Source organism: Heptranchias perlo, unplaced genomic scaffold, assembly GCF_035084215.1.
Source record: "Heptranchias perlo isolate sHepPer1 unplaced genomic scaffold, sHepPer1.hap1 HAP1_SCAFFOLD_945, whole genome shotgun sequence".
Taxonomy (NCBI): Eukaryota; Metazoa; Chordata; class Chondrichthyes; order Hexanchiformes; family Hexanchidae; genus Heptranchias; species Heptranchias perlo.
Window position 1 is genome coordinate 15,001 of NW_027139987.1, and position 55,951 is coordinate 70,951.

Here is a 55,951-nt window from a genome sequence, read left to right on the forward strand (position 1 = left end):
TGTCTGTCTCTGTGTGTGTGTGTGTCTGTCTCTGTGTGTGTGTGTGTGTCTGTCCCTGTGTGTGTGTGTGTCTGTCTCTGTGTGTGTGTGTGTGTGTGTGTGTCTGTCTCTGTGTGTGTGTGTGTGTGTGTGTGTGTGTGTGTGTGTGTGTGTCTGTCTCTGTGTGTGTGTCTGTCTCTGTGTGTGTGTGTCTGTCTGTCTCTGTGTGTGTGTGTGTGTGTGTGTGTCTGTCTGTGTGTGTGTGTGTGTGTCTGTCTCTGTGTGTGTGCGTGTGTGTCTGTCTCTGTGTGTGTGTGTGTGTGTGTGTCTGTCTCTGTGTGTGCGTGTGTGTCTGTCTCTGTGTGTGTCTGTCTCTGTGTGTGTCTGTCTCTGTGTGTGTCTGTCTCTGTGTGTGTGTCTGTCTCTCTGTGTGTGTGTGTGTGTGTGTGTGTGTGTGTGTGTCTGTCTCTGTGTGTGTGTGTGTGTGTCTGTCTCTGTGTGTGTGTGTGTGTGTCTGTCTCTGTGTGTGTGTCTGTCTCTGTGTGTGTGTGTCTGTCTCTGTGTGTGTGTGTGTCTGTCTCTGTGTGTGTGTGTGTCTGTCTCTGTGTGTGTGCGTGTGTGTCTGTCTCTGTGTGTGTGCGTGTGTGTCTGTCTCTGTGTGTGTCTGTCTCTGTGTGTGTCTGTCTCTGTGTGTGTGTCTGTCTCTGTGTGTGTGTGTCTGTGTGTGTGTGTGTGCCTGTCTCTGTGTGTGTGTCTGTCTCTGTGTGTGTGTGTGTCTGTCTCTGTGTGTGTGTGTGTCTGTCTCTGTGTGTGTGTGTGTCTGTCTCTCTGTGTGTGTGTGTCTGTCTCTGTGTGTGTGTGTGTCTGTCTCTGTCTCGCTGTGTGTGTGTGTCTGTCTCTGTCTCGCTGTGTGTGTGTCTGTCTCTCTGTGTGTGTGTGTGTCTGTCTCTGTGTGTGTGTGTCTGTCTCTGTGTGTGTGTGTGTGTGCCTGTCTCTGTGTGTGTGTCTGTCTCTGTGTGTGTGTGTGTCTGTCTCTGTGTGTGTGTGTGTCTGTCTCTGTGTGTGTGTGTGTCTGTCTCTGTGTGTGTGTGTGTCTGTCTCTGTGTGTGTGTGTGTGTCTGTCTCTGTGTGTGTGTGTGTCTGTCTCTGTCTCGCTGTGTGTGTGTGTCTGTCTCTGTCTCGCTGTGTGTGTGTGTCTGTCTCTGTCTCGCTGTGTGTGTGTGTCTGTCTCCTGTGTGTGTGTGTGTCTGTCTCTGTGTGTGTGTGTGTGTCTGTCTCTGTGTGTGTGTGTCTGTCTCTGTGTGTGTGTGTGTGTGTCTGTCTGTCTCTGTGTGTGTGTGTGTCTGTCTGTCTCTGTGTGTGTGTGTGTGTGTCTGTCTCTGTGTGTGTGCGTGTGTGTCTGTCTCTGTGTGTGTGCGTGTGTGTCTGTCTCTGTGTGTGTGCGTGTGTGTCTGTCTCTGTGTGTGTCTGTCTCTGTGTGTGTCTGTCTCTGTGTGTGTGTCTGTCTGTCTCTGTGTGTGTGTGTGTGTGTCTGTCTGTGTGTGTGTGTGTGTGTCTGTCTCTGTGTGTGTGTGTGTGTCTGTCTCTGTGTGTGTGCGTGTGTGTCTGTCTCTGTGTGTGTGCGTGTGTGTCTGTCTCTGTGTGTGTCTGTCTCTGTGTGTGTCTGTCTCTGTGTGTGTGTGTGTGTGTCTGTCTCTCTGTGTGTGTGTGTGTGTGTCTGTCTCTGTGTGTGTGTCTGTCTCTGTGTGTGTGTGTGTGTGTCTGTCTCTATGTGTGTCTGTCTCTGTGTGTGTGTCTGTCTCTGTGTGTGTGTGTGTGTCTGTCTGTGTGTGTGTGTGTGTGTCTGTCTCTGTGTGTGTGCGTGTGTGTCTGTCTCTGTGTGTGTGCGTGTGTGTCTGTCTGTGTGTGTCTGTCTCTGTGTGTGTCTGTCTCTGTGTGTGTCTGTCTCTGTGTGTGTGTCTGTCTCTCTGTGTGTGTGTGTGTCTGTCTCTGTGTGTGTGTGTCTGTGTGTGTGTGTGTGCCTGTCTCTGTGTGTGTGTCTGTCTCTGTGTGTGTGTGTGTCTGTCTCTGTGTGTGTGTGTGTCTGTCTCTGTGTGTGTGTGTGTCTGTCTCTGTGTGTGTGTGTGTCTGTCTCTGTCTCGCTGTGTGTGTGTGTCTGTCTCTGTCTCGCTGTGTGTGTGTGTCTGTCTCTGTCTCGCTGTGTGTGTGTGTGTCGGTCTCGCTGTGTGTTTGTCTGTCTCGGTCTCGCTGTGTGTTTGTCTGTCTCGGTCTCGCTGTGTGTTTGTCTGTCTCGGTCTCGCTGTGTGTTTGTCTGTCTCGGTCTCGCTGTGTGTGTGTGTCGGTCTCGCTGTGTGTTTGTCTGTCTCGGTCTCGCTGTGTGTTTGTCTGTCTCGGTCTCGCTGTGTGTGTGTGTCTGTCTCTGTCTCGCTGTGTGTGTCTGTCTGTCTCTGTCTCGCTGTGTGTGTGTGTGTGTCTGTCTCGGTCTCGCTGTGTGTGTGTGTCGGTCTCGCTGTGTGTGTGTGTCGGTCTCGCTGTGTGTGTGTGTCGGTCTCGCTGTGTGTTTGTCTGTCTCGGTCTCGCTGTGTGTTTGTCTGTCTCGGTCTCGCTGTGTGTGTGTGTCGGTCTCGCTGTGTGTTTGTGTCGGTCTCGCTGTGTGTTTGTCTGTCTCGGTCTCGCTGTGTGTTTGTCTGTCTCGGTCTCGCTGTGTGTGTGTGTCGGTCTCGCTGTGTGTGTCTGTCTGTCTCTGTCTGTCTGTCTCGGTCTCTCTGTGTGTCTGTGTGTGTGTGTGTCTGTGTCGGTCTCGCTCTATCTGTGTGTGTGTCTGTGTCGGTCTCGCTCTGTATCTGTGTGTGTGTGTGTGTGTCTGTCCGTCTGTGTGTGTGTGTCTGTCCGTCTCTGTGTGTGTCTGTCCGTCTGTGTGTGTGTGTCTGTCCGTCTCTGTGTGTGTCTGTCCGTCTGTGTGTGTCTGTCTCTGTGTGTGTCTGTGTGTGTGTGTGTGTGTGTGTGTGTCTGTCTGTGTGTGTGTGTGTGTGTCTGTCTCTGTGTGTGTGTGTCTGTCTCTGTGTGTGTGTGTGTCTGTCTCTGTGTGTGTGTGTGTCTGTCTCTGTGTGTGTCTGTCTCTGTGTGTCTGTCTCTGTGTGTGTGTGTGTGTGTGTGTGTGTGTGTGTCTGTCTCTGTGTGTGTGTGTGTCTGTCTCTGTGTGTGTGTGTGTCTGTCTCTGTGTGTGTGTGTGTCTGTCTCTGTGTGTGTGTCTGTCTCTGTGTGTGTGTGTGTCTGTCTCTGTGTGTGTGTGTGTCTGTCTCTGTGTGTGTGTGTGTCTGTCTCTGTGTGTGTGTGTGTGTCTGTCTCTGTGTGTGTGTGTGTCTGTCTCTGTGCGTGTGTGTGTCTGTCTGCGTGTGTGTGTGTCTGTCTGCGTGTGTGTGTGTCTGTCTGCGTGTGTGTGTGTCTGTCTGCGTGTGTGTGTCTGTCTCTGTCCGTGTGTGTGTGTGTGTGTGTGTGTGTGTGTGTGTGTGTGTCTGTCCGTCTCTGTGTGTGTCTGTCCGTCTCTGTGTGTGTCTGTCCGTCTCTGTGTGTGTCTGTCCGTCTGTGTGTGTGTGTGTGTGTGTGTGTCTCTGTGTGTGTGTGTGTGTGTGTCTGTCTCTGTGTGTGTGTGTGTGTGTGTGTGTGTGTGTGTGTGTGTCTGTCTCTGTGTGTGTGTGTGTCTGTCTCTGTGTGTGTGTGTGTCTGTCTCTGTGTGTGTGTGTGTCTGTCTCTGTGTGTGTGTGTGTCTGTCTCTGTGTGTGTGTGTCTGTCTCTGTGTGTGTGTGTGTGTCTGTCTCTGTGTGTGTGTGTGTGTCTGTCTCTGTGTGTGTGTATCTGTCTCTGTGTGTGTGTGTGTGTCTGTCTCTGTGTGTGTGTGTGTGTCTGTCTCTGTGTGTGTGTGTGTGTCTGTCTCTGTGTGTGTCTGTCTCTGTGTGTGTCTGTCTCTGTGTGTGTGTGTGTCTCTGTGTGTGTGTGTGTGTGTGTCTGTCTCTGTGTATGTGTGTGTGTGTGTGTGTGTGTGTGTGTGTCTGTGTGTGTGTGTGTGTGTGTCTCTGTGTGTGTGTGTGTGTGTCTGTCTGTGTGTGTGTGTGTGTGTGTGTCTGTCTCTGTGTGTGTGTGTGTGTCTGTCTGTGTGTGTGTGTGTGTGTCTGTCTCTGTGTGTGTGTGTCTGTCTCTGTGTGTGTGTGTCTGTCTCTGTGTGTGTGTGTGTGTGTCTGTCTCTGTGTGTGTGTGTGTGTCTGTCTCTGTGTGTGTGTGTGTGTCTGTCTCTGTGTGTGTGTGTGTGTGTCTGTCTCTGTGTGTGTGTGTGTGTGTGTCTGTCTCTGTGTGTGTGTGTGTGTCTGTCTGTGTGTGTCTGTGTGTGTCTGTCTCTGTGTGTGTGTCTGTGTCTGTCTCTGTGTGTGTGTCTGTCTGTGTGTGTGTGTCTGTCTGTGTGTGTGTGTCTGTCTGTGTGTGTGTGTCTGTCTCTGTGTGTGTGTCTGTCTCTGTGTGTGTGTCTGTCTCTGTGTGTGTGTGTGTGTGTGTGTGTGTGTGTCTGTCTCTGTGTGTGTGTGTGTGTGTCTGTCTCTGTGTGTGTGTGTGTCTGTCTCTGTGTGTGTGTCTGTCTCTGTGTGTGTGTCTGTCTCTGTGTGTGTCTGTCTGTCTCTGTCTCGCTGTGTGTGTGTGTGTCTGTCTCTGTCTCGCTGTGTGTGTCTGTCTGTCTCTGTCTCGCTGTGTGTGTGTGTGTCTGTCTCTGTCTCGCTGTGTGTGTGTGTGTCTGTCTCGGTCTCGCTGTGTGTGTGTGTGTCTGTCTCGGTCTCGCTGTGTGTGTGTGTCTGTCTCGGTCTCGCTGTGTGTGTGTGTGTCTGTCTGTCTGTCTGTCTGTCTGTCTGTCTGTCTGTCTGTCTGTCTCGGTCGGTGTGTGTGTGTGTGTGTGTGTGTGTGTCTGTGTCGGTCTCGCTCTGTATCTGTGTGTGTGTCTGTGTCGGTCTCGCTCTGTATCTGTGTGTGTGTCTGTGTCGGTCTCGCTCTGTATCTGTGTGTGTCTGTGTCGGTCTCGCTCTGTATCTGTGTGTGTGTCTGTGTCGGTCTCGCTCTGTATCTGTGTGTGTGTCTGTGTCGGTCTCTCTCTGTATCTGTGTGTGTGTCTGTCTCGGTCTCGCTCTGTGTGTGTGTCTGTCTCGGTCTCGCTCTGTTTGTGCGTGTGTGTGTGTCTGTCTCTGTCTCGCTGTGTGTGTCTGTCTGTCTCTGTCTCGCTGTGTGTGTCTGTCTGTCTCTGTCTCGCTGTGTGTGTGTGTCTGTCTCTGTCTCGCTGTGTGTGTGTGTCTGTCTCTGTCTCGCTGTGTGTGTGTGTCTGTCTCTGTCTCGCTGTGTGTGTGTGTCTGTCTCTGTCTCGCTGTGTGTGTCTGTCTCTGTCTCGCTGTGTGTGTGTGTCTGTCTCTGTCTCGCTGTGTGTGTGTGTCTGTCTCTGTCTCGCTGTGTGTGTGTGTCTGTCTCTGTCTCGCTGTGTGTGTGTGTCTGTCTCTGTCTCGCTGTGTGTGTCTGTCTCTGTCTCGCTGTGTGTGTCTGTCTCTGTCTCGCTGTGTGTGTCTGTCTCTGTCTCGCTGTGTGTGTGTCTGTCTCTGTCTCGCTGTGTGTGTGTGTCTGCCTCTGTCTCGCTGTGTGTGTGTGTGTCTGTCTCGGTCTCGCTGTGTGTGTGTGTGTCTGTCTCGGTCTCGCTGTGTGTGTGTGTCTGTCTCGGTCTCGCTGTGTGTGTGTGTCTGTCTGTCTGTCTGTCTGTCTGTCTGTCTGTCTGTCTGTCTGTCTGTCTGTCTGTCTCGGTCGGTGTGTGTGTGTGTGTGTGTGTGTCTGTGTCGGTCTCGCTCTGTATCTGTGTGTGTGTCTGTGTCGGTCTCGCTCTGTATCTGTGTGTGTGTCTGTGTCGGTCTCGCTCTGTATCTGTGTGTGTCTGTGTCGGTCTCGCTCTGTATCTGTGTGTGTGTCTGTGTCGGTCTCGCTCTGTATCTGTGTGTGTGTCTGTGTCGGTCTCGCTCTGTATCTGTGTGTGTGTCTGTCTCGGTCTCGCTCTGTGTGTGTGTCTGTCTCGGTCTCGCTCTGTTTGTGCGTGTGTGTGTGTCTGTCTCTGTCTCGCTGTGTGTGTCTGTCTGTCTCTGTCTCGCTGTGTGTGTCTGTCTGTCTCTGTCTCGCTGTGTGTGTGTGTCTGTCTCTGTCTCGCTGTGTGTGTGTGTCTGTCTCTGTCTCGCTGTGTGTGTGTGTCTGTCTCTGTCTCGCTGTGTGTGTGTGTCTGCCTCTGTCTCGCTGTGTGTGTGTCTGCCTCGGTCTCGCTGTGTGTGTGTGTCTGTCTCTGTCTCGCTGTGTGTGTGTGTCTGTCTCTGTCTCGCTGTGTGTGTCTGTCTCTGTCTCGCTGTGTGTGTCTGTCTCTGTCTCGCTGTGTGTGTCTGTCTCTGTCTCGCTGTGTGTGTCTGTCTCTGTCTCGCTGTGTGTGTGTCTGTCTCTGTCTCGCTGTGTGTGTGTGTCTGCCTCTGTCTCGCTGTGTGTGTGTGTCTGCCTCGGTCTCGCTGTGTGTGTGTGTCTGTCTCTGTCTCGCTGTGTGTGTGTGTCTGTCTCTGTCTCGCTGTGTGTGTGTGTCTGTCTCTGTCTCGCTGTGTGTGTGTGTCTGTCTCTGTCTCGCTGTGTGTGTGTGTCTGTCTCTGTCTCGCTGTGTGTGTGTGTCTGTCTCTGTCTCGCTGTGTGTGTCTGTCTCTGTCTCGCTGTGTGTGTCTGTCTCTGTCTCGCTGTGTGTGTCTGTCTCTGTCTCGCTGTGTGTGTGTGTCTGTCTCTGTCTCGCTGTGTGTGTGTGTCTGTCTCTGTCTCGCTGTGTGTGTGTGTCTGTCTCTGTCTCGCTGTGTGTGTGTGTCTGCCTCGGTCTCGCTGTGTGTGTGTGTCTGTCTCTGTCTCTGTCTCGCTCTGTGTGCGTGTCTGTCTGTCTCGGTCTCGCTGTGTGTGTGTGTGTCGGTCTGTCGGGGTCTTGGTCTCTCGGTCTCGCTGTGTGTGTCTGTGTCTGCCTCGGTCTCGCTCTGTGTGTGTGTGTCTGTCTCGGTCTCGCTCTGTGTGTGTGTGTCTGTCTCGGTCTCGCTCTGTGTGTGTGTGTCTGTCTCGGTCTCGCTGTGTGTGTGTCTGTCTCGGTCTCGCTGTGTGTGTGTCTGTCACGGTCTCGCTGTGTGTGTGTCTGTCTCGGTCTCACTGTGTGTGTCTGTCTGTCTGTCTTGGTCTCGCTCTGTCTGTATGTGTGTCTGTCTGTATGTGTGTGTGTCTGTCTCGGTCTCGCTCTGTCTGTATGTGTGTCTGTCTGTATGTGTGTGTGTCTGTCTCGGTCTCGCTGTGTGTGTGTGTCGGTCTCGCTGTGTGTGTGTGTGTGTGTGTGTGTGTCGGTCTCGCTGTGTGTGTGTGTCGGTCTCGCTGTGTGTGTGTGTCGGTCTCGCTGTGTGTGTGTGTCGGTCTCGCTGTGTGTGTGTGTCGGTCTCGCTGTGTGTGTGTGTGTCGGTCTCGCTGTGTGTGTGTCTGTCTCGGTCTCGCTGTGTGTGTGTCTGTCTCGGTCTCGCTGTGTGTGTGTCTGTCTCGGTCTCGCTGTGTGTGTGACTGTCTCGGTCTCGCTGTGTGTGTGTCTGTCTCGGTCTCGCTGTGTGTGTGTCTGTCTCGGTCTCGCTGTGTGTGTGTCTGTCTCGGTCTCGCTGTGTGTGTGTCTGTCTCGGTCTCGCTGTGTGTGTGTCTGTCTCGGTCTCGCTGTGTGTGTGTCTGTCTCGGTCTCGCTGTGTGTGTGTCTGTCACGGTCTCGCTGTGTGTGTGTCTGTCTCGGTCTCACTGTGTGTGTCTGTCTGTCTGTCTCGGTCTCGCTCTGTCTGTATGTGTGTCTGTCTGTATGTGTGTGTGTCTGTCTCGGTCTCGCTCTGTCTGTATGTGTGTCTGTCTGTATGTGTGTGTGTCTGTCTCGGTCTCGCTGTGTGTGTGTGTGTGTCGGTCTCGCTGTGTGTGTGTGTGTGTGTGTGTCGGTCTCGCTGTGTGTGTGTGTCGGTCTCGCTGTGTGTGTGTGTCGGTCTCGCTGTGTGTGTGTGTCGGTCTCGCTGTGTGTGTGTGTCGGTCTCGCTGTGTGTGTGTGTCGGTCTCGCTGTGTGTGTGTGTGTCGGTCTCGCTGTGTGTGTGTGTGTCGGTCTCGCTGTGTGTGTGTGTGTGTGTGTCGGTCTCGCTGTGTGTGTGTGTGTGTGTGTGTGTGTGTGTGTCGGTCTCGCTGTGTGTGTGTGTGTCGGTCTCGCTGTGTGTGTGTGTGTCGGTCTCGCTGTGTGTGTGTGTGTGTGTGTCGGTCTCGTGTGTGTGTGTGTGTGTCGGTCTCGCTGTGTGTGTGTGTGTGTGTCGGTCTCGCTGTGTGTGTGTGTGTGTGTCGGTCTCGCCGTGTGTGTGTGTGTGTGTCGGTCTCGCTGTGTGTGTGTGTGTGTGTGTGTCGGTCTCGCTGTGTGTGTGTGTGTGTGTGTGTGTCGGTCTCGCTGTGTGTGTGTGTGTCGGTCTCGCTGTGTGTGTGTGTGTGTGTCGGTCTCGCTGTGTGTGTGTGTCGGTCTCGCTGTGTGTGTGTGTGTGTGTGTGTGTGTGTGTGTGTGTGTCGGTCTCGCTGTGTGTGTGTGTGTGTCGGTCTCGCTGTGTGTGTGTGTGTGTCGGTCTCGCTGTGTGTGTGTGTGTGTGTCGGTCTCGCTGTGTGTGTGTGTGTGTCGGTCTCGCTGTGTGTGTGTGTGTCGGTCTCGCTGTGTGTGTGTGTGTGTCGGTCTCGCTGTGTGTGTGTGTGTGTGTCGGTCTCGCTGTGTGTGTGTGTGTGTGTGTGTGTGTCCGCCTCGCCCTCTGTCCGCCTCGCCCTCTGTCTGCCTCGCCCTCTGTCTGCCTCGCCCTCTGTCTGCCTCGCCCTCTCCGTGTCTTGAGATGAATGGCCTGGCAAACGCTCTGTTGGGCAGTGAATAGATATTCACTTGACTATCTGCGTACTCTGTGACTCGTATGTGGCTCATTGCCCATGAGCAGTACACAACAGGTAAAGGGGAATGTTTTGTGTGGCATCGTTATGCCTCTTGTGGGCCTCTTGTTTTTATATCGTGTAAACTGAGTATGTTGAATATCCCGAGTAGCAGAGCTGGTATTTGAGAGTGGGATGAATTGTGTTGGTAATCAAAGTCGGTACTTATTTGACATCACTGATGCCCATGCAAGTGGGAGTGGTATACTGTTCCTGTGCGTTTCACATCTTTGTCAACCTTTATGTAGGGTAAGTTGATAGAATAGATTTGCTAATCAGAGATTTGCAAATCAAAATGAAACTGAAAAGGAAAAGGCTCATTCAATAAAATTTGTATTATTCACTTAATAATAGCAAATATAAGGTTGACTGTGCCTGCCACAAGGGGAACCAGAATTGTCCAGTACAGAAACATAACCAGGGATCGATGGAGCCCCCAATTGGTGCAGAGACAAGGCGGAGAAAAGCCAGGCGGAAAGAATGGGAGATGGAGTCGGAGCTCAATCAGGCTTCTGATGAAAACAGCAACCAGCAGCAGGAGGAGCCAGCGGAATCCAAAGACCAACAAGAGTTACCTGCACAAAACCCAGCAAGCGACAGTGAGGTATGCATGCACACACATTACTGGAAGGTAACTGCCATAGTAGAGTTTTGTCCAAATGTGTGTGAGGCACAAATGATTGGTTAATTTGGTGGTAAACTAAGTCACGTTTTGCTTTTTTTACATAAATTGAAAGAACAAGGTGAGGGGGCCACTAAGGTTGGAAAGAATAAAAGAGAAAAGTTTTCAAGAAGAAATTTTGAGAGAGAAATAATTTTGAAATATTAATGTAGAATAAATCTGATGTACAAAGCAGCCCACTAGTTTTTCTAACAGGTTCATCTGTTGAAACTAATTTTGGGCGCTCTCAATTTGGGGTATAACTATGTGGTTTCTTTTGGTGTTCAGCTAATGAGCCAGACTATTTGACTGCTGTCTTTTCTTTTTCCCTTAAGTAACTATCCAGCACACAGATTTTGGCAGGATTACCAGAAGGGGTTATTGGCTCAAAGCTCATGAACATAAATGGGCTATTACACAGCCACCGCCTCTAATACCTAGCTCATTCCATTTACATCATGTTCTGAAATGTACCTAATGTAGTGGAGGTCGTATGGTGCAAGGGAGGGGAGAAGAGAGAGGAAGATGCATGTATCAGAATTGCACTGTTGCTGATGTTACAACTGGAGCACTTGTATTATGCCGCTAAGATAACACACTTACGTTACGGTTGTCACAGAACTCCTTTCCTTATATGAACATAACAGACTATGCTCACTATTTGAACTTGAGGCTATTTTGAACTGGACCAGTGGAGTGGCACTGGCGTAACCCAATGCCTCCAGGACAAAAACATCACAAGTGCTCCCCTCAGGAGGAGGGCGTCACTAATACATCACTAGTACCAATGGTCCACTCAAACTGAGATGTATACAGAATAAAAATAAAACAAAATCATAATCCAATTCTTTTTATTAATAATACAGTTGACGTCCTGTCGTGTGCACCGGCCACGGAAGGCTTCAAATGTACCTGTGGACACAGTATGTTCCCTCTCCAGGGTCACTCGGGTGCGCACAAAGCTACAGAAGAGAGGCAAATAGTTGAAATGAGCTTCCCTGTGAATCCTACACATCTTGGCCCTGTGAATGCTGATTATAGCTTGGCCCAAGAGCAGGCCCACAAGGATGTTCTCCCCCTTATGTACCAGGTGACCGAAGATCAAGAGCATCGGACTAAAATTCAACCAGAAGTTGAGGAGCAGCCCTTTTAAATAGTGAAAGGGGGCCTGCAACTTCTGACATTGCAAATAAATATAAATGGTGTCCTCATCCAGGTTGCAAAGTGGACAAGAGGTCAAGAGGTCTGGATATCTGTAACGTGGTTAAGTGTGATATTTGAAGCCACCACTCTGTGAGGCGCTCTTCACTTTGAGGTCCCCAATGGTGCAGGGGAGCATCACCGAATTCAAGGCTTTCCATTGAGGCGCTCGCTTCTGCCGGCCAGTAAGATGTTTTGCCAAGGTGTGTCCGGATGGAAAATGAGGGCAAGGAATTAGTGTGTTTGTAGCAATAACCCATTGGAAATCTCTTTGTGCAGAATTGGAATGGCATGGAGGGAATTTCCGAGAAGGCTCAAGTTGTGAGGCGGAGGTTCCTGAGGGACCTTTTGGGGCCTTGCACCGATGAGCAACTCCGTCCAAACAGGAGTGAGATCGGATGGAATCACCCCATTTGGCTGAGCACCCTCGACACTCCTGAGTCAGGGCCGAGTGTGGTTTTTAGCGCCTGAATAACTTGGGCTGCAGTTTGGACATCCGGGCAGCTAACTCCTCTGGCGACATCCAGCCCACTCCACTGCCATCCAGTACTTTCCTGACTCTGGGTACCTTCAAAGTGAGGGCCCTCCTCTCCGACAGCTACGTGCCACTGAAGCCGATGCACAGATGGGGATTGCGGAGGAGCGGCTCAGACAGAATGGTTGCTACCCCAGAGAGCACCTTCTGGAAGTGAATTCCAGATTCCAAAGTTGCAGTAAAAGGCAGGCAGCTCTTATAAAGATATGCGTACTCCTTGTAGTTTTATGGAAAAGTGCTGCCTGTCATAATTCAGGCCATGCATCTGGTGGAAGAACAACAATGCCAGCACTCACTGCTTTAGAGGAATTCCCATGTCCAGGTATCTCTGCGGGGTCTGAATGTGAAAAGTTCCAACGTGTGTGTGAATGCACACCAGCGCCTGACCACCCTCTTTAAGTGGAAGACAAAACTGCGGCAGGGACCCAGTGCCTCTTTTCTTTCCAGAAGAAGTCACTGAGCTTCCTCTGGATCTTGGCAGTAGATTCAGGGAGGGATCAAAGTGATCAACCTTAACATCATGGCTACTAGTTGATTTATGACCAGTGCTCTGCCCCCTGTTTGAACTTGCTTGTCAGGACAACCCTTTTGTATTGTTGGATGAATGAGGCAGTAAAACACTTCAATTTAGAAAAGAAGGTAATGTGATATTGCCCCAACCATGTCCTCAATCGAATCTTTTTGAATTTACCTGAATAACTGTTGCCCCTCACACATCTAAAATGTATGTTAAAATTTACTGCATCATTAGCTGCTGTATTACATACGGTGACCAATTTCCTTGCACTGCGCCAATATGCTGTTCCAATCTGATACATCAATAGCAGCAGATGCTATTCCCCATCAAGCAAACCCTTTATCCATCATTTTTCAAATCTACTTTGTTCAGTTGGTGAGTATTGTTTTTACATTTTTGGAGCAACTACTGTGATTTCTCGTACCAATTCAAAAAAAATATTTACAACTGTTTTTATGATTAAATAAAAAAGCCATGCAAGGGAAAGGGTCTGGATGGAGGCTGCCATCTGTGATGACATGATGTTGCTAGATGTTGAAACACCTGCAGCACATTTGACTTAACGATTAACATTTAGAAGCAATTTTTTTTTAAGAAAGTACTTCCAATTATGCCACCTCTGATCAATACTGGGGACCCATTGGATGCAGCATTTATCCAGTAGGTGGATTCAACATAAAAAAAATCCTTGTGATCTCGTTAATTATGTAGGAATTAGTCAGATCATTTGTTAAATATATTATATCTAGCTGGCATGTGTATCCTGTATGGGAAAATAACTAGAAATATGGTTTTATCTCAAGTGTTATAACACACAATTCAAAAATTTGCATCAGAAAGCAGTTTAAGCTAATTTTCTGGTGTTCAAAAAGGATGACCTCAGTTCTTAAGCAATACATTTGTGAGTTGATCCTCACTTGTCGAAGTGTGAGAATTTTACACTTGCTATTTTGTTTATACCTCAAGTATGGGAGGAAAAAGTATAGACTTGCATCAAGCAAAAGCTTGCTACTGAAGGTGGTTGAATTGTTTTATGATGTCACAAGGAAGGGCTGTGACATAAGTGATGTCATTGTGTGCAGTAAAATATTATATTATACTTCACGGGTGGCATTGTGGTGCTGTATTCACAGTTTTTCTGTACAATACTCATTGTGTTTACCTCATTTTCTATAAACAGGAAGGGCCCGGAGAGGGAGATCGAATAAAAGTAGAAGAAGAAAACGAGGAGTCGGAGATGGACGAGCAGCTCCGTGCATTAGCACAAAATAAACTGGTAAGGGATATAGTCATAGTGTGGAGATGAGGGATTTCTCAGCAGTTAGTAGTCATGGACATTGTTATTATGGACTTTGCAGTACAGGAGAGAGAGCTCTGGCCATTTCCACTACAGGAAAAATAGGTGTGGAGAGGAGAATGCTGCGCTTATGTCGTGAAGCTGTGTGTGGGGAAAGGCTTGGAAGGAATGGTGTGTTTGCAAATGTGATAGCCATTGGATATGGCAAAAGAAAGATCAGGGCACTGCTACAGAGAGAGCTGTGTTTGGGAGAGAGAAAAGTGGGCTTGTACAATGGAGACAGTTGTGGGTTGGGGAAAGGAAAATGGTAGCATGCATTTGCACAGGGGAAAGTAATGTGTGAATTGGCAAAATCGCAGGTATTTCAGTTGAGAAAGCCATTTGTGATGGGTCCTAACGTTACTAGAAAAGCTCTTTCTGTGAAGGACTGTTTGAACAGGAGCAACTGGTTGGGAGAGGGGTTAACTGGCGGGTGTGTTTACTCAACCGAAGCAATGTCTGTCAGTGCACTTTTATGGGGCAATGCCGTCTGTGGGAGGGAGGGAGCCATACATTTGCTCAAGAGTAGGGGATGTTTCCCTCTTTATATGTCAGTATAATGTTAGCAATCTGACTCACACTGGAGAGTGTTGGTATGATGTAGGTTTCTTTGTCAGACATCAGGCAGCATTGAATGCAGATTATGTCTCCATGTTAACTGATAATGAAATATGCACCTTGCTGTGGTAAACTGGCTAGATTAGTAATTTTTATGAATGGAACAATTTCAAAATAGATTTTGATGCTGGTTGTTAGTTTACTGATCTCAATTAAGCAAACATACGTGAACAGGACTATAATCCTAATTATCACTGATCCACCCAAACCGAACTGATGTCTCTTTTCTGGCTCATACATTCTTTGGAAGACCCAGAACCTTACAGCTGAGACATGTAGACACAATCCTATAAGCCCATCTCTCTTTATTTGTTCTCAGGATGTGGGCAACACTGGTAAGGCTATATTTATTGACCATCCCTAGTTGCTCTGAGAAGGTGCTGGGTGGTTTCTAGGCCACTTCAGAGGACATTAAAAGTGAACCATGTATTGTTGGACTGGAGCCGCAATCTTTTTCCTGAAGGATGTCATTGTGAGCTTTTGTGGTCATTTGTCTCCCCCTGGTGCTAGACCACATATTGCCAGATTTATTGAATTTAGTTTCACAACTTGCGATGGGTTATTTGAACTCCTCAAACTCTGGTCTGCTGGTCCAGGACCATAATCATCATGCTGCCATACCCAGGCTGTATTCAGCAAGTTACATCTCTTCCTCCCTCCATCCCCCCCAACAACCACAAAGAAAAGGCAGCTTTATGGTCAGAATCCCTCACTTGTATTTAACATCATCCAGTCCTGCTGTTCTGTATGTGTGTAATGTCTGGCTTGAGTAATAATTAGGTCTATCCTGATCTTGCCAACAGAACCTCGAGCTGCTGTCAGCATATGATGCCACTTCCTTCTGCTGCATGAATAGATGACTCGTGCTGGAAATGTGTAGAAATCTTCTCCATATATTGATTAAGCTATTTCATTGTAACTGTCTTGTGCTGTTCTATACAATTATTAATCTTTCCAACAGGATCTCATTCTATATTAGTTTTTAGCTGAATTGATCTGTCTAGTTACTAATCTGCTTTCTAGAAAAGTCCTTTTCCCCTTTAAGGATGCAAACAAAATAAATTATATGGGGTTTTGATGGAGTAGATAGGGAGAAATTGTTTCCACTGGCTGGAGGGTCGTTAACCAGAGGGCACAGATTTAAGATAATTGGCAAAAAATCCAGGGGGAAAATGAGGAATTATTTCACGCAGCGAGTTGTTACAATCTGGAATGCACTACCTGAAAGGTTGTTGAAGCAGATTCAGTAGTAACTTTCAGAAGGGAATTGGAGATACACTTGAAAAGGAGAAATTTGCAGGGCTATGGGGATAGACCATCGGAGTAGGACTAATTGGATAGATCTTTCAAAGTACCGGCATAGGCATGATGGACCGAATGGCCGCCTCCTGTGCTGTATGATTCTATGAAATTAGTTTCTATTCCTCTTATAGATCTGCTCGTGCGTGCCGTTATTCCCTACTGTGAGAGTATGGCTACGTAACCTAATCTTAAATCTCAACTGATTATCATTCCTGCCCACCCTCTGGGAAAGCATCTTCTTCTGATAATGTGGCTAAGATTGGCAACTCACTAATTGGGGAATTGCCACTCCGTGGTACAGTCAACTCACTGTTCCCGAACTGGCAAAGGTATTAAATAGGCTCAATAATATCAGGCAGGATAGGTGCAGATCTTTAAAGCACCATTAGTTCCTTTGTAAACCCATGAACTGTGTGTTGTACCTAACCCTGAGGAAGAGTAACAATCACATCTCAATCCTTGTGTGTACAGGGGTGATTTGTTTCTGTCAGGCTGTGTCTGTTAGATCTTGTATAAACGCAAGTGTGTTACACTTTAACACAATGTACTACATAATGTATATCGGAGTGATATACCTTTAAAACTGAGTATTATAGATGCTGGTATGCTGCACCCAGTAACACAGAAAACAATGTATAGAAGATTGATGGTTCTCTAAAACTGAGTGTTATTTCTCTGTAAAATACTCTTGTCATTTGACACCATGAAAACTCAAATACAGTATCATGGTATATTGGCCTTGGCCTTGGTCACCTGACATGCCAGCAATGCACAGGATTCAGGCAAATAACTGGTTGAGGTTTTATTCCCAGTTTATGGGTTATTTGAAACCTTTGAATAGTGTAGCTGTGTAAGATGCTGTCAGCAACCATTTATTCTCTATATATTAGGTCAGGGTTTTTAACCAGTCTAATTAGAAATGCCTGCTTGAAGACCATTCCTTCATGCATGGTCTTTCCACACTTGACCCTACCACCCTTAAAAGAAAACTTCTGATTGTACACTCTTGTGCTTGTAACCTTTACTCTACATGTCAAGTGGGAAACTTGATTTTTGACGATTTAGATATTTAGAACATGATAGATCCTAGAAAGCTCATCAAGAGCTCGTGTAGGTTGCAAAATCCAAAAGAGAGCCCATGAGTGCCCGGAATCCAATCTCCAGTACACTCCTGTGGGACCTTGTGACTCTTAAAATCTCTTGAATTACAAGTATTGAGAATTTGAACTGGATGGAAAATTTGCCACCTGAGAGTGTCAACGTGGAGAGAACGCAGCGTGCTTGCCACCTGGGAGCGCCGGTGTGGAAGAAACACAGCAATCTTGCCACTTGGGAGTGCCAGTGTGGATGGATATGGCACATTAGCCTCTTGAGAGCCTGCGTGGACAGAAGAGGGAGCTTTTACTCCTTGGGGAGCTTGTTGTGTATTGAATGTGGCACAGTTCTACAGGTTGAAGTCTGAAATTTACAATCTTTTGGGCCAGCTGAACAGAAAGTAAGTCCAGCAGTGCATTGGGTGTACATGCTGTTCCAAGTTTTGGGGGGGCAGAGAGGGGTGGAATATTTTTATCTGCTTTGAGCGAATTTTGTTTTGTTTCAGCCTCGATAAGCTAGTATTGATCTAGAGAAATATAGTGGCATAGTGATAGAGAGTAACAACAAAAGGAAAATAGAAAGAATGCTAAGAATTGCAGCGGTAATCCAGAGTGCTTACGATTGTTCTACCAAGACTGGTGATCCAGAAAAACTCTTTGACCCCTAGGAACTGAACAGTATGTTTGCACATGGAGAGCTATGAGAGGAAATAAGTTGTTGAGGGTAAGATTTTGATCCTCTGAGTGGTATGTTTATGTTTTTTGTTTTCTTTGACGCTCATTGTTCACAGTCGCGGGAGCAGCGGAAGATGGAAGCCATCATGCAGGTATTTGAGAACTTAGAGAAGAGAAAGAAAAGGCGTGAACAGGTGGTTGAGCGCAGTGCTAGTCACCCTGATGTCGACGTCAACCCAGAGACTCCAACCACAGATGTGGAGGAGGTGAAACTGGAACCTGCAGCAGAAGAACCGCTGCCCAATGGGGCAAGAACACCACAGCCTGTGCTTGCAGGGGTAAGCACACGGCGAACTTCACAGCTAGGGGTAAGCAGAGAATTCAAACGGCAAGTGGGCCAAAGCAGCGTGAGAAAAGTTATTAGTGTTGCTATTACAACATTGAGCAGAGAAGGTTAGGATTTTCTTGGTGCTAATTGTCTAGTATTATTCTGTGCTTCAGTGGGTATGGGTTTTGCTCAGACACTTCCACCTGTGGGAGTGAGCAAGCCAACTTTGCTCCATAATTTGTTGCTCAGGGTTTAGCCAGTTGAAAATGGAGATGGCTGGTGAGATGATCAGTGGTTCTTGCCCCTCATCTCTTCAACAGAGGTAAGGCAGTAATTCCATGAATCCAATCCATACTGAAAGGGAGTGAAACTTGTTGCCAAGCTCTCATGATGTAACATGTTTTCTGCTACATGTAGTCTTTGACAAAACAAAAAGCAAATAAGAATTGTGGGGAAATTGGTGAAAATTATGAGGTTATTATGCCCTTATGTTTACAAATATTTATTTTTAGGGGAAGGGGAATGGTTGAGGAGATATTCCACTTTTCCAATGGATAAATATATTTCTTCATATCATTGCTAGATTGAACTGGCACCTGTCAGAAAATAGCCCAGTGTCAGTTCACTTCAGTATGCGAAGGATAATTGTTTGAAAAATAAAGAGGAACCTACAAAGCAAGGTTATCTTTTGTGTATTTTAATTAAAATAAGCACATAAAATTGTGGTGGGAAGACAACATGGAGAAGCTTGCTATCTGCTTCACAATCAGGGAAGCTATTTGATTGGTGTTTGAAGTGCGGTTCCAAACACCTCACTGAAAATGCCAGAAGGGTTAAGTGGAGATCCAATTGTATTATGTCTGTAGGAGGTGATGTTGTGTGTCAGCCAGCACTGACACCGAACACCTAAGCATAGTCTTTATAAACATATTTTTAGTGTATATAATTTAAAAATATTATCAAACAAAACTGGTATACTGCCTTACTGCCTGCATCTGGTAACTAGTTTAATTTTTCATGTGTCAAATATATTTAACATAATGTATTCCACATATGGCGTCCCTCAGAATTCCACTGCAAATGAACATTACTGTAAAATCTGAACAAAAGCAATAATCCATAGATAACATTTTTTTATAAGCTACCATATGTAATCGTATATAAGATGACCCCCAAAAATTCCATGACCCTTGTGTAAGACGGGGATTAAATTTACAAAACTTTTATCTCACCTTGGTATTAACAGTTTGCCACAAATACATTTCCTCTGTTTCCTCAAGAATTGTATTACTATTAGCTGTTAATCCTTTCCTGGATTGTAGCTGCATGTCGCGCTGTGATATTTAAATGACAACTATCCCCCTTCTGATTTGTCCTGGATCTCCTGTTAACTTTAAATCTCTTCACCCCTGTGTCTATCTTTCTGGCCTATCTGTGATTTTATATCTACACCACCAACCCAGACTAGAATCGGGAGGCAAAACTGCTACTTGGATATCACAATATTGGAGAAGTGGAGCAGGGCAGCAGCTATTAGGAATTCACTGGTATGATGCTGCTGTTGAATCCAGAATCCATGGAGAAGTTGCTCTCCTCTAGGGGCAACACCAGAGGGTGGATATGACCTGCATGTAAGAGAACCTCTTATTTTAGACCCACACAGGGACATAAATTTCGAGTCTTGCATGTGAGTGTATGTGGTACAATACTTCTCAAGATTTAGCTGTGTAAAAGTCTTCTTGCTGTCTTGTGGTATATGTGAAAATTAAGTGTTTTTAGAGAATAAGTCAAATGGACACTCAGTGCTTTTTCTATGGAAGGATGCAAAAATTGGGTGAGTGTCACTAAAGGATCCTCTTGTGTACCTCCCGGTAGCTGGTTACAGAGTAACATCCATTGCGTGCCTGCCATTTTCCCTGGAGTATGCTTGTGCTTTTGGGAGAGGTGGAATAGAAATTGCACAATCTTGAGCTAACAACCACCTAAGAATTTCAGTAAGGGCGTTGTGGAATATTTGTTTTTATAGCAGATTTTGAAATTGGGTAACCAGATAGTGTGTAAGGAGAAGAAAAAAAATGATTTTCTTAAAAAAAAACAGCTTCTCTATGAGTTGAAGCAATCATGAGAGAGTTCATGCTGTAACTTTTCATTGAAGGCAGCAAGAATGTGAATTTGATTTTGTCTTTTTGGCCCTGCGCCACAATTGGAAATCTGTCGGGTGTTTGTCAGTGGTAACGCAGACAATTATTTTTCATAATTTAGCCTTTTTCTGAATATAGACCCTCAGAATATTTTTAAGTAAAAAAAAAATTGAATTGGTTTATGCAGTATCGATTAACTGCCATTGGGTGTTGCTATTGCATGTTTCTAAAGAATGTACTGGAGAACTCTAGTGGTCAAAAAGCACTGCATACCCTCAAAGGAATATGCCCTAATTACTATTCCTGATACTGGGATGTTGCCAGTGCTTTTGGAAGGGTTGGGTTGAATAGAAATTGCACAACTTGGAGGCAAATGACCATTTAAGACTTTCAGTAAGGGTGTTCTGGTCAATAGGTTTTATATACATACATGTGCATATAATGTCAACTAGCTGGTGCAATATAGCATTTTGAGATTGGGTAACCAGCTAGTTGGCAGGAGCTGACTGGCCGTACATCTGTACCTGTATAAGGTTGAGGATTTATTTTGGATCAGAGTGCTGGGAAGGTGATGTGTTTAATCATTTGCATAGGCAACATCTCCACTTCTGTATTAGTATACACTATGTATGAAGAAAAAAAATCAAAGTTTCTTTGTGTCTACTAAAGAAACTGAATGGGCAGAGTGAAAAGATTTCTTTATAATATCTGTTGAGATTGGCATACATCTGGGCAGACTAATTGTGGCCATTACACAACTAAAAACACCAGTCAGGGTATCTTTTTTACCCAGTGAATTCAAGTCTCTGTTTCAAGGTTAAGGTGATGTGACTTGTTATTATCTGCTACAGGATAGTCATTGGGCAGAATTTAAGCATTCTCCATAGCCAGAGAAAACAGCACATGACAGCTGGGAAATGGTGCCTGGCATGATACATAAGGGGTGGAAGAAAATAAAATTCATATAAAAACATGCAAGAGGAGGTAAAAAAAATGATCAGTGTTCTAAAGTTTCCATGTTTTCTGAATAATACCTTGAACATTGTGAGCTTTTACCTTCATGCTGATCTGGAACAGCTGAGGTAGAGTAGCTAGTTGGTAACGTTAGAGTGCCAATCCTAGTGATTCATATGTTACTTTAGCATTAAAATAGGTTCAACAGAAGTCTGCATTGAAGATTGTGTCTTCACGTTCTTCAGGATGAGGGATATTTGTGCAGAAGAACTAGCTGATGTGTCCAACTCCCACATTCCTGGTCAGATATATTTCTATTTCCATATCATCCATCTAGCAGCCTTTTGAACATGATTGTAAACTGGTATAAAATAATGTGATTTGTGCTCACAAGCAGGTGAGGTTAAGACTATCCAGATTATTTTCTTTCTTAATCCCATCAATCAAGGTTGGGTTCAAATCCAAATCCCAGAAATGAAGTTACTGTTTTCTGGTTGACTTACACTACACTGTCCATAAGTCAGCATTTGAACTTTGGTTAACACAGAATGTTGAAACAGTTGGGACAAAAGCTCTATTTTCCCTATCTTGCTGTGTTCCTAACTTGGTGCACTGCTGTAGGAAAGAAATAAATCAGATGACAAGCCTTTCCTGGGCTGCCCTTCGCTACTGGAGGCATGAGGAAAACCTATTAAGGGGAGAAAAGAGGGTGTCACACTCAAAAAAAAAAGTAATTAAAAATTAGAGGCCAATTCTATTTTAGTTTGTTTCTTGGTCTGATATCACTGGTCAGACTCTCCCAATCTGTTCAATGTCATCATTAGTCTATGTTTGACAGTGCAATTCCTGGTATAGATCCAACAATTAATTATTTTAATGAGGGACTCATTAATGATTAATTTTTGGATTATAGAATGTATACTGTTTACTTGAAGAATCTGGGTTTTTTCTTTAGTTAATTATCCCACATCTTTAAAATAGGAGCAAGTTCCAGAGAAGCCTGCTAAACCTCCTGCATCAAAACCAACCAAGCCTAGACCCAAAAATCGTTTCTCACGCTATCGCTCCAGTTCAGCACAGCGACTACGTCGACAACGACAAGCAAGCAGCCAATCAGAACCAGCACAGGTGGTAGCAGTGGAGGAGGGAGCAACAGGGACTGTGGTGACAGACTCCACTTCTACAGAAGGTGTGGCAAATGTAGGAGCCCCAGGAGTGGAGAGCACATCAGGAAGCACTGTTGTCTCCCAACCAAATCGAACCAATCTCAAATATCCTAAAACTAAAAGGGTAAGTGTGTGTGTGTAAGTGTAAATTTGTGTAAGTGTGACCTGGCTAAACTCCCTCTTCTATAGCTAGAGGTGAGAAACCTAAATTGGACTCCTTGATCATGCTGTAAGAGGTCCCACAGATTTATAACCCTGATGTACAGAGAAAACTTCATTCCCCCCATTCCTGAACAGTTTCTCAACTAATTTTTATATGAATCATACCCCTCTGTCATGTAATAAACACTGGCACCATCCCAAAACCTGGTGGAATGCAACTACATATATCCATTATATTATTAAAGAATGATTGGGACTCTTAATTGTGAGTCACGTATCTTAATTAAATTATGACTCCAAAATCAGCCTTACGTTGAAGTAATTTGATCACCAAATTAATTCATGGCAATTATATGGGATTTATCTGTTGTTATATTCATTCAATGGCTTCAGCCATCTGGCTAACATTATAACATAGGCTCTATGATAGTAAGAACATAAGAAATAGGAGCAGGAGTAAGCCATACGGCCCCTTGAGCCTGCTTCGCCATTCAATCAGATCATGGCTGATCTTCAACCTCAACTCTACTTTCCTGCCCAATCCCCAGACCCCTTGATTCCCCTAGAGTCCGAAAATCTATCTATCACAGCTTTGAATATACTCAACGACTCAGTATCCACAGCTCTCTGGGGTAGAGAATTCCAAAGATTCACAACCCTCTGAGTGAAGAAATTCCTCCTCATCTCACTCTTAAATGGCCGACCCCTTATTCTGAGTCTATGTCCCTAGTTCTAGACTCTCCAGGAAGGGGGAAACAACCTCTCAACATCTACCCTGTCAAGTCCCCTCAGAATCTTATATCCTTCAATGAGATCACCTCTCATTCTTCTAAACTCCAGAGAGTATAGGCCCATTCTACTCAACCTCTCCTCATAGGACAACCCTCTCATCCCTGCAATTAATATAGTGAACCTTCATTGTACTGCCTCTAAGGCAAGTATATCCTTCCTTAGATAAGGAGACCAAAACCGTACACAGTACTCCAGGTGAGGTCTCACCAAAACTCTGTACAATTGTAGTAAGACTTCCTTCCTCTTGTACTCCAACCCCTTTGCAATAAAGGCCAACATGCCATTTGCTTTCCTAATTGCTTGTTGTACCTGCATGCTAACTTTTTGTGTTTCTTGTACGAGGACACCCAAGTCTCTCTGAACACCAACATTTACTAGTTTCTCACCATTTAAAAAATATTCTGTTTTTCTATTCTTCCTACCAAAGTGAATAACCTCAAATTTCCCCACATTATACTCCATCTGCCACTTTCTTGCCCACTCATTTAACCTGTCTGTATCCCTTTGCAGACTCTTTGTATCCTCCTCACTTCCCCACTTAGCTTTGTATCGTCAGCAAACTTGAATACAAAGCATAGTGCTTTGCTTAGATGCAGAAAATGCCTTTGACTGTGTTGGATGGGATTTTTTTGAGGGTTCTGAAAGTGATAGTGATTTTGGAAATTTTCCTTAAACTTTCTTTTTACAATTTCCACTGATCCTTGGTGGACCCTACTCTAGCTAGCCATGGGTGTAAATGTCCAACCTTCCTGACATTTCCTGGTGTTTTACATCAAGCTTTACTGCCTTATTATCACAATGTAAGATCTGTTACTGAGAGAGCACACATGGTGTTTGACTTCTATTCCCTGCTCTTCTTCCCCACCCAAAAAGAACTTTGGTGTCACAGATTCCTTTTTGTTTTAAATGGTCTGGTCCTGGCTTCAACTCAAACCTTCAGCATTTGTATAATTCTAGCTGTTGTTGCAGGGCCATGCCATATTAGTCACTAGTCGCTTTCTTCTTGTTTCTCAATAAAAGCAAAGTTCCTTTATTCTTCCAGACCCTATTATCAGGCGTACTGGTGTTTGAGCCCACTTAAAGTATCCATAGTTACAGATCAACCCAGAATGTCTATTATAGCTATAAACTTAAATTCCTTTGCCATAAGAGGACAGTTTGAATTGAACAATATATGCAGTTTTAACATCTGTTTGTACTTAATGTAAATCTCTCTCTCCACTGAAATGTTATACGCCTTTCCTATTTTTTGCAGCTTAAAATCAAAAAGTAAGAAGTTTGTGATATTGAGACTAACCAATTTCCTAAAGCTGAACTGGAATTGAATGCCTTTTAGAAGTCTAATTAAGAGATTTAATTCCGTAATTCAGTGCCTAAAACTCGGTGCACCAATCTAAATATATTGGGGATGGGCCAGCTTGGGGACAGGTTATATGGTAAATTCTGGACAAGCTAGGAACTTATAAATTTGCATTGAATTGCTGTGATTTATTGATTTTTTTTGTTTCAACTTTTTCCCATCTTTTGTTTCAGTATTTGGTTACAGAATGGTTGAATGACAAGGTTGAGCGACCAGACTGCCCATATGACCGGCCATTACGCATCACAACAGATCCTACTGTATTGGCTACAACGTTGAACATGCTACCAGGCCTGAGCCACAGTCCCCACATTTGCACAACCCCTAAACACTACATCCGCTTTGGCTCCCCCTTCACCCCTGAAAGACGGAGACAGAGAGTTGTGTGTGATGGCAACTATGGATCTTGCAAAAAGGTAAGCATGCACACCATCTTTACAACTTAACATGGGACCCATTATACTGGAGCACCATGCAGCTTTACAAATGCTAGTTTGAAGTTAAAATACCAGATCTTAGACTTGAAACCTTTTGAAGTGCTCTTCAGACTAGTTACTTATAAACTGCATTCCCAGTGGAAAACGCCGGATTCAAGGATCCTCCCTGGCACCACTGTGGCGGAGAGTGCTGCACAACGCAATGACTCAAATTTTATTTTAGCCACGTCCTGGCCGCATACCCACTTTGCCGGGATGAGTCAGTTTTCTAAATATACGTAGAATGTCAAAGATTGCAGCCTCTTTTTCATCTGTCCTCCTGGTGCGCAAAGTGGGCAAGTAGATCGTAGGACCTTCTGGTGGAATCTGCCGTCCACAGATCCATAGTTGACTGACCGTTTGAAACAACCAAAATCCAATACTGGCTCATCACACTACAAGCCAGGCCTTGTAAAAAGGCTTGACATTGTCAGGTTCTGAAAAAGTAGGCTAACAAATGCATTTTTTCCACAGACCTGTGGAATCTCACCTCTCTGCAATCTTGTTTTGCATCTTTGTTAGTGATTGGCATGTTCTTTCAAATTTATTTGTGGTTCTGTGTAGTGTGTGTCCCTACATAATGCCATTTGCACACAGGTGTCAATGTAGTAGCAGTGTGCGGAGTTGTTAAATCGAGTTGAATAATTAATCTGTTGATTCTTTTTAGCGGTGGATAAAACAGGCAATGGATGAGGCCATGGTACAAACTCCCCATACACCAGATCTAGATCAAGAAGCACCAAGTTTATACCAAAGCAGTGACAGCAGCAACGTTCCCGACATACCCGAGGACACCCACGCTTCAACAGGTAGGTGCAAAACGTAACTTTTCATCGTTATATACAGCAAATCCAGTCAGCATACATTCCAAACAGTTCAGTTGTCAGATTCTCTGCACACCTCTCTGCCTGTGGCCACTAGGCTGTGTAAGAAAGTGACCTAAGGAAGACTTTATTACGGTTTTCCCTTCTTTCCTTGCAAGGAAATAATTGAGATTGTGAACTGAATGGTGGAGGAAGGCATGATGCCAAGCCTTCACCACACCCCTCAAGTGGCCATTCTTCAGATGTAAGCCTAAACCGTTAATGTTCGCAGGCTAATTGACTACAATGGGCATCAAAGCAAAGCCTGATCCTATCCTCACTTGACATTAATGCATATTTACTTCCAGCATGGGTCACGACGTAACTATCAGGAGAAGGAACCCAGATGATTTTCTCCCATTAGTGCTCCAGCGCACTGTACCCCCTGGCTATTTTCTCCTTTTACTCTTTTCTTACCACGTTTGTTCAACAGATCCCCATAATGCTGCCACTAAAGAAAGAAAAAGAAAGATTTGCATTTACATAGCACCTTTCACGACTTTGGAACATCTCAAAGCCCTTTACATCCAATGAAGTACTTTTGAAGTGTAGTCACTGTTGTAATGTAGGAATTGATAACTTACATTATGAAGGTTTGCAAATGTATTAGCCTTGGATGAGGTACAGCGCAGATTCGCCAGAATGATACTGAGGCTGAAAGGGCCGTATCAACTTGTGTAGCTCTTTTTGGTGATTTATGCATCTGTGCTTCCAGATCTCTGCTCCTCTACCCCATTTAGTTTCTTACCTTCCAAGGAATAAGTGGCCACCTTATTCCTCCTACCAAAATGAGCCACCTCGTACTTTGCTATATTGAATTCAAGCCTGTTTGTCTTCCTGTATTTTGGTGCAGTCCTCCACCATTATTGGCTATACCCTCCAATTTAGTATCATTACAATTTTCAACACCATACCTCCAACTTCTGAGTTCAAATATATATATTTGTCCTAGCACGGGACAGTCCTTCCTGCTTTTTGCCAGTCTGAGAAAATTTCCTCAACGCTAACTCTCTGTTTTGTAGCCATCTTTCAATCCATTCTGCTACCCGATCCCTGACTCCACAAACCCTGACCGTTGTCATGAGTCTTTGCAATGTGGCACTTTATTGAAAGCCTTCTGAAAGTCCATAAAGAGTTACTTAACCATGTTAATGTAGAAATGCATGAACAGTTACTTGACCATAGTAAAGAAGAAATGCATGATGGATATTTGACCAATGTTAACTCCTTGGTTCACATAATGGGGTAGCTACAGCACAAACACACAGAAAGACACAATTGTGTAATTACGTTTAAGCCTTGGTATGTTGATAATTAAGTTGGCTGTCCAGGTGCTTGGTACTGTCTGCCCCCCCCCCCCCCCGGAGCAGATAAGGGTATTGCTGACTATAAAATATAATGAGAATACAGTTTCTTGAGAGGCCATGTTACCTTGAGACTGACTTTAGTCCAACTGATAACTAGCTTTAGAATTTAAGGAGGGTAGTGTTCTCAGGCCTACGAGGCCTACGTGCCAAAACAGGAATGAGCTATGGATGTCCAGAGGAGGCAGGCTCACTACTTGATTGACCAACTACCTGAACCAATAAAGAATGTACATGTACGCCCATATTCTATGACAGGTGGGCATTGCTAATTACACTGTATAAATGTGAACTGTGTCCTTTGTTCAGTGAAGAGGTTATTCTGACCGTTGTTCAGAATACAGCTTCCCTTGTATACAAGTCAATTAAAGTAAAACTTTTCCCTTTGTGACACTGGTCTGAGTGTGTTAGTGCATTGGTATAGTGTTAAGTTTCGACACCACGTCCACTAAATTGCCCTTGTCTACTCTTTCCTATTTATTCAGAGATTTAAATAAGGTTGGTTAAACATGATCTTCCTTTTTAAAAATCCATGCTGACTTTTTTTATTTTAATCTCTGTCTCTAGATGTATTTTTAATCTGATCTTTTAGCAAAGATTCTAGTATCTTTCTTACGATTGATCTTAAGCTAACTGATCTGTATTTCCCTTTTTGAAGATAGGAATTACTTTTGATGATGCCAATCCTCTGGCACTATTCCTCTTTCTATTAAATTTTTATATATGGATACTAGTGCTATCTCCTCCTTCATTTTTTTGAGTATATGCGGGTGCCATCCATCTGGACCCGGGGTTTTGTCCTCCTTAATTTGACTTGTTTTTCTAGTATATCCTTTTTTTTTCTGTCTTAACTGTTATATTATCCCTCTTGACTTCTCCTATACTGTTGTCATTTCCTCTTTGGTAGTTTCTTCAGTGAAAATGGAGGCAAAGTATCTATTCAGTATCCCTCCCACTTCAGTATCATCTCCTTTTGAGTTTACCTTGCTCAACCCTTGAAGGTCCTATCCCTATCTTAATTCTCCTTTTATTACTTTTATGCCTATAGAATACTATTTTTATATTTTTTGATATTTTCATATATTTCCTCTTTGCCTTCCTAATTATCTTTTTAACATCTTTCCAAGTTCATCATATTCCCTTTTGTCATCCTCTCCTTCATTTTGCATATGTCCTTTTCTTTAGATTCAATTTTATCCTCACCTCTTTATTTATCCATGGCATCTCATTCTTGGCTAGTTACTTTTTAGTGGAATATATTTCTCCTGAACTCTGTTGATCTCCCCTTTAAATATTGCCCACTGTTGTTCTACTTTGTCAATATTTGACTCCAGTTTACCATCCTTAGCTCCATCCTCATTCCCTCATAGTTGGTCTTTGTACTATCTACATATGTCTCAATCATTATCTTCAACTGTATTATATTGTGATCACTACTCCCTAGATGTTCTCCCACGCTTACTTCTCTTATCTTCTTCGGTTCATTTACCATTGCTAGGTCTAGCAGTGCTTTTTCCCTTGTTGGGCTTCTTATATATTGGGTCAGAAAGGAGTCTTGTAGGCACTGTAAAAACTCCATCCCCATCTCCCTTTTTACTCTCTCTCCCACCCAGTTTATTTGGGGGTAGTTGAAATCCCCCATGATTTTTTTTTACTCATTTCATATATTTTGCCTACATATTTCTCCCTCCACTCCTTTTCACGATTTGGTGGTCTGCAGTGTGATTAATTCCTTCCTATCCTTTATCTCAATCCATATGGATTCTGTTTCTATCTCTGTTAGTTATATCCTTTCTTGCTACTGCCATTGTTATTTATGATTAACACAGCTATCCCACCACCCCTTCCTTCTCATTTCTAAATGCATCATAGCCTGCAATATATGGATATCTGCTGTTTAAGTGTCCCCTGACTGCTAACTTCAGGAAATAAATGGGACCAGTCATCTGTACTGAGTCAAATGGGCTCTGCCGCTTTTACTAACGATACTTGTCTGAATTATATTTACCCAATATAATGTTGTTTAAAAAGGCATAATTTTGAAAATCACTGAGGCCAAGTTTGTAAAACCTAGTCCATGATGCAATAGTGTAACAGAACAAAGTCTGAATTTATTTTGCTCAGTTGCTTGGGTATACTTTACAAGTGGCAAGCATGTTAATCTGCATTCTGTGATATTTCTAGAAGAATATATTGGATTTTTATGGAAATAACTCAAAACCATTGACTGAGCCCAAACAGGGAAAAATGATTCTGCAGGTTCAATGTGTCCCAGCTCTTAACCTCAGCACTTCAGCTTGTCTAAAATGTACCTGTTTGCAACCTGTAATGGCCTGTCTGATCACTTCTCTGTTTTGTAGAGTTGGTAACGCCTCTGAAGAAGCGAAAGGCACGGTATCTGTCGGACGTGAGTGTGACTGATTTGCCCGGACCTTGTAGTCCACTGTCAGCGCCTGCATCTGTCACAGATACGGTCATGTCCAGCCCGACAGTAATGACGCCTTGCACCTTGTTTCCAGAAGAGGAGAAGAGAAATGGATATAATGTAGTTTACTCTCCCCTTCACTCCCTTGCTGCTAGCCGATGTAATACCCCACTACAGTTTGAGGTAAATATATCTCCAATAAAGGGACTGCCATCTGCACTGAAGGAGTTTCTTAAGATACAAGTTAATTATTTTGTTTTGTCTTGGTGAATAAAACTGTTCCAATGGTGTCCCTTATTTGACAGAAGTAAATATTTTTTAAAGAATCAATTTTGTTTATATGCAAACAAATACGCTGGAGTTTTATGCTAGCTGAACAAAAGTATACTGCAACAGTTCAACTTGGCATCAGCAGTACCTACCTTTTTGCTTTCAAAATATATGGTTCAGACTGTTTGATTGGATTACTCGGCAGTGAGAAGCTTTTCTGTTTGTTAGTTGCATCATGAAGATACATTTTGGCGTGCATGTAGTTTCAAAGCTTAGAGAATGTGTGTTGTATGGATGGAGTGTGAGTCTTTGTCTTAGAGCTTCTAGCACACTCCAGACTTTGTCAAGTACTCTCACCACCCGCCACCCCTGCCCCCTGCACTGTTTGAGTCGGTATTCCGATAGAATCTGCTCAGAAGCTGTAAGTTTTAGGCCTGTTTAAATTGACTAGATAGCCAGTCTTGTGGATCTATTGGTGACCTTCCATTTAGCTACTATTTTGGCTGCCAGTGAACTACATGTTCTCATCCAGTTGCAGGGTATAAACAGAATGCAGGATTCACTCATGAAGCCCTACCTAACAGCATTGTGGGAGTACCTTCACACGGACTGCAGCGGTTCAAGGAGAAGGCCCACCATCACCTTCTCAAGGGCAACTAGGGATGGGTAATAAATGCCGGCCTTGCCAGCGACGCCCAGATCCCGAGAATGAATTTTTAAAAAAGCCATCAATACCACAGATCCATGAACTTGTGAAAATCACTTCAGATGAGCATTGAAAGGATCAAGTAGCCGTGGGCTGCAAGAAGAACAGTTGCCTTATGCACCATAAATATCAAACATTATTGCTTATATGCCTCCAAAAGGTGATGGAAGCTCTTTAAAGACACAATTTCCTCTTGAAGACTTGATCGCAGATGTAGGCTTAAGATGCAAATCACAAAATGATCCTCTGGAAGATTTGCAGTAATTTGTAAATCATGTTGCAAAACAAACTGATCTGATGAGAAGTACACCTCCCAGAGTTCAAGTGCTCCCAGTTAAATCTGGTTTTGACAAGTAATACTTAACAGAAGTTAAGTTATTGCTTCATTTTAAGTATTCTCAGTATTACTCTGACAATGATAATATTTGATCTGAGCTAACAATATAACAGTAAACTATGTCAGTTTTGAAGACTAGAGTGGGATAACCTTATATACATGCAATTGCTGTAGTTCTTCCAAGCACATGTAGGCTAATAGTAAAAAAAAAACAAATTTGTTGTACATAATGTCTTTTAGCTATGTTCTTACTCTTAACAATTGTAAACAATTTTACAACACCAAGTTATAGTCCAGCAATTTTATTTTAAATTCACAAGCTTTCGGAGGCTTCCTCCTTCGTCAGGTGAACGATGTGACAGCCGCATAGATCTATCTTAATGAATTCAGTTTTGTTGCTACTAAAGCATTCTTTACAGAGAGAAAAATAATTGAGAACAACAGAACCACTTTTTGGATTTTTTTTCTTCATTTAACAATTCTATTTAGCCAAGTCCATTTCTTTCTCTCTTCCCCCTTCCCTTGCTCACACAAAGCTCTTCACTCATTGAATAGGCTGATGTGCAGCTGAGTCTGGAGTTTTGAGAAGAAGGGCCCAGGCAGGGGAGGGATGGAATTAGTTGTCCACACTCTGCTCTGTTGTTGTAGAAACAAATTGTTAACAGTCTAAAGAAATCGATTCAAATTTTAAAAAAAAACAAAAATATTTTGTTACATCGTATGTAGAAATTAACCATTGGAACAGTTTTGTGACACTATAATGTGAACAAGAATGTCCTGGAATTTTTTTTTAGAAGTGCAAGGAAGTGTTTTTTAAAAAAAATTCTCACAAAAAGCTTCCCCTAAAACACATGGAGGGTTATTTCAACCTTTTTCTATTAATACATGGGTTTGTGATTTCATGATAATGAATGGTTGGTTCAGACCCACTCCCACCTCCAAACTAGATCAGTCTGAAAATGTTTTGTACTAAAAAAGGTAAAGTCTAAAGCTCTCAAGGCTTTGTGTGCTATGTTTCAAAGCTTAAAAAAAATGCAGCTGCTGTTCCAATAGAATCACATACCCAGTAGCTCTGTCCTTGCAGTTTTCTTTACCTATGCTTCCCTGCCCGCCCCCCCCCCCCCCCCCCCGAGAAAAACGCTACAATTTGTTGCTCAGCTGGTTGTTTGAAGCTCCATTAACTGGCACTACTGAGGCTTTGGTAGGTGGAAAAATAATTCTGCAGTATGATTTCTAAAGGCATCAATTGCAGAAGATGGTGGTACACTAAACCTTCCTTGCACTTCAATATCAAAAGGTACATAACTTGTCGGCGTTAGCATTAATCTCACATTAGGATATTGATAACAGTCTAGTGTTTGTATTTTTTGTAATGTGGTTGTACTTTTGCTTCACACATCAGGATTTTTGGAGTAAAAAAATGGGGCTGGAAGAGACTTGGAAGTTTGTTTGACAAAACCTGGTGTGTGGGCTTACAGTGCATTTCCTTCAATTTCATTAATCGTTCAATTTTTTTTCTTCCTTCCCCCCACCCCCCAACTTAGTTTTTGATACTCATTTTACTCTCAGACTTCTGCCATTGTGCCTCATGGTCCAATTGCTAGGAGATACACAAGGGGGCCTGGGGTGACTTACCATTTCGTTAATTTACTTCAATGTCTTCCTGTGAGAAGAAGCTCAGGACTTAATTCAACACCGCCCCAATTGACGTGGCCAAGATCTGGGATGTGATGTGTGCAGGATTAGAAGTGTGAATCCACGTAACTAGCTTTGGCGTTGTTCCAAGTCACATGACCACCTCAAGTACCGATGGTCTTTCCACCTGCTTATGTTCCTTCCATAAAGCATTTGAGAGAACAATTTCCTATAAATATCTTAACAATTAACATTATAAAGTGGCATTCATAGAGAGTGCAGTTTTAGTTCACAGTAATCCTGAAGTAGACCGTAAAAATGAATCGTGATTAATTCGGAAATGTTCCTATATTCTTCAAAAAGATACAAGCTTTTTCGATCAGTTGTGTGATTTTTAGAATTGAAGTTTTTCATTTTTATTCGTGAATTTAAATTTATTTCAAGATGTTTTAAATGCGAAAGCGTTGTTGGGGTTTAATTCTCCATGTGGTCTTCACCCCACTGTAAGTTCACGTTGTAGATCTTTTTCAAAGTCAGAGAAGATCACCTATATGTGCTAATTCAAAGGGTGGTTTCTAATGTGACCTATAAATACCCAGTACCAATGAAGAACATCATACTTGTTTTTCATTTCACATGTTTAATGGATTTAGAATCATATCCGGCAATCACCTTGAACACTCCAGTATGGCAAAAGTCCAGTTTAATCCTTTTCTAAACTCAACTAGACTAATATTACCTCTCGAGACTTGGGGCCCGATTTTACCAGGGGTGCGGGTTCCCGGCGGATGGGCAAGCAGGCGCGTTGGTAACGCGCCCGGTGAAATTAGTGGGTTTCTCGCGCGATCGCAGCAGGCAACACACTAATTGGATCCACTTACCTGCTCCTCCGGGTTCCCCGCTGCTGATCTGCACGTTGGGCGGGCTGCGCATGCGCAGTAAGATCTGTCAGTTGGAGGCGCTCTATTTAAAGGGGCAGTCCTCCACTGACAGATGCTGCAAGAAGTAGCAAAGATGACTGCATGGAGCAGCCCGGGGGGACGGCTGCTCCCAGTTTAATGATCCCTCACCCCAGGTATCAATACATGGGGTGAGGAGGAGGGGGAGGACAGAGATCTTCCACTCGGCGGGCGGGAGGAAGCGGCCCACCTCTGCCACCAGGAAGGCCTGGTTCGAGGTGGCAGAGGGGGGGTCACCCGCACCACCAACATATCGCCCACCTGCACACAGTGCAGGAGGCAGTCCAATGACCTCAGTAGGTCAGCCACAGTGAGTACACATAGTCTTTCCCCTACACTCCGTCTGCTACATCACTGGCCCCACCCCACATCTCCTTCGGCACTGCCAACACTACTCTGTCACATCACCCCTCATACCCACTCAAACCGCATCCTCATCTTACCTGCACCTACTCACCTCGCCAGTACTCACCCCGCCACTACCACGCAACCCAATCCTCATACAGTGTCATGGCTCTATCCCATACTCACCCTCTCGTGCATCTCTCTCACGGCCAGCCTCACTCAACCTGCCACCACCTGTGCTGCAGCCACAGGGCATGCATCACATATGTGCAGTAGGCAGCGTAAGGCAAACGTGTCGTGAGCATGAAGGGGATGCACAAGGGTGTTTGAGGGTTTGTCATGGTTGTTACTTCTATTGAATTTCAGAACAACTCACATCACACATTCTATTGGCACCACTACTGCCATGTCTTCACGAATCCTGTCCGGTTTGTGCAATAAAGCCCGCTCCTGGGTATCCTGAGGACCCACCACTGATGCCACCCATTGTGTCACTACAGAGTGGGTGTAGGTGTATTTGCAGGGGCTCTTCTGCGCAGACGACTGAGAGACATCGGCGATGTCCCCGGTGGCACCCTGGAAGGATGCGGAGGAGAAGTTCGGGAGGGCAGTGGTGACTTTGACACCGACAGGTAGGAAGATGGTGCATGGGCCAGCCAGGAGCAGCTCGGCATGAAAGAGGCTGCAGATGTCAACGGCTGCATGTCGAGTGACTCTGAGCCTCTGCTGCTCAGAGAGGTCCAGGAGGCTGCGCCTCGGTCTGTGGACCCTGTGGCGAGGGTAGTGCCCTCTGCGACGCATCTCTCTCTGCGGTAGCCCTCCCTCCTGCTGTACAGGTGGATGTGTCACAGCACTCTGTTGTGGAGCTCCACGTGTCAGAGGTGGACGGCGTGGATGGCGAGGCTGGTGATGCTGTTCGCCCTCTGAGGAGGTCATGACTGCAGCTACGGCGGCCCCCATCCGCAAGATGTACATCTGAGGGGGTCCGCAAGGTAGGTACATGTCTCCGGACCCCGGGGTAAGTGTGCAGGTTGGTGACTTTGACCGTCAGGAGGAGGGTGGTGGAGGCCAAACTTTGTCCCAAGTGACAGAGTGGCCTCCTGCAATGAGTGATGGTCTCCACCCCCCCCGCAACCTGTCAAATGGACCTTTGCAGCTGCCACAGGCTGACAGCTGCAACACGTCCATTCCAGCTGGGAGTGTTTCCCCCAGTACGGGAAACAGTCCCATGTTGCTCAAAAATCTCACAGTCCCTTAATCAGGTCAGTTAATGACCTGAAATAGCAAAGTAAATAGCGTCAAGTGGCATCCCGCTGGCTTTAATTGCCTGCGGGATTCCCACCAGCGGGGAACCCGGAAGTGGGCGGGATCGAGGCGCGATCCGGTCCCACTCCTGGATTTCGCAATTTTCGAGGCCCCCCCCCCCCCCCCACCCCGGCCGAGAACGCACCCGAGAGCGGGTGCTAAAATCAGGCCCTTGAACTCTAACATTCTGGCTATGTATCTCAGTTTTGTATTAACTTTTAAAATTTGCCATATTGTGTAGAGATTGAAAGCTTTGAGTCTGCCATTACTTGCATGTCCATTTTTAAGTCTCCCTCAGCCAATTCAGTTCAGTTAATTGTACACTTATGATGTACATTCAACCAGTGTGCAACAGTTTACATTTATGGGTGTTAAGTTTCATTTTCTATTTGTACTGCCCAGTTACATAGCTGATGTAAATCCTTACGCTAATCTTTTCTGCATATTCTGTCTCTGCTGCTCATCCTATCCTGGTTGCACATTTCACAAGCTAACATTTGGTTTCAGCGTCCAGGTCCCCTGAGCGATTCCACACATCTTCCCCACCCTAATCTGACATATAAATACTTGAAGGGAAAAAATTCGTAGGGCTACAGGGAAAGAGCAGGGCAATGGGACTAACTGGATTGCTCTTACAAAGAGCTGGCATGGGCTCGATGGGCCAATTGGCCTCCTCCTTCTGTGCTGTAACCATTCTATAGTTCTGATTCTAAAGCTCTCATGAGCTATTTACTCATTTTTAACCATTACATACTGGCTGAGTGGGATGAGGAGGAGTCGGAGACTAGAGTACAAGATCCAAGAAAGCAGATGTACAGTATTTGAAAAATTGACAGTCCATCAGTTCTTAGAGGGTGATAATCTTCCTCAAATCCTTACAGGAAGAACGAACTTGCATTTAAATAGAGCCTTTCACATCCTCAGCACATCTCAGCGTGCTTCATATCCAATTAATTTATTTTGAAGTGTAGTCATCTTTTGTTATGCAGGCAAATGTGGCAAACAACTTTTACACAGCAAGGGACCAAATGACCAGTTTAATCAGTTTCTTGGTGGTTTTTGTTGAGGGATAAGTGTTGGCCTCTTCAAATAGTGCCGTGGGATCTTTAATAGCCACCTGAACAGGTGGATGAAGCCTTGGTTTACCGTCTTATCTGAAAGACGATACTTCCTACAATGCAGCATTCTCTCAGTTCTGTACTGAAGTACTCAGTACTGCACTGAAGTATTGGCCTGGAGTGGGCTTGAACCCACAAAGTTCTGACTCTGATTTAAAATTAACAATCGAACTAGCATCGACTACCATTTGCGGAAGATATTTCCAAACTTCTTCTACCACCCTTTGCATGTAGGAGTGTTTCCTAATTTCATTTCTGAAAGTCCTGGCTCTAATATTTAGGCTATGTCCCCTAGTCCTAGACTCCCCAAACAGCACAAATAGTTTCTCACTATCTACCCTATCAGTTCCCTTTAATATCTTAAAAACTTCGATCAAATCAACCCGTAATCTTCTAAATTCCAGGGATTACAACCCTTGGAGTCCAGGTATCATTCTAGTAAATCTACACTGCACTCCCTCCAAGGCCAATATATCCTTGCTAAGGTGTGGTGCCCAGAACGGAACACGGTACTCCAGGTGTGGTCTAACCAGGGCTTTGTATATCTGTAATATAACTTCTACCCCCTTGTATTCTAGTCCTCTAGATATAAAAGCCAACATCCCATTAGCCTTTTTGATTATTTTCCGTACCTGTCCATGACATTTTAATGATCGATGTACATGGACCCTAAGTCACTTTGGACCTCCAATGTTTCGAGCTTTTCACCATTTAGAAAGTACTCTGATCTATCCTTTTTAGGTCCAAAGTGGATGACTTTGCACTGGCCTACATTGAAATCCATTTGCCACAGTTTTGCTCATTCATTTAATCTATTAATGTCTGTAATTTTATGCTCCCATCTACACTACTTACAATGTTGCCTATCTTTGTGTCATCGGCAAACTTGCATATGTGGCTCTTTATCCCGTCATCTAAGTCGTTAATAAATACAGTGAATAATTGAGAGACCCAAACACAGATCCCTGTGGGACACCACTAGTCACGTCCTGCCAATTTGAGTACCTGCTCATTATCCCTACTCTCTGTCTCCTGCCGCTCAGCCAATTTCCTAACCAGGTCAATAATTTGCCCTCAATTCCATGAGCTTCAGCTTTAGTTAACAGTCTCTTATGAGGAACTTTATCGAATGCCTTCTGGAAGTCCATACAAACAACATCTTGTCCACTACCTTAGTCACCTCTTCAAAAAAATTCATTCAGGTTCGTCAGGCTGACCTACCCTTTACAAATCCATGCTTGCTCTCTCTGATCAGCTGAAAATTTTCAAGGTGTTCAGTCATTCTATCCTTAATTATAGACTCTAATAATTTCCTGACAACAGATGTTAGGCTAACTGAACTATAATGCCTTGGTTTCCCCCTCTCACCTTTCTTAAATTGCGGAGTGACATGTGCAATTTTCCAATCTAAAGGAATGGTTCCTGAATCGAGAGAACTTTGGAAGATTATAGTTAGGGCATCTGCAATGTTCTCACCTACTTCCTTTAAAACCCTGGTATGGAAACCATCTGGTCCTGGGGATTTGTCACTTTTTAGTGCCATTATTTTCTTCATTACTGTTAATTTGCTTACGTTAATAATGGTGAGTCCCTGTCCCTGATTCAAAATTAGTTTCCTTGGCATGTCCAGCATGCTATCCTCTTCTGTAAATACTGACGCAAAGTAATTATTTACCATGTCTGTCATTTCCTTATTTTCATTTACAATATCACCATTATCAGTTTTAAAGGGGGTCACATCACTGTTGACGACCCCCTAATTTTCTAATATAATTGTAAAAATTTTTTGTGTTGATTTTGATATTCCTTCCAAGTTTCTTTTCAAACTCCCTTTTTGTAGCTCTCACTGTCTGTTTTGTCACCCTTTGCTGTTCTTTGTATCTCTCCCAGTCACCAGGATCTGTGCTATTTTTTGCATTTTTGTATGCTTTTTCATCCATGGCTGTTTTTTTTGGCAAGTAGAGTTCTTGCCTCTTCGGGATATAAACTGGTTCTGTATCGGATTCAATTCTTTTTTGAACACCTCCCACTGTCCACCTGTCATTTTACCCATGAACAAATTTGCCCAGGTCACTGTGGACAGTCTCTGGCTCATACCGTTGAAGTCGGCCTTACCTAAATTTAGAATTTTAGTAGCTGATACGGATTTCTCCCTTTCAAACATAACGTTGAACTCCGATCATATTACGATCGCTATTAGATAAATGTTCACGCACCGTTAGGCTGTTAACTAAATCTGGCTCATTACTCCTTATTAAATCTAGTATGGCCTGCCCCTTGGTGCTAATACATATTGGGGGAAAAATTGGATTGGGGCTGTTTTGGGGGCAGGTAGCGTGATGTGCTATTACCCCGCGCCCAATGGCCCCTGCGCAGGCAGGACGCAAATTTTAGCCCACCCCAGGATTTACCTGCAATCTGTGTTCCATTCCAGGCCTTGCACGTGGAATCAATGCAATTCGCACTTTCCACCACCAGAGGAAGCTCAATCTCTTAAAGGGAGGATGTTTCTTAGAAATCTCTTAATGGTAGCTGGCACCTATTATTTGCTGAAAATAACAGTCTACTGTCTGCACGGAGTCTGAACAGAGATCACACATCGCACACACAAAGCACAAATGCAGGTCCCATCCCTATGTTTACACACTGATGAGTTATGTTAAATCGTTGAATGAAAGTTGCGCACTACTAAATCCCACATCCTCCAATCGGCACACCAGACCTCACCAGTCTGTCGATCTGAGTTGGTACCAGGCCTGCGAGAGTGCATGCTCCAAGGTTCTCTGCTGCTGCACTAGAGACCTTGGTGCAAGAGGTGGACAGAAGGAGGGACATCCTATATCTGCGGTGGGGGGCATGTGGCCCTCCAGACACACATCCAAGAGGCAGTGGGGGACGAAGTCAATGCCAGACGCACAGCATCATGAACATGGATGCAGTGCAGGAAGAAGTTCAGTGCTTTGACATGATTGGGCAAGGTGAGTGAGGTCAACTGTTAAGTGGCGTCTCCTACCAACTGCACCACGCATTACACCCCCCATCACCCACATACCAACAAACTCTTTCCATCAATACTCAGCTCTTCCAACCAAATGCTTCCTCTCACCCTTACACCTTACCACTGTTTCAAGCCGCCCACCCGCAACTCACAGGCCACACACACTGGCAGCTATTCAACCATGACAGGCACATCACCCAGAGACATGTCCCACTTTCTTGCAGGAGAAGGTGGTGCATATCAAGAGGCAGCAAGTGGCAGTGGCATTTAGCCCCTCGAGCCTGTTCCGCCATTCAATGAGATCATGGTGGACCTGTGACCTAACTCCATATACCCGCCTGAGCCCCATATCCCTTAATAACCTTGGTTCACAGAAATCTATCAATCTCAGATTTAACTTTTACAAGTGAGCTAGCATCAACTGCCGTCTACAGAAGAGTTTTCCAAATGTCTCCCACCCTTTGAGTGTAGAAGCATTTTCTAACTTCACTCCTGCATGTCCTGGCTCTAGATGTTAGGTTATCATCCTGCGTCCTTGTATTCAAGTGTAGTTGACCTCTAAGAACAGTTACAAATGTATCGGCAGCCAGAAGCAATAATCCAGCCACTAACCTGTAAATCCTGCATGGTCCCTCTAAATAGCGCTGGTGGGGGTTCCTTCAGGCACTCTAAGACACGTTCAGATGACCGGGGTTAAGACTGTGCATTGAGTTGAGCGTTAAGTCCCAAAATGGTGTCTATCACTTTAAATCAGCGTTGCACACTGATTGAAGCCATTTTCTCCCTACTTTACATGATTCCAGCGTTCGTTATCAGCGCCTGCGCTAACTCCTATACCAAGATGGCGTCTGACGCACGTCACGCTGGAAACATGCATGCACATCCAAGATACCAACTTGGATGTCAGAGAGGCCGTGTAGCATCGAAACAACGGACTTATCCCAATCTATATGAAAGTTAAAATCCCCCATTAAAACCATTCTGCCATGGCTACATGCTTGCCTAATCTCTGCATGTATACATTTTGCCACTTCACAGCTGCTACCAGGGGGCCTATACACAACTCCCACTACAGTCTTAAATCCTTTTCCAGTTCTTAATTCTACCCATAAAGTTTCCACTGGCTGCTTACCTCTCATTATATCCTCCCTTATCATTGAAGTAACTTCTTCCTTAATCACTAAGGCTACTCCTCCCCCTCTACCAGTTTCCCTATTCTTCCTATAGGCCTTATAACCTGGTACATTCTGGTATAAAATGCCCTATAAAACTTAGTGGAAATTTGGTGTGCAATATATTCCTAAATCTTGCCCATTTTTAAAAGCAAGTTATAACAATCAGACTCGTGTGTAATAGACAATAGAAAATTGGCATCAAATGTTATTTCCTGATCTCAGTGATGGGGAGCTGTGAACAGATGTCCTTCTAAAGTATAAAAGCCCTGCCACTTTCATGTACTTCCTAGCAGCTAGTGATAAATGATATTGGCAAAAGCCTAAGAAGAGGCCCCTTCCTGTCCTCAGCTAGAATAGTGCAGAAAAAGCAATTTCTCCCTTTCATCTCCTGGAGATGTTGATTCCTTGCTGAAATATTTATTCACAGGTGCCCATTATTCATGTATAAGCTTTGATAGTGTGACAGTAGGTATCACAGCAAAGCCCAATCTTGTCCTCATGCAACAATCACACACAGCACTTCCAGCAATGGTCACTGGAAAGCGATCGTAAATTGGTGCCCTGGCTGATTTTCCTCTCTTTACCCAGGCCTATGTGGCTCAGCTGTTCACTGAATCAACTCGTGGAGCCATTGAAAGCTGGAATTTATTTTTAAAGAAGAATATTCAAATTGGGCTCCCTTGATGTCTCAGTTTTGTTGTATTAAGCCCTACAATAAAGGTGGTCCCAAGTTGTGATTTCAGCCACAGTTGGGGGACACTACAGTTCTAATCAATTTCTCTAGCCTAGAAGGAGGGGGGAAGCATCCAGGTTTCCTACTCATGATTGCTATGCAGTGAGCCAAGAAGCCTGCTAACACTCGCTGTCTAGGTTCACACATAAAGAATGTCCACTGGGCTGAGGTACCTATAGGCTGCTGGTGTACTTTTACCTTAATTCCAGTATGAGTCACCACCTTTTAAGAAGGGATTTGAGTAGAAATGTACCCCAGAATTTATAGTATCAAAAAAAATTGAATTTAATATGGTGAATGAGTTTTCTAACTAGCGTAGTATAAATATAGTTGAATCCATTTCCATGTAAAATTTATTTGGCTGTTCGAGTCTCAATCCCAGTATACTCATGAAATCAACACAAAACTTGCCTCAAATTTGCCACTAATTGGTACTTTAGAAATTTGGACTTCAAAAAAGGTGTTTTAATAAGGATATTCCTTTTCAATTTTTGGCATGTTGAAATTGCAGCCTTGCTGACACTAATCTGAATGAGCTGCTTTATTTGTTAACTGATGTTATAGTTCTTTTTAAACAGTTTACAATGAAGAGAGGAACAACTGCAAGTGGATGTACTACTCCCTTCTTCTCCTTTAGGATGTTATTCCTCATTCTACTAGCACAGCTAATGTATTCATTTCTCCACTAATGGCTTTTTATTTCCAGGTAGTCAGCTGTGGCTGTCTATATTAAAGTGGCTTCTGGCATGAGCCACCTGGCATGATTTTCTTTCAGGTCCCTATTAAGGTTTACACTGGATGTGCCCTTCTTTGTAGAAACCTCTACTTTTAATGAGTGTATATAATATATATGTATGTGTGTGTTATTTTCTGAGAGTTTGTGATACTGTGCAGAGCAAAGACTCAGTTCACAGTTTCAATGTTGCCTGAAAAATTAAATGCTTGAGTCTCAAAATTTGGGTATTTGTACTTAACATCTGGTGTATAATGAATGTCTGTTTCAGAGAATTTTGATTCCCTCTTTTCTTGACAGGTTAATTCTAGCATTTCTGTTGCTGGGTGAACCCTTGATCCTTGCTAATGTTTAAATTTAAAAGTTTATTCTATGTGGTGTGTGTGTTCTTAGGTTCTTACATAGGCCAATCAAAATGCTTTACAAACTTCACTTGATATTCTTGCATCATGTGGGTTCGTGACCTGATTCAATTTGTACCGTCAGAAAATTATGATAAATTTTATAAATCAAAATGTCCTTCAAAATATGACTTTTTTGTTAGTGTTATGAGGTCAAAATAAAACAAATAGAACCTAACCAAACCAATTGAACTAGTTTTGGGACATTTTTCTCTTTTATTCTTGTACAGGAGTTTTTGTTCTGTTTGCATGAACTGTGTTTTGTGTTAAATTGTCACATCACCACCTTTATCTTGCAGGTTGAGTGAGAAAGGTGAAGCAATATGTTAGCTCCTGGGATATGCTGGCAGGATAGTGTTCAATTTCTATCACTTATAGTGGATAGCGTAGACTTTAATATGCTGGTATAGCTCATGTTGAGAAAATATAATCATCCCCTCCACTGAAACCATTCCAGGTTTACTGGAGAGAGAGGGGAAAGGAGAGAATGTTTCTCTGAGCTATGCATTCTGTAAGAAATGAATTGTGTTCTTTAAGGAGCTATCTGGATATCAAAGTCCATTTGAGACTGCTTCGTTGCTTCTTTAAATACTATGAGCATCAGTTTGAATTAGTTGTGTGCTAATAAATGGTATACTCATGAGGCTGGAGAATATTAATCGGCTTACTTTGTAAGTGTGTTACTGCACTGCAGAGTGGGCCAACCGAAGTTTATTGCTGACGGCTGTAAAGGGTGGTATCATTGATAACCTAACAGATCATATTTCACAGAGTACATTTAGAACTGCCTCAGACAACTCTAAGACTGTGAGGGGAATTGTTGTGGAACCTGAACCTGAACCTGAGAGGAATTCTTGACACTGTGGCTTTACCAGTGTACTGCCAAGCCTGAGAACATATGGCTTTAATCTGGCCATTGTGCACATCCAGCTTCTGACATGCTTGCCACAGCAGACTCTATGGGGTCTGGACATTGACACATTGCCATTTTTAATCTTCTAATGCTTCTTCATAGACCGAGAAACACTCCAGTTTAGTTTTGCATTGTCATTTTATTTTAATAAAGCCTAACAATAAGCCACAGGTTATTGTTTTATTCTTGTTGTGCTTTGGTTTACAAACAAACACAGAGAAAAGTGATTTATTTTGAGCACTAAGGAGATAAAAATGAATCTGCATCTTTCTCTCTAAGAGGTGGGAGAGTTGAACTTAATTGGCAATGGCAGTTTAGTTTTCTGCCGAGTAAGTGCATGAAGGTTTAGCCGATGCTGCCATTTTGGCCAATTGCCCGTATTATTTTGTTGCTAGGTTGTCTTTAAGGCTGTCATCCACTTTTCCCTCAATTCCTTTTTTAAACTCCAGTGTGCTTATGCTCAATACCCTATACGCCAACTCTGGCCACCTTTTCAATTGGCCCACTGTAGCAAATTGCTGCTGTCAAACCACATCTTGCAGTAAATGGATCAGCAACTGCGTGTCTGTCAACTGTTGTGATGTATAAAAATAAATTAAGAGGATGTGGGGCCAAGCCCTTCAGATTTGAGCACCAGTTATAACTACTTTCGTAACTTTTTGGAAATGAATTGTTGTTTTTGTATACGATTATTCCCTTTTATGAACATTTATTTTGTTTTCAATCTTGTTCCTTACCTGAAGGGAGGTCCAGCTAAGTAAATCTGGCTGATCATATTTCTTTTTTGGCAGGGGGGAGGATTTTAAAAAATGTTATAGGAAAGACTGTTCATTGATTTTCAGTTTTTTAATCACTTCTAATGGACCTAGCATTTTATTTTTAAAACTGAAGTGGTTTAACTTCTATAAACCAATCCTTCTTAGGACATTGCTGTGTGTTGCACAGTGCCAAATTGTGCAGTTACTGGCATACTTATCTGTGCATTTAAGATTTCCCAGTCAATTGGATTTGTGTAAAATACCATTTTTTTCCCCATCATATGTTTGTTTGTAACTAAATCAATTTTACAATAAAAGACTGTGGCTTTCTCTTGCTTTTGCTTACCCAACTTGTGAGTAGAGTTCTAATAACATGCTTTTCCCTTCTCTTAGAACATTTCCTCTCCTGAGAGTTCCCCAGTGCATAGGCCTGAGCCGTTTTCACCGGAGGTAGTTATCCCAGTATCTCACTTAGATTAGCAAGGCTGAAATAAGCCCTTGTGGCATCCCTCTCTCTCTCTCTCTCTCCCTTTTTCTGTGATTCCTACACAATCTCATTACTGCATGATTCTCATAGTGATACATCTGGTTGGATTTGTGCATGTCTGATTTAAGTCGCTAATCTTGCCAAAGTGTGATTTAGGGTTGGGAATAAAATAGCAAGAATCACCTGGGGGAAATAGGGGGAGAGAGAGAGAGAGAGAAAGACAAGGAATGGGGTCAGGAATCTGTCTGTGCATCTGCAGAGAAAACAAATCTATAAATAGCTCAGGAGCCCAACAGAACTTAAAATTGGGATTATGCAGCCAGGGCATAAAGTAACTTCTAGAAAAGCTACTGTACAATTTGGCATGATATGCTTTTGGTAAGGGTTAATCAACACACAGAGCAGTGTTGTAACAATTTCAATCAATCCTACTGATCTGTTTGAAAAATATATTCTTTTGTTATATCTAGAGCGAATTTACATACCTGGTTCATTGGAAGTTGCTAATAAGGATTTCTGTCTTGATTTATGTCCTGCTGCACAGTCTCTTGTTCAGATTGAAAGAAAATTTGGAATGGAATTTGGAAAAACATAATCGTTCGTACCTTTTGAAAAACTTAAGCTGGAATTGTGTTCCTTGAAATGACCATGTACATAGCCCAAATGGCTGTGATACAGGTAGATTCCACTGCAAACAGTGGCTTCTACTACAACTGAATTTGGGACTTACGGAGTTATTCATCATATCTACATAAAAACAAATTGCATCTAAACGTGACAGGTATGGGATATGTTTTGGCCAGTAGCTCAGTTCATGATTTACCTGGTCAACTTCACTTGGGAAGATGGCTAGGATATCTCACTAATTGATATTTTACTATATCACAGTGATTTTCACATGACACGTGTTCTCCTGTTTAATCATTTAAATGTTGAATCATCTGTAATCTCACGCTTACTACTCACTATCCATAAATATGATTTTAATGGTTTATTAAAGAGGAAAGAAATTAACAATGTTAAATCAGAAACAATAATCTGATTTTTGGTTTTAATGCCCCCTCCTGAAATCAAGCATCCATGTGATGTATAAGCAGGAAAATTGATTATGATCGGCACAGTGGGGTTTAATGGCTCCTTCTTGCAGAATGGCAGCGGCAAATACCACTTAAAGGCTGCAGTGGTTCTTACATACCTGAGATATCCAACTTCCTTAATACTTAAACTCTAACATATATAGTGAATCTGGTTGAGCAAGCCAAGCCTATTAAGTCAATACTCTATAGTTATAGGGTGTCCCCAATTAACGTTCCAATGTTTACCCCACAATAATAATTCTTGTATAAATGCTGTAGAGCCAGGGCTCTTCATCATTCTAAGCTTTTGCTCCACGTAAGTTTCCTGGCTGAAACTGCATTGCAGTTGCTTGGCAGTACAGAGCACATGCCTATGATTGGTATTTGCTGCTGTTATTCTACAAGCAGTAATATAACTGAAAACAGCTCTGAGTGGCACATATTATCCAGGGTGAGCTAGAACAGCCACTTTTGTGTGCTGCTGTGAGTTAGGTAAGCCAAAGGACCTCTAATAAAATGAGATAAATTCACTCTGGGTACCAAATGGAAATGGAATATCCCAAAGCTTCTCGAACCAGAGTGCAGAAAAGCTACATTAGCAAAATCACTTTGAATAATGATATGTACGGACTTGAGTAGGCAGACAAGTGATCCTGGAATCCTCAAGAGACCAGACCCTCTGCTTGGTATGCTTCTTGAAACATTTGCCTGAGGAAGGAGAAAATCTCCGAAAGCTTGTGAATTTAAAATAAAATTGCTGGACTATAACTTGGTGTTGTAAAATTGTTTACAATTGTCAACCCCAGTCCATCACCGGCATCTCCACATCATGGTATGCTTCGCTCAGTGCTGTTTGTTCATGCTGTTTGCAGATCAAGTTCTCCAGTTCTATTCAACAAGCCATTCATTACACTGACATGAAAACCTTGTTAATACTGACCAAAACCTGTAATCTTTCACATAGCTCCACTATTAAAAATGATCAAATCAGGAACAGAATTGACCTCCATTCATACTGACATATTTTGGAGTTTTGAGGATTCAGAAGCAATCTCACTAAATTGGATCCCTGTGTTTATTTTCTCCCCTCCTGTAGCTCCCACCAAAAAATTGGATAGTTATATTAAAATATTCCACACAGGATAATATATTTTCATTTTTTAAACAAGACTTTCATAGTCTGATGCTCAAGCTAAGAGGCTACTGGTCTCATTTGTGTGGTGATAAATCTGGTACTTATTCTTTGTTGATGCACAGACAGATTCTCTGCTCTTGAGATGGGTGTTAGTTAATTAACATGCTGCTTTGTGAAGGAGAATTGGGCTCCAATTCTCAGCTGTCACCTACATTAATTGATCTTTTTGTGAGTGTGTGAGGTGTAACCATTTTGATTGTGCAGCCAATCCAACTGCCTGCCTAACATTTAAAATGTTAACCATTCACCCCGAGGATGCAGTGCACACTGCAGACCATTCATCTTCACAGGTGAGGCACAAGGGGTTTGTTGAAGAGGGACAACAATGCAATAATAATTAAACAAAACTATAGGTTTCTGCAACTGGATTATTTTAAGCTGTCACTAGAAAATTTCAGCAAATCAGAAGAAAAATAATTTTTTGTTTTTTGACTGCAGGATTACAAAATGCCTCAGCCATTTTCAGGACCTATAACTGGATTTAAAGTACAGTGCCCACATAAAGCTAATTAATGTTATATTTTTTAGGCGCCTTTATGTTTATAAGCTGCCCAATTTAATCTTGTTCTTATGACAATGGAGACCCAGTTTTTCTTGGCTCTTTGGAGCTGCTGCCACTTTTGCTAGCTCTGCCTCTGCTCAGCACTGAGGAGAGTAATAATGATTGACCAGTATAGCAGCGCTTTCCTGTAAATAGTGCTGCAGTCTGGAAATGATAAATTGTCTGATCATGTGCTCTATTTCAGCCCTCAGATTCTGAATGAGTGGCGAGGTTCCTGGAACCTACATGTTTGACCTCAGATCAGAGCATTCTGTTCTCAAGGCATCTCTCAATTGTTTTGAGCATAGGTATTCTTAACACCTCAGCTCCATCATTAAATTATAATGTCACGAACATGTTTAAGTATTCATATTTCTATTTTACATTTGTCTGACTCTTCAGTAACACTGCATGATTGGGTCCAGGTTTCTCAATTTAAAAAAAATTGATACTGTTTTTCTTGAGCCTTGGACTTTGCTGCAGTATATATATTTTTAAAGTAATACATTTTTGATTTTGCATTTGAGCTTTTTTCCAAATTCTGCTGCAGAGGTGACGGAAACCAGTTGTATGTGTACTGTTAGCTGGTCGTCTCTCCTGTGCTCCTACCCCTTGATTTCAAGCATCTGAAGCAAGCGGCTTAAATGCTGATACTTCGTCTGTGCCTGATACTTGGCTTGAGACCAGAAGACCAAATAAAACCTTGTAGGGCAAGCAGTCAGAGCTCTTGTATCCTGGTTGGGAAAGTGTCAGGTTTGTGCCCTAGGGCTGCCAAATCCTGAGATTAGCTTGGAGTTAGCTTTGGCAACTGAGGTTAACTGGACAGCTGCATTCTAAATTATTTGAATTTTTTTTTTATATATGTCTGAAGTTGGTTTGACATTGCTTGTGTAGGAAAATTATCAAGTTTAAAATATAAAAATGAGGTCTCCAGAGGAAACAGTAAAGAATTCTTGTTCTATGGATCCAGGTGCTTCAGTACACAGTAAAGATAGATGTTCATAGTTATTTTTAATATAAAAATGAATTTCTTCCCAATGGACTGATTGTGGCTGCCAGTTAAATCAAAATTAATTCTGCTTATGGCAGGACTTAACATTTCAAAGATTTTCTTTGTAGTAGTTTTGTTTTTATCAGCTACTAATTGCCCTGTGGCTACTCGAGGCATATGTTAAAGCCAAGGGGCTGCCTTATTTTTAGTTTATTGCAGAAGTGATGATTTTGAGATAGTGTTCTCAGATCCTTCAGTAATTCAATGGAGCACACGGTTGTGGAGCAATGGCTGAAACAGGGTAGGGGAGTGGGAGGCGGTGGAGAGACTACCTTAGTCTGAAAATATGACAAGTAATCGTAATTAGTTGCTGTGTTCTGAGCAGATGGATCCCTGTGGTTATCATCTTTGTATTATGTTCACTTCACATTCTACTGATGAAGTGAAAGCTGCAGAGTGACCAAAGTATTTACCGCAGGAAGCAGAGTCTCCACTGTGATTGTCGCAGGATCGTGTGGTTTATACATTCAGACTATTGACTTCCGTGCTTTGTCTCATGGTTTCTGCCAGTCACAGAGCCAAACTCGACTTGTTAGGTTGGGAATAGATCAGGTGGTCAGTGGAGTGAGAACACAAACTTTATGTTCTGCAATTTAACGTAACTGCAAAACATTCAATGGCTCCATCGCGGACAGCACTAGGATCAAAATGCCATCGTCGTTGCTGAGTTCCTACGTAAATGTCAGAAAACCACAACTATAGGGAGAAACACAGCCGCTTTAAAATTAATAAATTAAAAATAAAATTCTCCTGGTTCTATAACCTGTTGTTCCTAATACTGATTTTAAAAAAATATTACCAGATGAGTCGATACTGATCCTACAGGCTTAAATGATCCATTGCAGCAGTTGGACAATAATTATTTCAATAGATTACTTGTCAACAAAAACTAGAAACCTCTTGTGCCTGATACTGTGAATGGACATGCATTAAAACTGCCATTACACTAACCTAATGGAGGTGACTAGCAAAGCATCAAGTTACATATTTTCTGAATAAGGAATGTATCGAGGCATATTTATATAATTGTTGTGTGATGCTCTTTATCAATATAGCACTGACAGCAGTAAGATATATTGTATATCCACAGTTTTTCTGAGTATTCCTAGACTTCAGGGTGGAAGAAGACAGAACGAAAGATCCGAGCCTGACGACGGGAGCAGTTGACTGATTTGTTTACAATCCCGCTTCTGTTAGACTCCAGCCATCTAAATTCTCTAGATTTATTACAGTACAGATCCAGCAGTGGGCACTTGCCCCTAACGTGTATCATGGTATTTTCAATTTGAGTCTGTGTCAATTTTGAAGGATTCTGGGTTCTGATGCTCTATCCTTAATCAGTTTAGGAAAATGTTGAAGTGGAGTTTCTTTAGCTCGAAGTCTTGACTTTTTCAGTGAAATTTGGCTACTGGGTGATTAAAAGAAGTCAGTGGAAATCTTTTTATATTTAAAATATTTTAAATTTTTTCTTTATTTGCTTATTAAGGGCCATTTATCCTTTCATAGATCTGCCCACAGTCATTCAATAAATGGGTGATGTATCTTGATTAGTTAGAAGAGGTGTTTCCTTTATTTAAAAAAAAGTATAATGCTGCATGTCCGCTGTCTAAATTCCACACTCAATAGTACAATGAAAAATCCTACTGTTTCAGATGTTCCACCATAAAGGTAGTTATTATTTCATCTCTAATCTACACTACACTATTGGACAACCAGATTTTAATTCTCCTACTGCCAGGTAGCATCTAGCGGCCTATGTCGAATTTTTTTTTAAAAGTTCATGTTTTGGTAGACTATAATGTTGTACACAGATTATCTTTGATCCACAGGAGTGAGTCTGACAATGTCAAAGGGTGCACGCCCAAAAAACAAACCACACATAGCTTGGACTGATTGTCACTCATGGTTATAGGACCACATGCAGCTATTTTTGTTGCTTTTCCTCAATGTGTTTTGAGAGCGTGACTGACTGTAGCGCTGGCTACGGGTGCACTCGAGAGGTCAACAATTCTGTGGGTTTTTTTGTTTTGACTTTAAATCTAGGAAGGCAAAAAAGATGCTTTCCTCAGCTCAAAATAGCTTCTGAGACCAGCATTAATTTATATATTGCAGCAAGTTGGTCTAGATCTTGGAATGTTTTAGAAGCCTAACAAGTGTAGTCCCAAAACACAACATCCAATCTTCCACTTGCTGCTGCTAGTTCAACTGAAAACTCAATTTCAGTGTCAGTATTTTGCTCAGGAGAGGGGATGTTGAACCTTTTGTTCAGCTTAGCGTGTGCACACATCTGTGTAAATGTTAAACAAAATGGATGTCAATAAAACGATCATTTATTGAACAAGTACATTTTATGGGAGGCATGTGGAGAGAGGGTTAGTAGAAAGAGGGAATCCCAGCTCTTTAAGGAGCTAAAACTACCATTTTCAAATGACAAGCTCTTAAAGAGGTTTGTCTTGTCAATGTTTGATCCAGATGTTATGAAGGCATTTGGTAGAATGGCTCTTAAAATCACAACAGCCTGCATTTATATTCAAATCTAAATCACTCACTAAAATACCTAGAACTTTGTGGGTGTGGGGCGATCATCATTGCACAGTCAATTTATCAGGAATTTCCATTATCAGAAACATTCCAAGTTAAAATGTGTTTAAGATTGTAAGTTGATTATGTATCCAGGGTAAAAGTTTAATATGGATTTAAGGTGTTTCTTCATGATCTAATGATTAGAAACATATTTAAATTACTGTGCTGGTGTTTAAACAGAAGCAGAGTTCAGTCAACTGCCTCACGTGAAACTAGAGTTTCTTTTCAATCCCCTCGCCAGGCTCATATACTTTAGTTGTCACTAACAAATAGTTCCTCCTTCTGTCATTTCAGCCGCCCCTGAGAGCGGATTATGACCAGTCCAGGACTGGCTTCTCAGATCTCTCCCTTCATCCTGGCCTGGACACCACCACACTCCGGGTCACAGCGGTCACCGATGGGCCGCTGTCAGACTGTGCTGCTCAGCCTCCATGTTCTGCATTAACATTCCCCAGTGAAACTGAAACTGGGCTTACAGGGAGGAACGGTGATGGTCCCTCATCCCTGAAAAACACAGAACAAGCGTTCAGGACAGAGTTTAATTTGATATATGCCTGTTCGCCTTTGAACTCCAATCTCCGAGACCTTACCCCAACACACAGGCTAGAGGGACCATACAGAGGACTTGAGAACAGAGCCAACTACATCAGTGACAGGAAATCTTCACAGTCAGAGCGAGGGTTTGGAGAAGCTGTTTATATGAGTCCACCTGGGGACTCCTGCTTTAATAGGCATGGCCAAGGACTCTTATCTGAGACACTGCAAGGATCCATGTCCCCACAAGCAGACCGGCAGCCTTTGTATTCTGAAGGAAATACAACACCTCAGCAAAACCCACCACAGAAGAAGAAGGCAAGTAACCACATTCATTGCATCTATTGATTATTATGCTAAAATTGATTATGATGCTACTATAATTTATGGGTGGTAACTCACATCTGATAATTCTTTTTTTTGGGTATGTTTAAACTAGTCACTATTGTCATTTTAAGAGTGCACGAGAGGCACCCAATGTTTCCAAAGGTTGAAAAGAGAAGACTAGATAAATTGAAAAGTAGTCATCAGGTACAGCTAAATTTGGTTTTTCAGAAGCCTGAAAATTGTAAGAGGAAGGAGAGACTGACCAGGAGAAAGAGTTCCATGGTTTCGAGGTCCTGAGAAAGAGCAAGTAAATTAGATTAGGAAACATTGGACTAGGCTTGCCGCTTTTGCACTTGCCTGCCCATGATTTTCCTCCTATTCGCTGTAGTAAGTGGAAAATCATAGCCTGGCAAGCACATTGGTCCCGATATCTGCGGGGAGGGTGTGGGGGAGGCCGAAAATGGCTGAAGAACCCAGCAAGACTGGGGACGCAGAGGGTCCTGCCGAACTTAACGGCAAGACCACATTATCATTTTTTGAATTTGTTTCCCACCTGCAGTCAACAAAATTGACTTGGTGGCTGGGAGGGAAAACCAGAGACAGGAGGCCACAGCCGGGGACCCTTGCAGTCGGTACCTAGCAATCAGGAGAGGGGGTATGGTCAACGATCTTGGCTGGGAGGGGGTATGGTCACCGATCGTGGCTGGGAGGGGGTATGGTCGACTATCGTGGCTGGGAGGGGGTATGGTCACCGATCGTGGCTGGGAGGGGGTATGGTTGACTATCGTGGCTGGGGGCAGGGGGGGGTTGCGGTATGGTCGCCGATTGTGGCTGGGAGGGGGTACGGTCGCCGATTGTGGCTGGGAGGGGGTATGGTTGGCTACCAGGCCTTAGGTGGAGAGGACATTGTAGCTGGAGGAGGGGTGGGGGAGGTCGGCGATCCGGAGTGGTGGGGGAGGGGTGGAGAGAGGCCGCGATCGGCAGGGGAGGCCGAAGGCTTCCTTGAGGGGCCGGGGCCACAAGGAGTGCTGAAAAAGGCACTAAACTTGTGGAGCCGGCAGCACCCGCCGCCCTTTGCCTGCCAGGTTTCCCAACCCCAGGAAAATCTATGCAGCAACGGTTAATTTTAAATCGAGCTCTCAATTGCACGGTGGGAGCCCGACTTAAATATGCTGATGATTTGTCCCGCCTCTCCACGGCGGGACACTGACACCGTAAAAACAGCAACTTGCACAGCAGGTTGGTCGCATTTTGCGCGTTTGTCAATTTAACCTCCTGCCCGTCATAGAGGGGTTAATATCAAGTCCATTGAGTCTGCAGGGAGGAACAAGAGCTTGTTGGACTATTTATTTGCACTGAAGGACGAACAAGAGAGGAAAGTTCAAAGAAGCATTTTTAACACAAAAGTTTATAGAGAAACTAAAGGATGTTGGACATAGTGGTTCTTTATAGCTGATTTAAAAAATGCTTAAGGGAACCCCAATACTATCACTGTTTAATGTGAAAATATTCTGAGCCATATGGCAGTTCTTGTCTTACATCAGAGCACGTGACAATATTACTAAACACTGCATTGTAGCGTTGTAACCTTCACCGGTAAATCTATTCAATCTCATTTGTAAACCTAGATGAACATGTCTTAGGCTCGTCGGACAAATAAGAGATCCAGCGAGTTGAAGTGTATTAGTCTGTTGAACCCAACCCTCTTCCAGCCTTGAAGTTTAATTGTGGGGAAGAAATGAAATGTGAAACCTTTTAAAAAAAATTTCCATCATTTTAAATGCTAAATATTACTGTGTGATAGTAACGTTTGGCCTTCAGTAATGGACCTGTATATGTACTGTCAAATTTTGTTTGATAATTCTCCTGTGAAACACCTTGGGACATTTTACGATGTTAAAGGCGCTATATAAATGCAAGTTGTTGTTGTTGTTGTTGTGGATAGCTCCCTTTATACACAGATGCACATACCAACATATATGGTGCAACCAAATTGTCTGTGTCAACAATCATTTATTGTCAGCATTGGAATAAGCATTCCTCTTGTATTTAAGTGTGGTGAAGTAGTTTTTGTCAGATCAAGGTCATTTTTCTTGCTCTCTTCCTTTCTTTCCTCACCCCCTCTATTTCCTTCATTCTTTGCCCTCTAATTCGGCCCTCACCCTTCCTCCCTCACCCTTCCTCCCTCACCCTTCCTCCCTCACCCTTCCACCCCCCAACCTCGCTTCCACCCCCCAACCTTCGCTCTCTCTCCCCCCCGCCCCCCCACCTTCCCCCTCACTCTCTCTCCCCCCCGCACCCCCAGTACACTCTCCAACTTTCTCTCTCTCTCTCTCTCTCTCCCCAACTCTCTCTCTCTCCATCTCTGTCTCCAACCCCCTCTCTGTCTCCGAACCCCTCTCCCTCTCTGTCTCCGAACCCCTCTCCCTCTCTGTCTCCGAACCCCTCTCCCTCTCTGTCTCCGAACCCCTCTCCCTCTCCGTCTCCGAACCCCTCTCCCTCTCCGTCTCCGAACCCCTCTCCCTCTCCGTCTCCGAACCCCTCTCCCTCTCCGTCTCCGAACCCCTCTCCCTCTCCGTCTCCGAACCCCTCTCCCTCTCCGTCTCCGAACCCCTCTCCCTCTCCGTCTCCGAACCCCTCTCCCTCTCCGTCTCCGAACCCCTCTCCCTCTCCGTCTCCGAACCCCTCTCCCTCTCCGTCTCCGAACCCCTCTCCCTCTCCCTCTCCGAACCCCTCTCCCTCTCCCTCTCCGAACCCCTCTCCCTCTCCCTCTCCGAACCCCTCTCCCTCTCCCTCTCCGAACCCCTCTCCCTCTCCGAACCCCTCTCCCTCTCCCTCTCCGAACCCCTCTCCCTCTCCCTCTCCGAACCCCTCTCCCTCTCCCTCTCCGAACCCCTCTCCCTCTCCCTCTCCGAACCCCTCTCCCTCTCCCTCTCCGAACCCCTCTCCCTCTCCCTCTCCGAACCCCTCTCCCTCTCCCTCTCCGAACCCCTCTCCCTCTCCGAACCCCTCTCCCTCTCCGAACCCCTCTCCCTCTCCCTCTCCGAACCCCTCTCCCTCTCCCTCTCCGAACCCCTCTCCCTCTCTCTCTCCGAACCCCTCTCCCTCTCTCTCTCCGAACCCCTCTCCCTCTCTCTCTCCGAACCCCTCTCCCTCTCTCTCTCCGAACCCCTCTCCCTCTCTCTCCGAACCCCTCTCCCTCTCTCTCTCCGAACCCCTCTCCCTCTCTCCCTCTCCGAACCCCCTCCCTCTCTCCCTCTCCGAACCCCCTCCCTCTCTCTCTCTCCGAACCCCTCTCCCTCTCTCTCTCTCCGAACCCCTCTCCCTCTCTCTCTCTCTCCGAACCCCCCTCCCTCTCTCTCTCTCCGAACCCCTCTCCCTCTCTCTCTCTCCGAACCCCTCTCCCTCTCTCTCTCTCTCCGAACCCCTCTCCCTCTCTCTCTCTCTCCGAACCCCTCTCCCTCTCTCTCTCTCTCCGAACCCCTCTCCCTCTCTCTCTCTCCGAACCCCTCTCCCTCTCTCTCTCTCCGAACCCCTCTCCCTCTCTCTCTCTCCGAACCCCTCTCCCTCTCTCTCTCTCCGAACCCCTCTCCCTCTCTCTCTCTCCGAACCCCTCTCCCTCTCTCTCTCTCCGAACCCCTCTCCCTCTCTCTCTCTCCGAACCCCTCTCCCTCTCTCTCTCTCCGAACCCCTCTCCCTCTCTCTCTCTCCGAACCCCTCTCTCTCTCTCTCTCTCCGAACCCCTCTCCCTCTCTCTCTCTCCGAACCCCTCTCCCTCTCTCTCTCTCCGAACCCCTCTCCCTCCTCTCTCCGAACCCCTCTCCCTCTCTCTCTCTCCGAACCCCTCTCCCTCTCTCTCTCTCCGAACCCCTCTCCCTCTCTCTCTCTCCGAACCCCTCTCCCTCTCTCTCTCTCCGAACCCCTCTCCCTCTCTCTCTCTCCGAACCCCTCTCCCTCTCTCTCTCTCCGAACCCCTCTCCCTCTCTCTCTCTCCGAACCCCTCTCCCTCTCTCTCTCTCCGAACCCCTCTCCCTCTCTCTCTCTCCGAACCCCTCTCCCTCTCTCTCTCTCCGAACCCCTCTCCCTCTCTCTCTCTCCGAACCCCTCTCCCTCTCTCTCTCTCCGAACCCCTCTCCCTCTCTCTCTCTCCGAACCCCTCTCCCCTCTCTCTCTCCGAACCCCTCTCCCTCTCTCTCTCCGAACCCCTCTCCCTCTCTCTCTCCGAACCCCTCTCCCTCTCTCTCTCCGAACCCCTCTCCCTCTCTCTCTCCGAACCCCTCTCCCTCTCTCTCTCCGAACCCCTCTCCCTCTCTCCCTCTCCGAACCCCTCTCCCTCTCTCCCTCTCCGAACCCCTCTCCCTCTCTCTCTCTCCGAACCCCTCTCCCTCTCTCTCTCTCCGAACCCCTCTCCCTCTCTCTCTCTCTCCGAACCCCCCTCCCTCTCTCTCTCTCCGAACCCCTCTCCCTCTCTCTCTCTCCGAACCCCTCTCCCTCTCTCTCTCTCTCCGAACCCCTCTCCCTCTCTCTCTCTCTCCGAACCCCTCTCCCTCTCTCTCTCTCCGAACCCCTCTCCCTCTCTCTCTCTCCGAACCCCTCTCCCTCTCTCTCTCTCCGAACCCCTCTCCCTCTCTCTCTCTCCGAACCCCTCTCCCTCTCTCTCTCTCCGAACCCCTCTCCCTCTCTCTCTCTCCGAACCCCTCTCCCTCTCTCTCTCTCCGAACCCCTCTCCCTCTCTCTCTCTCCGAACCCCTCTCCCTCTCTCTCTCTCCGAACCCCTCTCCCTCTCTCTCTC

General features: G+C 44.3%; 1 protein-coding gene across 1 annotated transcript; it reads left to right on the forward strand.

Moving 5' to 3' along the window:
* Positions 1–9,369: 9,369 nt before the first annotated feature.
* Positions 9,370–51,843, forward strand: LOC137319943 (histone-lysine N-methyltransferase SETD5-like; the record flags this gene model as incomplete). The annotated part of the gene is made up of 10 exons (XM_067981817.1): positions 9,370–9,614; positions 13,104–13,199; positions 17,065–17,316; positions 21,353–21,661; positions 24,025–24,267; positions 24,995–25,136; positions 28,915–29,162; positions 43,759–43,815; positions 50,593–51,154; positions 51,719–51,843. Coding segments are annotated over exons 1-10 (2,211 nt in total), but the record flags the coding sequence as incomplete, so codon positions are not given.
* Between the last annotated feature and the right edge of the window lie 4,108 nt (positions 51,844–55,951).